This window comes from Diceros bicornis, unplaced genomic scaffold, assembly GCF_020826845.1.
Source record: "Diceros bicornis minor isolate mBicDic1 unplaced genomic scaffold, mDicBic1.mat.cur scaffold_790_ctg1, whole genome shotgun sequence".
NCBI classification, from domain to species: Eukaryota; Metazoa; Chordata; class Mammalia; order Perissodactyla; family Rhinocerotidae; genus Diceros; species Diceros bicornis.
The window spans coordinates 1-59,135 of record NW_026691668.1 but is presented as its reverse complement, the minus strand read 5'-3'; the positions used below and the strand labels follow the sequence as shown (position 1 = coordinate 59,135).

General features: G+C 42.9%; 3 long non-coding RNA genes across 4 annotated transcripts; all 3 read right to left on the bottom strand.

The window, feature by feature from the left end:
- Positions 1–19,151: 19,151 nt before the first annotated feature.
- On the bottom strand, positions 19,152–23,343 carry LOC131403707 (uncharacterized). Of its 2 annotated transcripts, none has more exons than XR_009219490.1 (3): positions 23,275–23,343; positions 21,984–22,065; positions 19,152–20,840 (listed from the first exon to the last, which is right to left on the bottom strand). It is a non-coding gene; the product is annotated as an uncharacterized LOC131403707 (long non-coding RNA). The 2 variants fall into 2 exon arrangements; XR_009219491.1 differs by having other exon boundaries at positions 21,984–22,033.
- An 18,033-nt stretch (positions 23,344–41,376) lies between these two features.
- LOC131403705 (uncharacterized) lies at positions 41,377–51,427 on the bottom strand. The gene is made up of 3 exons (XR_009219489.1): positions 51,410–51,427; positions 49,118–49,282; positions 41,377–41,648 (listed from the first exon to the last, which is right to left on the bottom strand). It is a non-coding gene; the product is annotated as an uncharacterized LOC131403705 (long non-coding RNA).
- A 3,071-nt stretch (positions 51,428–54,498) lies between these two features.
- Positions 54,499–57,088, bottom strand: LOC131403708 (uncharacterized). The gene is made up of 3 exons (XR_009219492.1): positions 57,004–57,088; positions 56,176–56,266; positions 54,499–54,559 (listed from the first exon to the last, which is right to left on the bottom strand). It is a non-coding gene; the product is annotated as an uncharacterized LOC131403708 (long non-coding RNA).
- Positions 57,089–59,135: the final 2,047 nt, after the last annotated feature.

Genomic DNA, 59,135 nt, shown 5'->3' with positions numbered 1-59,135 from the left:
AGAGTTTCCAGAGCAACAGTGGCAGAAATAGTGATGCAGATTTGAGTGAGGGGTGAGAGGAGCTGAGAGGAGAGTAGATGACTCTTTCAAGCATTTGGGTTGTGAAAAGGATGGGGCAAAAGTAGTGTGAGAGGAATACAAAATAGAGGGAAGTTTTCTGTTTTCACAAAGATGGGGCTAGAAACGATTTTATGGGGTGATAAGTAGATATCAATAGAGATGGAGGAGCTGAACATGCGGGGAGAGGACACGAGCAATAGCCTCCGAGGACACGAGGGACTCGTCCTTCTGCACCTTTCCTCACTTGCCCTCACGCACAGGCATTCATCCAGTCGGCCAGCACTGACTGAGGGGCAGACACTGTTCTCAGGGAGGGCTCAGTAAAGCAGATCCACCTCACTTCACGCCTTCACGGAGCTGAACTACTGGGGGGGCGGGATTAGACGCACACAGAGGAGTAAACACGTCTCCCACTGGAGCCAGGAGGAGGGTCGGAAGGACAGATGGTTTGTTCCACTTGGCAGCGTAGAATCGTTAAAAATGGGGAAAGAGTAATGAATGTTTAGAGCACATACCAGCCGACTGAAGCAGATAAGACTCATGATTATATCACCTCTCGGGGAAAAGAGGGAACAGAGCAAGGATGGGTGACAGGTCTTGCAAGCAGCATCGGGGCTGGAGGGTCCCACCTGAAACAGTAGCATCATTTCTGACCAAGCTTCTCGTGCTTTTGAGCGTCCAGACCCTTCTCTTCAGGACCCAGCTGTCTTGTCTTGTGTGAGACATCAGGGGCAGCGCCAGAAGGACGAGGGCAGCCTCTCCATGTGTGTTTGTGGTCTGTCTGCAGAGCTGCCCTCTGGTAAGACCGTTTGACCTCCTGGCCAATGCGGAAGAGACGACTGAAGTTCCTGCACAGGCTCAGCTCTGTCTGTTTTCTCTTTGGTCTAGAAATAAGAAGCCCAAATTCAACACCCAGACACAGAAAGCCATGGAATTGGAAATGGCTTTTGTGGCAGAGTCTTGACCAGCCCCACATGGACTGAGGGGACATAAATGCTCCAATCCTGTCCTCGGCAACAGCCAGGGCATTTGGTTTTTTTCCCTCTGAGAAAATGGCCCCATGTAGATAAGAAAGGGAAGTTGATTTAGTATCAATGTCAGGAGAAAGCAAAGGGCACAGGCAGAGCATCAGAAACGCTTTGGGAGTTCTCCTGGACAAGCTCTTGCCCTGTTCATGTTCAGCAGGACTGTGCTTTCCTTTCATTTTTCTGTTTCTAGAAGCCACAGAACAGTCGGTTACGGGGATGACATCCCCACAGTCATTTAGGATGCTCTTCTCGTGAAGAAACACTCAACCTGCACTTGGTGGGGATTAAGGTTATTTTAGAATGAAGATGATAGTGTTGCTTAGATTATAAAGAGATAATATTCAAAATCTAATTTAATTTTAATGGAAATTGTATAGTATAAATTATATTGGACAGTGCTATGAATCCATATGAGGCTACAAAGTTGTATCCTTAAATATTCAAGTATGTTTATCACAGCATATTTATCATTAATCTTAACTTTTAGAAAGCTTATTCTGCAATGGAATTTTGGAGGAAAATAGAGGATGGAAAGAAAAAGGAGAGTGAAATGTTCACTCAGAATTTCTAATTAGGTTTTGGAAGATGGTGGCAGAGCGGAACTCTCACGGTTCACTAACTTCACAGCCTTAGGAAAGTCACCAATGTTCCTGAACACCTGATGCTTCGTAAGAAAGAGGAAAACCAAACAGTGTCATAAATCACTTACTTCGTAAGTGGTCTTAGAAATTAGAAATCATGTGTAAAATCATCTAAGTCACTGCCCAGCACAGGGAGGGGTCCAGGACATGACATTGTTATAATTATTGTTATACATTCTTCCTGAGAGTCATAGGTTGGAAGTGAGAAGGATTACCAGGACACTAGGTAAGCGACTTAAGATGTACAAAAGGTCTGTGCACAGGGGATCTGTGCAGAGAGGAACCCGGTGGTAACAGTGAGCAGTGAGGCTGGCTGCGAAGGCGCCGTCTGATCGGCTTACATCATGTGGAAAAGGTGTTTGCACTTGACCCGCAGCCCTGTAATCTCCTCTGTTGTCCTGCGGGCCCCAGCATCTAATGATCCTGAGCACCAACTCTTCACCTCGGGCAGCAGGAGCTCTCATCTGATGAAAGGCCCCGTACCAGCCTCCTGTGCCCGCTGTTAGGAGTATTCTGTAGCTCTTAACAATGTGAATCTTTGACAGAGATCAGCAAACAGTAGTTACGCAAATCCTCTTAATGCACATTAGAGAAGCATTTCAAAAACCAAATAAACTGCACTAATTAGAAATCTCGTGTCAAAACCACGTGCCAGAAGCCTTCCAGAATACAAAATCTCGTAAAAATATCAGGAGCATCTTAAGAAACAAAACAGAATATAGGTCTGGTTATTCCTCCAACTATAGCTAGAACACCATAATCTATTTTAAATGAAAATCTAAAAATAGAGGTTATTTCTCTCTGGGAATTCCACTTATTTACAATTAATCAAAGCAAAGCAAAAATGGTCAGATCATTATCCTCATTATCCTCTTTATAGCATGTATGCAGAATCAAATGCAAGCCCATGGGGGAATCTGTAAATATGATATTGGTTAGAAAGCTCTTGCCAAAATGCCTTACTTGAGAAACATGGCAGACTTACTTCCATTTGCCTAAACTCATTTGTAAATAATTAGAATAAAATAGCATTTTTCTTCTTAAAGCTCAGGGCCTAAAGTCTTAGATAAAAGTTCGCTGCCAGCTAATGTGGGGAAAAGGTTTCGGATGTTGACATCACACTTCCTTGGTGCTGGTTTGCGGGCACCTGGAGGCTGGAGGCTGCAGGTTGGAGACTGAGGCTGAAGGCTGGAGGCTGAGGCTAGGGGCTAGAGGCTGAGACTGGAGGCTGAGATTGCATGCTCAAGGCTGGAGGCAAGAGGCTGGGTACCGGATGTTGGAGGCTGAGGCCGAGTCTGGAGACTGAAGGCTGAGTCTGGAGGCTGGAGGCTGAGGCTGGAGGCAGAGGGATGGAGGCTGAAGGTAGCATTGTGGCTCTGGAAAACACGAACACTGTGGAATATATTGTCCTGAGCCTCCACTTTCCTGATTGTAAAGGAGGACAACAGGCAGGAAAACCATCAGACACCTTTCAGGGGAGGCTGGCCGGGATGTAAATTAGGCCCTATAAATCTGGCAACATGTGGAGGAGTGAGGGCAAGCCTGATCCTGAGCAGATGAGTTGGTGGACACCATGCAAGGGGACTTGGCCCCTTTGCCTAGAGTCGCGCCCCCCCCATGATATCTCAAGTTAAACCCAGCTGAGCTCTACTGAGTGCCCACAGGTGCTCCGTGCTGTGGGGCTGGGGCTCCTGGCTGAGCCTGAGATGGAACAAGGTGACACTGAATGTCACATGAGGTGGTTATGTTGAAAACAAGCTGTGGGATTCTAGAAATGCAGATGATGGAAAAGAACATTCTGCTCTGAGAAAGTGTCAGAAAGGTCGAGAGAAGGGATGGCATTTAAACAGGCTCTTAAAAAGTGCAGATATTTGCCAGGGGTCAGGTTGCTCCCTAGGCCTGGGAGTGCAGAGGAGCATTCCTGGCAGATGACACAGCACGAGAGGAGAGTGGGCTCTGTGTGCTGGGTGCACAGGAAACTACTCGGGGTGATTAGAACAAAGAGGGACCACGAGCAGCTCCGGAAGTGAAAGTGGAAACACGATCTGGTGGTCCATTTGGGGGGTCTGTGTGCTAAAGACTCTGACTTCTTTCTCCCTGTGAGTAATGGAAAGATGTCAGCATCTTTTAACCTGAGACTTGGCAGGAAGAGCCCCTTTCCTGGTCTCATTCACTAATCACTGGAGGCTGAGCCAGAACACACAGCCCTGCACCCTCTCTCGAGGACGCCCCTGAAAACATCCCTGAAGAAATGGAAGTAAAATGATCACCCATAAACAAAATGATCAGAAATAGTAAAATGATCACAAGCTGATGAGAAAATAAACGTCCACAACTTTCTACCTGTGCATCAGAAACACCCAGTTAAAATGTGGAAAAACTCTCTGGGGTTAACAACACAGATGAAATCCAGGAAAGAGGGGTCATCACACTAAACAGTGATAACAAACAGGCTGGTTAATTGGGAAGAAAGATTGCTACCCCATGACCCTCACCCAACTAACTAATTAGAAATGAATTTAAAAGATTCATCTAAAAAAGAAGTTAATAATGGAGTAATAGCACAATAGAAAAATGTAAGTGAATATTCTCAAGCTATGGAGTGTGGACCCTTGAGGTTACCTGAGACCCTTACGGGGGGATCCTAGAGAGCAAGCTATTTTCCTAATAACACTGAAACATATGTTATGGGTTGAATTGTGTCCCCGCAAGATTCATATCTTGAAGTCCTAATCCCCCGTACGTCAGAATGTGCCCTTATTGAAACAGGGTCCTTGCAGATGTAAGGAATAAAGATGAAATCACTAGGGTGGCTCTAGTTGAATATGACCGGTGTCCTTCTAGAAGGGGGAGGTTTGGACACGGGCACACACACGGGGAGAACGCCACGTGAAGAAGAAAGCAGAGCTGGAGAGATCCAAGCCAAGGAATGTCAGAGACGCCACAAACCGCCAGAAGCAGGAGGGAGGACTGGGCAGATCTCCCTCATGGCCCCAGAAGGCACTGACCCTGCCCACACCTTGATCTCGGACTTCTGGCCTCCAGAACTCGAGGAGCCAATTTTCTGTTTTTTGAGCCGCCCGGGGTGGTGCTCTGTTAGAGCCGCCCTAGAAATGCCCACAATGGACTGCTCCTTGTCGCTCTGTTCTCTCACGAGTGTCCCGTGGAGTTGACCAGACGTCATGTGACACACGAGAACAGCATCTCTCTGAGACTAAGGGAATGCGCCCTTGTATATTCCTTGTGTTGTCTAGAATATTTTAGGTTTAGACTATAAATATGTATGCTTTCAAAAGTATACTCAGTTTTTTTTTCTCCTTCTACAGATGTGTTTGGACCCAGCGCCATCAAAGAAAATCTTTTGTGTAAATGCTTCACGACAAACAAAAGTGGTGCTGAAACACCCAAAGCGTTACGTAACTGTTGTGAATCTCATCATTTGTCCTGGAACTACAGTGCTGGGAATCCTACAGGCACCTGAGGATAAATCAGGATGATGGCCCCAAGCTTGCGGGTAGCCACTGCATTATTCCATCAGGAACTGGCAGCTGGACACAACGCCAGTCTGACTTCAGAATGTCTCTGATCAAGCAGTGAAACTATTAATTTTACCAAATCTCGACCTTTGAGTGTGCATCTTTTTAATATTTTCTTTGTCAAAATGGGAAGCAGGCAGGAAGTGCTTCTGTCGCATCCAGAAATATGAGGATAGTCTTGAAGAAAAGCATATGTGCCATCGGTGGAGTTGTCAGGAAGACCAGCTGCATCCTTGTCATGGGATCCCGCGCTTACTGGAGAGAGTGACTGACGGTCAGACTCTGATCCGTCAGTCTGGGGAACTGGGCAGACATCTCAGCAGTGAGCAGATGAACCTGTTCTTGCAAGGACCGCAACTGCCAGTTTTTGTTGCCATGATACAATCTGAGCGTCCATGTGAAAATAAGAATTTTGGAGATCTCGTATCTGCCGCTGTGAGCCCGCCAGCTGCCAGTCCACAGGAGTTTTCTGTTAGCAGTGGTGACGTTGACAAAAGTGATGCTTATGTATTGTTTAATGAAAAGCGTCAGCATTTGGAACACCTGTATATAACTCAAAGAAACCGACACTTTCCAAATGACAATGCATGATGCTATATAAAATGATGCAGAGGTGGGCCGGCCCCGTGGCTTAGCGGTTGGGTGTGCGCGCTCTGCTACTGGCAGCCCGGGTTCAGATCGCGGGCATGCAGCAACGCACCGCTTCTCCAGCCATGCTGAGGCCGCGTCCCACATACAGCAACTAGAAGGATGTGCAACTATGACACACAACTATCTACTGGGGCTTTGGGGGAAAGAAAAAGAGGAGGATTGGCAATAGATGTTAGCTCAGAGCCAGTGTTCCTCAGCAAAAAGAGGAGGATTAGCACGGATGTTAGCTCAGGGCTGATCTTCCTCACAAAAAAATAAATAAATAAAATGATGCAGAGGCAAAAGATCCATTTACAGGGTGCGATGGGTCAATGGATGCTGACGTCAAACAACACAAGGCTTCCACACATGTGGTATCAGAGTCCACATCGCAACTCCCCTTTAAGAAGCTACCACCGTGGCATAGTGTCAAAGAACTGCCACACTTCTCTGGAGAGGCTGTGAAAAGCCCTCTCTTTTCTAACTATGTATCTGACAACACTGGATCTGCTTTGTATACTGCAACCAAAACATCATATCAACACAGATTCAACCCGGGAGTAGCTAGCTGCCTTCCCTTAGGCCACACGTTAGATTTTCAAAAACGTAAAGTAACACCAACTCTTGTCAGTAAAAATTGTTTGGCTTGAAAATTATATTTATTTTTTTATTAAATGTTATTTATGCTAACATTTGATCAGTTTATTATTGTATATTTTTTAATTTTTTATTGAGGTAACGTTGGTTTATAACATTATATAAATTTCAGATGTACATCATATTTTGGTTTCTGCATAGAGTATATCATGTTCTCCACCCAAAGACTAGTTACCATCCATCACCATACACATGTACCCTGTCACCCGTTTCATGCTCCTCCCTCTCCTCTTCCCCGTTTTTACTGAATTAATAAAAATATTTTAAAATCTCTTCAGTTTTAATTTCTAATAGGGTTAATATCAATAGATGTAACCGACTTTATCAACTCATTTCATTTTCCTGCGACAGAGTAATTTATTCATATCTTCTTTTTCCCTCAACTTTTAAAAAGTACACCTTGAAAAGACCACAAAAATAAAAAATAAAAAGAAATATAGGCCTAGCCCTGGAGTTAATATTTTCAACCCCAGGATAAATTTTATTTTGTATTTAAATTAAACATACAAACTTAATATCAAATGATGTATCTTGAACCAAATTTCTGTATAAGTGAATTTCCCTGGGCTCCTGATATGGTGATCCGCTATTTTGCAACTTGACCACCACACGTGAGCAGGACAGTCCCAGGCCTGTCAAGGCCGGGTCAAAGCAGATGTCACTGCTGTATACTTTCACACCCAGGACGGGCATGGCTAATCAATGATGATTTTCCCCAAAATGAATTTCCATTCCCTGGAAGATTTGTTTTGTTTTTCTTTAGTTGAAATATTTTGTCACAACAACTGTTCTCATCCTGAAGAAATTATTCAAATTCTGTGTTCCATTTCAATTTTTAATAAAGTAAACTGAACAAAAGTTGACCACTGAAGAAACAAAACACATAGTTGTAAGATTAATAGATTCTTCTCATTCCTACTTCCCTCTCCTGGGACCCAAAATCAATCCCCGAACCCCAAAAGACAGACAAACCAACAAATAGCGTCTTTTTCTCTTAAGCTTCTCTCTTGCTCTTTCCCTCTGTCCCTCTCTCTCTCTCTCTCTCTCTCTCTCTCCACCCTCCTCGGTCTCTCTCTCTCTATTTCTCTCTCTCTGTCTATGACTCTGTCTCTCTCTTTCCCTAAACCCCCACCCATCTCCTCTCATTGTAAGAGAGTGTATTTATCTTCAACCAAAATTCCCAGACAACTTTACTCAGTTCTAAGAAACCCAGATATGGAAAACTTTCTCTTTCTTTCAGATGTAGAAAAGCAACTTTTATGAGATTTTCGGCTCCTTGGTACACCATTTCAAATTCTTGGCTTTTGTTCGTGGAAATTATAGGAAATATTTTCCCACATGTTGTAAATTATCATCAAAGATCTCAGTCAAATTTTATTTTTATCTTCATAATCAAACTAGAAAAAAAAAAAGAAATCCACAACCCCCTGTCAATCATAAAGCATTGCAGGTAAAATATTCCTTGGGGGCCTGGCCCATGCACCATCTAACCATGTTGGAAAAACCAGATCTGTCTTCTAGCCTACGTTTTACTCTCCATAATTTCCTGTCATGAAATTAACACAGCCCTTTCAATCCCCTTGGTGAAAAAATGTGTTTTTCCTGGCTAAGGGTCTGATTTAGAATGGCCGTAGGAAAGCCACCTTTGTCGTAGCCTTTCCTGGTCGGTAAGATTCTCAGTTAGTTCTCTAGCTGCCCCCAATTTTACATATGACAGAAACGTCAGCTCTTGACAGCATTTGCAATGGCCATTTTGTAAACCTTTACCGATAGTCAATTAAACAGCACAATTACTCTTTGCAGGCAGGCGTTTACGTCCTGAGGATGTTTTCTGTATGTTGCTTTGTTCTTTGATAGATTGCTGATTAGGTTTTAGTACATATGTTGTGATTAGTAAGAATGTAACAATATCGTAAACAAAGAAATTGGCATTTATTACAAATTCAGATCCCCAATGTGGGGTCCCTTCAGAGTAGAGAAATCCCTATGTCGGCAGTATGGACCCAGCCTTCCTTTTAAAACGAGGGGCTCTTCTTCTGAAGAGCGTTCCCTGCTGTTTACCCACCCACAGATCTGCCTAGAATATTGACAACCTAGTGCTTCCCGACCAGTGCCAGAAGTGGTCCTTTCATGAACCAGGTTCCCCCAAATGAAGGCCAGATGCTTTACAGGTGAATTGAGAGAATGCCACAATTCCCCGATTCCCATAAATAATAGGAGAGCTGTCAAGAAGAATAAGCAAAGATAGATCATTTTAAAGTCCCTCAAAATTTTTGCTTTTTTAACTCTTCGTCATCTAAAAAGCCTTATTTTCTTTGTACTGAAATAAAAGAAATGGTGGTAATGGATGACAATTTTTGGTAACTTTTTTTGTAGTGGAATAAATATGGCTTTAATCTTGGCATTAAGAATATACTAAGACCCCTTGTGGAGCACTGCTGTGGGGCAGACAGAATGTATTGGGAGGAACATGGGGATCTCTTGGTGCAGTGACCACCCAACTGGGTAAGGCCGCAATCTCTGTTTCCTGGTCTCCCCGACTGGGTCTGTTTCTCTGCAGAACCCTGACCAATACACAACCCTAGCCCCAGAAGCCATTGATCTGCTCTCTCTACACACTTGATTTTTCTCTAAATTTCCTGTAAATGATATCCTATGATCTGTAGTCTTTTGTGTCTGCCTTCTTGTTTCTGAATAGTGTTTTTGTGATTCATCCAGGTTGTTGAATACATCAGTAGTTTGTTCTTTCTTAATTGGTGAATAAAATCCCACAGCATGGCTACACCACCACAATTTGTTTATTCATTTATCTCTTGATGGACATTTAGGTTGTTTCTATTTTGGGCTATTATAAATAACGGAGCTGTGAACATTCAGGCGCAAGTCTTTGTGTGGACATATGCTTTTATTTATCTGGGGATATCTTCATAAGATTGAGTTGCTGGATCATATAGTAAATAGATGCTTATCTTTTTAAGAAACTGCCAAACTCTTTTCCAAAATGGCTGTACCATTTTACATCCCCACCAACAATGTATGACGGTCCTAGTTTCTTCGCCAACACTTGGTAATGTTACACTTTTGGGTTACAGCCGTTCCACGAGTGTGTGGTGGTATCTCATGTGGTTGGTGTTTGTTTTCAATGGATAGATTTGCTAGGTATAGAATTCTTGGCTGACAGATTTTTTTCTTTCAGCACTTATGCTGTCATTTCATTATCTTCTGGCTTCACAGTATTGGTCAAAAAGTCTGCTGCCGTTCTTTCATTTGTGTGCCCATATGTGATGGGCTACTTTTAAGATACTCTCTTTATCACCGGATTTCAGCAATTTGTTTGTTAATATGCCTTAGTAGACATTCTTTGTGTGTCTGTGTATTTGTGTATGTATTGTTTCTTCTGCTTAGGATTTATTGAGTTTCCTGGATCTGCTGATTTAGAGTTTTCGTCAAATTTAGAAATGTATTTGACCACTATTTTCTCAAATATTCTTGTCTCACTCTTTCGGAAATTCCAACTATAAGTGTCTTATACCCCTTGATATTATTCTACAGGTTGCTGAGACTATGAGTTTTTTCCCAGCTATTTTTCTCTGTTGCATCATTTGAGATATATTCTACTGCTATTTCTGTAAATTCACTAATCTGTTTTAGGAAAACATATGGTCAAACTCATTTGTATAGGGTTGGAGAATAGATAAAATTTTGCAGCTAAGTTCAGGACACCATAATAGTATTTAACTACAAAAGGTGTAGCAAAACATGCTCTTGGGCTGGCTGCCTGTTTTTTTTTTTTTTAATAAAAATTTATTGGAACACAGCCACACTCACTCATTTATGTGTTGTCTATGAATTCTTGTGAGCTACAGTGACAGAGCTGAGGAGCTGCAACAGAGGCCACATGTCCTGCAAAGCCTAAAATAATTGTCAACTGACTCTTTACAGAAAAAGTTGTAAGAACCATGATCCAGGGAATTCTGTAGGGGACATGCTGCAGTAGACAAGGATATGATACTTAGGGCGTTGTCTGCTTTTTCTCACACATAACACCATTCTTTCCCATTTTAATGTAAAATTTACCTTAAAACAGCTTGATGATATTTAATATGATATTTATTGGAATACATAAACTCGCATGTGATTTGTTTCCTTCACTGAATTGCAGTCATGAACAGTCATTGCCTAGTTTGACTCTGGTTCTCTGCTCCTCTATGAAAGAGACAGGCTTAAGTGTCCTTGTGAATTGCAGCTTTTAAGTGTTAAAAAGCCTCAAAATATACACACAATGCCCCACGTGCTTGAAGTTCAAGTGGCAATTTAGCCTCTTGGCTAAGACTGTCACCTTTGCAGGTTTACAGCTGCTGCAGAGTTCACATGCCTGGTAGGAGCTCTCCCTGAGCTGTGGTTGCCTCTACATGTGGCAGCCAGAGGCACAGCCCTCTCGAAGGGAAAGAGTGGAGCCTGGATTCTAGGACTGGCATTTGCCTCGCTTGAGCTGTTCTTAGAATGGGAAGCATTTAAACGCCTGCGTGAAACTTATTAGAAAGAGGTTATTACGTTGGGGACTGCCATTGAGCTCTCTGAAAGTTCCCTGGCAAACTCTTTGCGTAACAGGAAATCTGTTTTCTGCTATGATTTCAAATTGGAGGTGTGAGAGAGGAGTAGGAGACAAAGGAATTCCATAGCACAGAAGCTTATTAAAAGAACTGTTATTTCTCAACTAGAAGAAACACTTCCTTCATGCACATGCATGCATGCAAATGAATAACTAAAACTGACATGCTGCCCATTGTCTTTAGTATATTCTCTGGGAATTCAATCTGTTTTCTGTCGCTTTTCTAACACATAAAATGTCAGAACAGTGTTAAGCTTTATTAATGATGATGATAATAGCTAGCAACTTTTTCTATCTCTTGAAGTAATTTACATGTGTCATAGGAGGTAATCTTCACTGCTTTCCTGGGAGGTACGTGCTATCATTATTCCTATTTACAGACATGGAAATCAAAGCTTGGAGATGTTAAATGGATCCAGTCTATGATAGCATGTGCAGTATACCATTCTGTTGAATGAATATACAACTGTTTTCCTATGTCTGTGCACATATATTGAGAGCGGTAGGAGAGAATGTGTAGAAAAGATGATTTCTATGGAATTCCATAAATTATATCAAATAGATGACTTTATTTATAATGCTGTTTCTCAAATATTTCATTTTTTCTTCTACAGCTTAATTTTTCAAAAAAATCTATCCTAAAAGGCAAAAATGTCATAATCACACTGTACATCCTTGGATTATGTCCATTGTGCCCTTACTCACAACACATGCATTTGTTTATTTAAACTTCCTGGGCTTCCCGTTCAGGGAATAGAGGTATGACAGGTGCTGCGGGAAATCCACCTGATTTCCTTTGCAGAGATAGTGAGCATCGCTTCTCTCTCTTTACATGAGAAGAGTAGCTGTTCCGTTGCCTTGACTGCCACTTTGTGTAGTCTTGACCCAGACCATGTCCGGCCAGTGATGGTTGTCAGTACTCACACACTGAGAAACGGCCTCCCTGGCCTAGTGTGTTGACAGCCACATCAGCCTGCCATCAGCCTGGAACCCAATTTCCGCAGGCTGGGCAAGGCTTTCAGGCTGTATATGATGGGGTGCTGAGACGTGGGCTTCTCTATCCCCTGAAAAGACCACTGGAATCTTACCAACTTCTGGGAAAATGATCCCATTTTTTTCAGATATGTAAGGATGCAGTTTCATGCATGACAGTTCAATAAAGCATATTTAATATATTCATTTCTTCAAATTTAAACCAGATACCTGGCTTGAGTGAAATTTCCAATTAATTTCTATCCCTCCAAGCCTCTGACATTTGTAACTGTTCACGTTAACCCAAACCACTCACTCACTCACCTTAGTAAAAGCATATTTTGGGATTTTATGTGCTGGGATTGGACATCAAAGAATTGCTTTTATTATAGAGCTTTTACTAGCCAAGTCTGAATTCAGAACAGACCTTGCTCAGCAGCAAATGGATCTAGTGAGTAGTTATGCTTAGTAATAAAACAGGTGAGCTGTGATCCATAAGATTCTAAATTGAAATCTTCCCCCCACTTGGATCTTCTAGGAAGAATCCCTGAACATTTTGTAAATGAAATTTATCTTTCCTTCCCTCAGATTACTTTCACTTTCATTTTCTCTCTCAGAAGTGACCTTTCTGTAATCACACCAGCGTCAGAACTGCCCAATGAGAGTACCTAGAAGGTCTCAGATTTACAGTCTGTGAGCTGCACTGGAGGACTGTAGCTTTGGATCAGACAGAAATATATCAAATTCAAAGAACATTAAATGGAAAAATAGAACAAAGTCCCTCTTGAACTGTGAAGAAGAAAGTATCCTTTCTCTGCCCCATCCCACGGCCAGACCCTGCCCACTCTAAGGTGACCACCAGCTTTGTCCTGGCGGCATCATCTTAAGAAGTGAGCAACTGTCATTGCTCACATCCACCTGGGATGGAGCATCACTGAGACCCAAGGAGTGAGGTGGAAGACTACCCACAGAAATACAACCTTCAGCTTCATCCTTATTTTTCCAGTCCAGATCCCTAAAAACACCTCTGGAAATTAAAAAACCTGATTCCTCTGCTTAGATGGAGAAGGATTGCATATTCTTTCTCCTTCATCTCTTGGGACAGTCTCACAGCTGATGTCATTCTACAGTTGATAACACTCCCCACACCTCACCCTAGAAACAGTAACATTGGGGACATTGATTCTGATTCATCTCCTGTCTATAGGAAGGTAAATTCTAAGAGGAACAGCTACAGTCTTCCTCTAGGACAAAATGAAATATCTGTAAATCAAAGCCAAAGCTTTGAGGTTGTTTTTCCTGAAAATTCCAATAGGGCACTCAGTTCTAAATATTCCTCATGACTGAATAAGAAAGATTGTCCACATGTTCACACAGTTCTACAAATGTCTGTTATTAATCATCATCCTTCAACCGCCATCCCTTGCTAAGCAGCACTGTATGAACGGAAAGTGTGCTCCTGGCTCTCCAAAGGCAACAATGCTTCCAAAGATCTACTTGGGACAATCACTTTTTGTTCTTTTTTTCATACTGCTGTTTATAGTTAACTACGAAACAGACTCAGTAAAATGAGTTTAAATCTGTGCATAAAGGTGAAGGGATTGAGGTGGGGAGAAGAGAAGATTAGAGTCGGAATTAGCCTGTTGTTGTTTTTGACGATGGGAATGTTTTTGATAAAGACATGTTAAGAAGTAATTTTTCTATCCTCAAAGATTTAAAAAAAGAGGAAATTGACTTAAATCAAAACAAAAAGTAAAAGATCTCAGTTTCATGTAAGGGAAAACAACTGGAAAACAGAAACAAAAGTTGGCCCTTGAGGGTGCATGCACACCACGATGTGAGGGGCCTGTGGCCTCAGAGCCTGCTCTGTGGGGCCTTGGAGGCATCTCAAGAGAACAGAGGATGGGCAGCACATGCTGGTGGCCCAGGAAGCCTCAGATGCTCAGTGTTAACATATACAATTTGTCTGAAGTGATGTCAACGTGTTGAAGCAACAGGCTCCTTGGGTGAATCTTGGTAAGGGGCAAAGCAAGATCATGTCACCTCGAGAAGGGGAGGAACCTGGGGCCCCTCATCCACTGCACTACCTCCTACATCTGGCAGGTGGAGGGGGAGGCAAGGGAAGCCTTTACTCCAAAGACTTTCCAAAAAGTGAAATGTAGCATTGCATGTGTGCTGTTCAGTCACTCGCCCAATTCCATAGAGGAGACCCAATTCTTGTATCTAATAAGATTTTTCAGGAAATGAACATTACATTTGCCACACTTGAACATGTTGGCTCAGGATAACAGATGAATCTGGGCACATTTACATGGCGGAGGCTCACTCCTATGTGGGAGCAGAAGCCCAAAGAATTGTGGAAACTTTATCTTATATCTGGCTTGTCTCAAGTTCTGTGTCAAAAAATGGAAACCTCGAAAGATCTTAGTGAAATTTCATTCTTATAAGCATTAATTTGAGAGATCCGCTCAAAACCCAGAACTTTCTTAGGATACATTATTTATCCCATTTTATGTACTTTGAAGAGGCAAACTGTACAGCGTCTGAGATGAATGAATGCTTGAAAGTCACATAGTTTAATGTTTCCAAATGTTGCCCAGCTATCTAAATACCTGAGAGCATTTGTTATAAATTAAGAATCCCTGGGCCTATTCGGAAGTCCTGAATCAGGTAGGTTTAACAATTATCCAAGGTAATTGGTAATTATACCAAGATCACTCATGTTTAGGCAGAACTGATGTGGTTCCACTGAGATCTGTGATGTAATCTCCTCCCTGTCCTCGCACCCAAATTGGCCAGCTCCCTGTCCGGTCAGTCGTCACGCTCTCTGTATCAGTGAAAGTACGCATATTTCTGGGCTCTATTCCCTCCAGAATTTCCAGTTCTGCCCTTGAAACAAAGGATATTTTCATTGAACCACTATGTTAATCAAGAGACAGGTACCTCTCACAAAAGATGTTTTCCTAAGCAAGCAGTTCTTCAATCCAGTGTTGGGTTAATGGGTAACGGCCATGGAGACCCCAGTCCTTTTACCCTTAAAAAGATATTTCTACATGAGAATCAAAGGTAACCTGTTGCATGAATTCCTTTGAACAATATGAAACCTAAATTTTTATTTTGAAAATTAAAAACCAGCCGTTGAAACATTCAAATAAAAAAGTAAATTCCGTGCTGTAAAAGACAGCTGTTTCTGAATAGGTCTGAAGACTGACAGCTGCAGGCAACTGCACCAGGTGTCGGTACATGGGGAATCGATGAGGTTAGGAGCTCCCTGTCCACAGAAACAGCCTGTCCCGACCGGGCACCTGGAACAGACCAAGGGCGCTTTATTCTTGAATATTCTTCCAGGGAAAATGTGCTGAGTTCACTCCATTGATCTACAAAGGCACGTGAGGTCGTTTGTCAAATGTGAAATCTCATATTTACAGAAGTCTAGAGAAATCGTTTCTTACCCAGTGTTTACTTCTGTTTGTCAGATTAAATAAAGTATAAGAAACAATAATCATCGTCACCGCCCCTCATTTCCATCTTTTGTTTCCAGACGTTTGTTCTTTGTCTTCTGAAAAAGTCTGTCTTTAAGAGTTTAGAGTTGGAAGGACACTTGAGGTAGTGATCTCTGAAACGTTCTTGATTAAGGCACCAGAAACAAAGTTACCACACTCTTTACGGGACACCACTGGCTTTCAAGCTCTCTGCTGCACCCTGAGTAACCGAACAGAGTCTGGGACCTTCCAGGGAGAAAAGAGGAAGCTGAGAGCATGGTTTCTTCTACCACACCCCCACATGTCAGATTTACATATTAAATTTCCTGCAAAAGTGCATTTTAAAAATTAATTCCACTGGAGGGAGCCCACCATCCTGCACAACCCACCTTCTCAAATCCAAACTCTTGACATCCTAAATTTTAATCTCCTATGTAAATGCTAGGTCCCCATGGTTAGGACCCCCAATCACAGTGCAGTGTAAAGGGATCTTACCGTAGCGATTATTTATCAGTGCACGCATCTGTACTGAATCATCATGGACTCCTCGGTGTGAATTGAGATACTCTATGGTATGCAATGGCAGGTGTGCTTTTCACAATTGGGACTCTCCCTAAGGTGATCTCTCGTCTCCTGAAAGAACGAATCTAAAAGGTCTGCAGGTATCGTATCCGAGGAAGGAGGGGGAATGGGCCACCAGGCGTGATGTCTGCAGTAACATCTGTGTCGGATGCTCTGACCGGTCAGTCAACAGCGTTCCCTGCAAGGCCGTGCTGGCGGCATCATGCAGCACACTACAGCTGCAGATGCATTTTCTCTCCAGATCGACTATCAACTGGCAGACGCTGAATAGACCAGTTTTATCATTTCCCAGAGAAAGGCTCCTAAGTGGCTTCAATGATTCAGTCTGCCCTTTGTACCTCCTGCATGTGAAGGCAGACAATGTCCTGCTGGCTCAGATATAAATTTGTCCTCAGCTCTAAGGTGACATAAGTTTCTGAAAACTGAAACTGCAAAGATGTCCTTTGTCATCTGAGACCCTGTCTTCTTTCCGCCTGGAGTGCTAGCTGTGAGAGACGTGGGTCTGCCTCGGGTCTGCTTCCTGAGACTAAGCGTGTCTCACCCTCACATGCTTCTTTCCTGGCTCCACGTGGCCTGTGCTTTCTGCTGCTGGACTCATAAGATCATCAAGCTCTGCTTGATTTCACCTTTGTCTTTTAAAAGCATTTAAAAACAAAAAGGTAACAAGGTTCTTGTTTCTAGACTTGGTCTGGGCTGAGTTGAACGTTCTCTGAGGCAATGCTGACCACTTGAACAGCAGGCAGGGGACTCTCCCCTGGAGAAAACAGGGCAGCGCGTCACTGCTCTGCTGAAGGATGAGGGTCCGTGAGTTTCTTAAATACATCCGCCTTGTCCATGGGCCACCTCATTTAGACCTCACTCATCAAACCCCGAAAGCCCTTCAAACCCTGAGTTCTCACCTCTTGCATAGCTCTCTTGACAACATAAACAGATGCTGAGGTGTCCGAGGCCTCAACAATCATGACCTAGATTCTGCACATGCATGTCAGAAAAGAAAGATGGTGTCCTGGCAGACGAGATCCTAAAGGGGAGAGTTATCAGGGCTATGCTCCCTGCAATCTGTAGGATATCAAAAGCAATTGGAATAATGTTTCCTTTTCTAGTTCCACGCCTTATAAAATATCATCTTTAAGAAGTCCTGGATGCCATAGGCCATCAGTCCCACGATGCTCAGTCTCCCATAGTTTACCATCTCAGATGTTAGGATGATTTGGCAAACCCGGCATCCTATGGTGTTTGTCCAGGGACAGTTGTGAGAGGTGTCACCTCCACTGCATGGAGAAAATTGGGGGTCATCTCTGCAGGTGTGGCTGACCAAGGGCGACCTCTGGGTGTTTCAAGCAACAAACATGGAAAGGCCCATCTGAGAAAGGCATGTGGTCCCCCACCATTGCTTAAATGTACTCCATTCATGTCTGGGAGCTCAAGGAAGCCACAGCATCAAAACTTGCCGAGCGGTGTCAGCGGCTGGGAAAACACCGTGGCCGTGATTAGAGTCTCTTCTACGAAATGCTTTCACAGGCACTGTAGCCACAGTGGGCAGCCATGGTTAAGTGGAAAACATGGGCATTTGTGGCTCAGTCAAGCATGGTTGGAACAACTGTGCTCTGAATGTGAATATGTTTTATGATGCCTTCACCAGCTCACTTACACTGTCCTCTTCATGCTTTCCAAATAACGATGTATCATACTAGTCTTTGTCTAAATATATGGATTTACGTGGGTATAAGTAGAGATATTTCAATAAACACATTGAGGAACACTTTCAACATGTATAAAACATCTAAGTCATAAAAGGGTATTTTTTTAGTTTAATCGGCAGTGCATTTTCATAAATAATGGCGAGTCTTTGAACTGACGGCAAGTCAGTGAAACAGAGAGTCATTGAAATCCAGCACTGAAATGGGACCATCTAGTGCGATGGACACCCAGTCTCAGTCACTGGATGTCAGGCTTCGAGGCCCCACGTGGTGCGTCAGGTCCTGCGTCCCAGTTAGCATCTCTCACGGCAGCCTGGAACGACCCACAATCCAAATGAAACTCCCCGTTTGCTGGCACACCTTTGAGCCGGGTGTCATAAGCACCTCCTTCAATGAGATTGCCTCCTTCAACCCTCTTCTGTATAAAATCTCATGATCTCAGGAAGGTTTAAGCACGCCGAGCCTCATTTTCCCACCTATAAATTCACATAGCCATGCTGTCTTCACACTGTGCTTCTGTGGTGGTGTTGACACAAACTCAGGCCGACGTGCAGCAGGGACGCACGGGCTCCCATCTTGCCATCTACACACCAGGCTTCCCCAAGTCTCCTTGGATGGTTCCAGGCTCCCAGAGGCACCGACACGGCACATGGATTTGTGTATTGTTGTTGTTATTTTAATCAAAGTCCAGTCCACCAGAAAGCTGTAGATATTTCTACAGGAATGTCTGGAGTCTGGTTAATTCAGAGGTTCAAGGATTCTGTTTAGCGTTGTTTAATGCTGGTAAAATAAGTAAATATGCACCCAGCACTGACACGCTTTTCTGCAGATGAGTGTCAGCAGCTCAGGGGTCGGATGTGGTCACCTGCGGAGCAGCCGCCCAGCGTGTCCAGCCTTCATCCAACCTTCTCCCTTGATTGGGAGGAAACCCATCCCGTGCTTTCTCAATCCTTCAGACCTTCTCTACAATATGCATCTACGTCCTCTGTCCCAGCACCTCGCGGGTGGAAAGCACATGCTTCTTACAACAGCCGCCTAACTGAGCTCCCTGCTCTCAGCACTGGCTCCATCAATCTCTCCTTGATCCTTCTGACAAACTGGTTTTCTGACCGCCCAGCTAAGGGCTTTCCTGGGGCTCCCCCGACCCTTGAGGGGCTCGCTTTCCTCACCAGCTTCACGCCCTGCTGTCCTGCTGTCTCCCCTCCCCCAGGACGCCCCCACTTCTTCACATTCCCCTATCTCCACCCTCTTCTGTCTTCTCCTATATTCTTCTCATCTCCCGGTCCTTGTGTGGGTGAGGCTGGCTCTGTGGGCTCCTCCTGCTACCTCCCGGCCTGCAGTGGAGGCCTGCCCTCCCCCCGCCTGGGCCTGCTGCCCGTGCCTCCCGGCAGGTCTGTCTCCCCTGCCAGCCCCTGTGAGGACCTGCGCCTGCGTCAGTTCAGTGTTTTCATCCAGATGCCACACAGCACCCGGCATGTTGTGCGTGCTCCAGAAACACATATTCACTCCCCAAAACCGATGAGATTGCACACTAACGCCCAGCCCCTGCAAGGACAGGCCTTAGCTTCTCCCTGTGCACGTCCTTCCAGGAGGAGGCCTCCTCTCCTCTTCTCTGGGGCCACCTGTTCGCTGAGCCTTGGAGTTCTGACTGCCATATCAGTGCTCACCCCTCTCTTCCTCCTGCCGCCTCCTGTCACACAGCCGGCACACATCTGGTGGGGCCTGGGCGTGACCTGGAAGCCTTTCTTCCCGTACATCAGGGCAGCAGTCACTAAGGCCTCGCCGTGCATCCCTTATTCCATCCTGCCCTTGACCTCTGCGCTCACCATTCCGTGGAGAGAGAGATCTCCGAGGAAGCCCCTAACGTTCTGACCCTATCAGGCCTCTGGGAAACGTGTGGCCCCACAGGGACCCTCCTTGCTCGGCTTCATGGTTCACCGCCCTTTCCTGACTCTGCTCTCCCCTCTCCAGCTCTCTCTTCTCATCTCTGAAACCGGCCCTCCTCTTGATGAGAATTGAGCACCTTCCAGCACTCTCAGGCCGGCCGACTTCTCCTCAGAACACCTGACAGGCCCAACCCCCTCACCCTGCCTGTGTCAGTGGCGACAGTGTCGTGCCCACTCTGGCTGTGCCATGATCATGGACTCTGTTCTTAGGCTGTGTGTGTGTGAGAGACACGCCTTGGCGCATGTGTGTTGAGCACCATCACTGAACTTGTGTCATGTCTAAAATCAAGCTCCCCGTGCGTCTTCCCAGCCCTCAGAGAAGCCCAGCACGCATCTGTCCTCACCGTCCATGGAACACTCTTCTTCCTGGCCGGAAACCACTGCACATCTTCACCTCTCCTCCTCAGGATCTCTGCCTAATTGGTCCCATAAACCTTCCAGTTTGTTCTTGGAAATGACTCTGGGTCTGCTTCTTTCACCTCCAGTGGCCTTTCCACCACTGTGACACCACGACCTTGGTTCAGACTCAACATTCTCACCACTCGTGCCGCACGCTCTGACAGGTGACTTCCTGTCAGCGGTGTTCTCGTCCTGCGACTTCCCGTGGACGGACGTGGATTTCTATGCACTGCAGTCGGCAGAGTCTTCTGACCGAACAGAGTCTGCCACCTGCCCGGGTCACAAGCTCTCGGTGTCAGTCACCACGCGCTCCTCCATGCCTGCCTCCCCGGGGCCTCCCCTCTGAACTGCCCTTCCTTCTGTAATCCTGCAATGACTGACTGTCAGATACTCCACGTGAATACACGGGGACGTCACTGGTGTTTCTTTCAACACCCAGCACGAGAGGCTCAATCCTCGATGAATGAAATGTTCCCCACTCCTGTGTCATGGACCCTTAGAGTCTAACATACTCCAGAGGAAGAGTGTGCTCTCAGTCCTCCCCAACACTCTAGTCCTTGTGACATCATGGGAACAGCAGGGTTAAAATGTTTTCCTGGAAAGAAAAGAGCCATATGTAAATAGTTCTTGCCTAAAAGCAGATCTTTCTCCTTGAATGATCACGTTCAACAAATCGGGCAGTAGGAGGCCCTATCGTGTCTTGCAAAAAACATTAAAACATTGTTTTACGGCAGTGAATAAGAATTCATTTAACTGGTTCTTGAGATTTCAAATAAAGGTCTAATTAACATCGAGAATTTCATTTTACTTTACACTAAAATGAGCAATCATTGGTTTTTAGGGTTTTTTTTTGAATTTGACACAGATTTACTCTCACCATGTCTGAGTATATTGAAGAGGTGTTGGGGAGAAAGAGTAAGGATAATGGGCACATGCCTGATCTTTATTCCACTGAACAGGCATCCCCAGGCATCAGCTGCTTGTGAGGCAGCAGGGGGTGTGTTAAATCTGAGGCTGCATGTGTCTGTTCACAGGGCCCTCGCTGCACTGGGATGAAGTACATGAAACGGACTCTAGGAGAAGAGGAAACGTCTTGGACTTTTATAAACCTTAGAACACGTCTGTTTTGCTCCAAGGCATCTGAACATCTGGGCAGCCGTTTCTCAATGGATTAGTCTGGACAATGTCTTTCAAACACCCTGAGTGGCAGAGTTCTGCCTGAGGGGCAGACGGCAGCTGAAGGGCAGGTGCTCCACACACCCGTCACTCGAGCTAGGGGTATGTGAGAAAATGCATCCCCTTTCATGTGTGGATAAATAGTTCCATTCCTTTGATTTCTTTTGTACTCTCTGGGGCCTACGGCATTGTGATAGCGTGAACATTCAACTCTCGCTGACCAAGTCTCAAGATGATGTGCTCACTCCTGATCGTCATTTCGCCAAGCTCCACTCTGTTGCTAATGATCTCAGAGAGTTTTCTGAAGATGAACTGCATTTTCCTTCAGTGTAAGATTATGCAGTATAAATACAAAGACACAGACCATGCAGCATCAGAGTCTGCAAAAGTGTATGTGAAATGTGCTGGTTGAGATATTGAAAGTGCAGCTGAGAGATGAGAAACAGGAAAAGACACAGCTGTGGAGTGTGGGTGTCCATGTGGGTCAAGTATGTGAGTAAGAGAGTTGAGGTGGAAGACAACAGGGACTGATGTGGAATTAGTCACTATGGAAACTCATGACCTGTCTTAAGAGGCAGCCTCTACTTGCTTCCAGCCAGTTGGTCATTGTCACTATGGGACAAGAGTGTAAAATCTTCTGATTTCTAATAGGAGCATGAAATGTGTATTTTACATAAAAGACCTGATTTCCAAAACCTTATTTAGACAAAACAACCTATGATTCACCAAAGATGGCCCCCAGTGTGCCAGTTTGCAATTTCTTGTCTAGAGCACTTGTTTTTAAACATTTTTCAAAGGCAGAGTCTACTTTTCAAATGGAGTCATGCGTGAAACTCTAAAATAAAAACTGACAGAAATACTTTTCCATTGCTATAAAATTATTTTGTTTGTTTAACTTTCTCATATTTATTTGCTATAATTTAGAAAATGGTGGCTCTGTTTTGATAGACATTTAAAAGTTGAAATTCTGGAGAATAGATTGCTGTGGCTGTTTTACATAGCCTCAGGATCCAAGTTATCGCTATATTTTGTTTTGGTGACACTATAACAAAAAAGTTCTGATTTACACAGAATCAGAAATATAGTTGCAAATAGTGATTTTTAAAGCATGCCTTACAATCCTGGGATACGTCCAAATTAAACTAGATCTGGGGCTTTAAAGAGGGGTCATAGGAAATCCTCACTTCCAAGATAAATTGCATAGCAAAACGTAACCACTTCTTCTCTCCTTACCACAAAAATAAAAGTCAGCCAAGTAGAACCCAAAACTCACCATAAGCACCAAAACTATCTATATCCCAACCCTGTCATGACTCATGGTTTACGGCAGAAAGAACATGCATCTAGCTAACACAACTCTCTCTGGAAGTGAATAAGTCACCGTTACTGGGTATTCCCACTGAGCTACCTTCCTGGAGAAGATGTGCACAGACCTGGGTTCTTAGTAAATGAAGCTGCAGAGGTCTGATCTTCATAGTGAATGACATATTCACAGGTATACAGGGATGAAAGGAAATTTTCATTTAGGTTGTGAACAAAACTGAGGTCATTTGCTCAGAAGCAAAATAACGTGCTAGCATATCACGAGGAGCTGGTTTTTTAAAAAAAAGGAAAAGAAAATGAAGATTTGGGCAGAGGGCGTGTCTGGATACTCAACAGTGATTCCACTAAGCCTCACTACTTCTCAGCTGGAGACGACTGTCAGTTACCGACCGCAATGGGAGTGTGAAGAGCGTATTGTTTGAGGGAGTTTGGCTCGTGATAGTCATGAAGAAGTGTCAAAAATCTCTATGCTTTTATGTATTTGGCCCATGACACAGATTTGGAAATAAAAAAAAATAAAATAGGCTAACCATTTTCATTTGTAGTCACATGTCGCTGTTTAAAGAAATGGCTACATGCTCTTCTTTAATCCAACAGAATGAGACCCACCAACAGTCCATTATTCCAGAGGAAAACCAAAGAATAAACTACCATCCATGTCGATATGGATCCAGTCTTGGGATATGACCCTGAAGAAGACAGTCAAGATTGGGCTGGATTTTAGCCATACCCTGTGGAAAGTGTGGGGAGTGGTTGAGAGCATTATGAGTGACCCATCCAAAGGGAGGAAAGTAGGTGCTCCACAGGGGCATGGTTTTTTAATTTGCATTTGGGTCCCACAGCCAGCAGGATGGCTTTCCTGCTGGGTGGACTCCTAGCTCTTCTCACCTATTGGGAGGACACTTGGGAAGAGTCAGCGGTAGAGCTGACATTGGCTGGTGATGGTCAATTGCCTCCTTGACGACCAGATGCTAGAATCAGCCAAGCGTTTTTTGAGGCCCCTTTTTCAAATCATGATAGAGACTGCTTTGTTCTGGGCAGGGGCAAATGTTTCCAGTCAGATTGAAGTCGTTTCAGGTTTATTTCAACTGCAAAGAGTATAGTTGGGGAAAGCTGACAAAGACGCCCCTGCACACCGGCCAACGTCAATACTTGATATGATACAATGTTTGAAAGAAAGAGGAAACTCGTCCTCTTAGGGTCTCCTGGTGAGGCTTCCTCGGAGGCAACAGTAAATTGATGGAGATGTTCTAGCCCTGCCCCTTCTGCTGTCTCCACCCAAATTCTCAAGGCTCCTCCTGCACAGCGCAGGCCCCTAACAAGGAAATGAGGTTGGGATTCCTGGGACTCTCGTGGTCAAGGCCGATGGCTATGTGGGACTGCTCACCCGAGACATCCACTCACTCTGTCCCTGTCAGTCTGGGTACCAGGTTTGCCTGTTGGTAAGAGCAGATCCTGGAAGCTGCTGGTCTCGCTTCCTCTCTTGTCCCAACAGCCATACCTGACACATGGTTACAATGGCGAGACAGAGCGAGAGAGAGGTGGTAAACCTAATCGTTATTCTGCGGGCTATGGATCCAGCAAACGTCTGGTGAAACGAGAAGAACTGAGGGACAAATAACAGTTTGTGACATAATGGTATCTTTTATTTGAATTCATATTGTAGTTTTTTATTTCCGTAAATATAGAAGTTTCTTCCTAAACTTTTTTCTTTTCTGTTTTTTCCCTATAACATTATTCGTCATTTAATCAGTAAACAACATAAACTTCTACATTCTTTACAAGGAAGAGATTATCTGGGTCACGACTTTGCGATGAGCCTGGCTTCCACTTTATTCCCTAGTTCTAGTATCTGAAATCTTCCATCTCTGTGACCACATTTTCTATTTTTTCGTCTCCTGCCTCGGTAACCTATTTAATCTCTGGTGCCCTGAGAACGATGATCAGCTGTGCTCTCATCAGCACAGAGGTTCCTTTTGTTAACATGTTGTTAAACTTACTACTTCTGTTTGCCAGCATGTTATAGCCTCATAAGGATGTTTCCACCATAGTCCTTCTGCCTTTCTACTCTTCCTCTTTTCCTTTCTTTCTCTTTCTGTCTCTTCGTTCAACATTTTTCTCCTTTCTTTTCTGCATTTTCTCTCTACTCTTTCTCATACTCTCTTAAAACTCTCTTCTACATTCTCTTCCTCAATTCATTCCATTTTTTTCTCCTTCCCTGTAATTTTAAGACAACATTGTAGTTAAAGTGTGAAGAACTTCATTTAGGGGCCAGTCCCCTGGCTTAGCGGTTCAGTTTCCGTGCTCCGCTACTGGCCGCCTGGGTTCGGATCCTAGGCGTGCACCAACGCACCGCTTGTCCGGCCATGGTGAGGCAGCGTCCCACATACAGCAACTAGAGGGATATGCAACTATGACGTATAACTATCTACTGGGGCTTTGGGGAGAAAAGGTGGGGGAAAAAAAAGGAGGAGGATTGGCAATAGATGTTATCTCAGGGCCAGTCTTGCTCAGCAAATAGAGGAGGATTGGCGTGGATGTTAGCTCAGGGCTGATCTTCCTCACACACACACACACAAAAGAACTTCATTTATAACAGCCTGCCTGACGTCTCCCAGGAGCTCTCACATCATCTATCAATCAACTGCCTGTGGATACAGATGTTCAGGCAACCAACTTTCCCTCTCCAATCTTCGACCCTTCCTTCCTCATGTTGGGCCCTCGGAGATCACAGCAGCTGGTATTAATGCCTCAGGGAAGAATACTTCCATTATGATCAGTCTAGCAACTCTACTCACAAAGGGACATTTAAGGATATTGTTAGACATAGCATGACCTACCTAGAAAACCTCTGTGTCACTTCATATCACTGTTGAATCAGTGACAAGGTCATGCTTTCAGAGTTTCCAGTTTCCATCTTGAATTCTTTTTCAATTAGAGGAACAAAACTAGCCCATTGCTATTTTCCTAGCCTCCCATATATGCTACATACTTCCTCAAACATTACTGATAATAGTTGTGAAATCATATTTTTAATTTCAATAAGTATTCTCAAACATGATTAGTGGCTCTGCAGATTTAACTCTCTTTAAACAACTATTTATGGCATATCTCTCCATTTATTTAGGTCTGTTTCAATTTCTCTCAACAAAGATTTTTAGTCTTCAGTTTATAAAACTGCATATTTTTTTGCTAGATTTTTACTAGGTACTTGAATTATATAGTGCCATGGTAATGTTTTGTTACAGTATATAGAAATGCAATTAATTTCTGCAAATTGGCCTTGTATTCTGCAACTTTGCTAAGTTCACTTACTAGTTCAATGTTTCTGTAGGATCCCGTGAGTTTAGGATGTATACCACACCATTAAATGTGATATTTTCTGTACAATATTTTCTAAATGCACTTTTTGAGATAGAGGAAATTCACTTCTATTTCTTGTTTGCTGAGGGTTTTTACTATGAATGGACATTAAATTTTGTTAAATGCTTTGTCTTCGTCTATTAAGATGATCATATGATGTTTTTCCTCAATTATGGGAAAATGTGGCAATTAACATTGCTTGCTTTCCAAATTTTAAACCAACTTAGCCATGTTGTTAATATATTGTTGAATTTGATTTGATAACTTGGTTAAGAATTTTTGCATCTATGTTCGTGAAGAATATTGGTCTTTTTTCTTTAGCTATCTTTCTTAGCTTTTGATATCAGGGATATGCTGGCTTCATAAAACAAATTGCATCCTGTTCTCTTCTCCTCTATTTTTCAAAAGAGTTTATGTTAAAATGGTGTTATTTCCCTCGTATATGTTTGACAGATTTCACTTAGTGAAGTCATCCAAACCTGGAGTTATATTCATGGAAAGGTTTTTGATTAAACATACAATATCTTTAGTAGATATGGCCTAATTAAATTGTATGCTTTTATGTCAATCTTGAAAACGCAGGTCTTTCAAGAAATGTATTCCTTTCCCTTAAGTTGTCAAATTTATGCTAACAAGTTCTTCACAATATCCCATTATTAACCTTTTATTTTCTGTAGTAATGCCTCCTCTTCTGTTACTGATATTAGTAGTTTGCAATTTCTCTTTTGTCTTGGCCAGTTTTACTAGGAGTTTATTAATTTTTCATACTTTTTGATTTTCCTATTATTTATACATTTTCTATTCTATTGAGTTATTCTCTTTATTTTATAATTTGCTTTCTTTTAAATATTCTGAATTTAATTTGTTCTTTTTTTTCCTAGCTTCTTAAGTTGAAGCAAAAATCAATGATATTACAACTTTCTTTTTCCCTAATATAATTATTTAAACCTATAAATTTCCCTCTATGTACTGCATTTGGTACATCCCACAAATTTCAATATCCTATGTTTTCATTACATTTTAATTAAAAATATATTCTAATATCTATTTTATTTTCTTCCTTGCCCATTTTTATTCTGAATAATTTTGTTTAATTTCTAAATATTTGAGAAATTTTGAGATATCTCATTTTTATTATTTCCTAATTTAATTCTGTTGTAGACAATTTTTTTTCTTAATTGTTTCAGTCTTTCAAATTTACTGAGATTTATTTTATGGTTAAAAATATAATTTATCCTTGTAAATTTTCATGTGCACCTGGAAGAAATATATTTTCTGCATTCGAGTCTAGTGTTCTAGAAATATAAGTAGTTTAAGTTGGTTCATGCTGTTGTTCCAACCTTTTATATATTTTCTAATATTTGAATTTATTTAAAATAGTGTTCATTTCCTGATATAAATTGGACTTAAGTCTCATACTATGTAATTTTCTTTATTTTTTCAGTAAATTATTGTTATGTATGATAAAAAAATAGAAGCATACTATAAGTTGAACAGATGCCTTCTCTATATTATTTATCATTTATTACCACAATAGTAATATTTAAAGGACTTCACTTCTGCAAATGTCATATTTCTTATCTGCCTCATCATTTTCACATTTTCTACTTGATCAGTGCATAAACACGCTTTACTGTCCCCCATTTTAAAGAAAGCAAACAAACAAACAAAAAAACTTCCCAACCCTTGTCCCCTCCAACAAGAACCCGAATTTTCTTCTCTCCTTCTCAGCACTCTTCCTTCAAGGAAAGGACTAAACTTGCCATGTCCCATTCTCATCTTCCATTCTCCTTTCAATTCATTCCAATTTACTTTCTTTCCAATAACCCACTAAAGAGCCATTATGAAGGCCATGTATTTTTTTTTCATCTTTTTAATACAACTTTTAATAATCTGATTGATTGTGAAATGCAGTATTCAATTCTACAAATAGTAGAAGAAATAGCAAGATACATGAGACTGTTATACATAAAAAGTTTTCTTACAAAACATATGCAAACAGCTTTGAAAAAAAGACTGAAGGCATCATCCTTGATAATTTTCTTCTATATTAAAAAAATCTCATAACTAATGTTATTTTTAATTTTTCTTTTAAAAAATTAGATTTAGGTACAATTTGCTGATGTCTTTTCTATATACTTCTTTTACATGAACTTTTACTAGTATTTGATAATTTTGACCACTTGAAACATCTCTTCCTCTATGTTTTCAATATGCCACACTCTCCTAGTTTTTAACCTTCTCTTCTTAACTTCTAAATTTTTAGAATATAAAGTCTTGTCCTAGTTCCTTTTCGTTTTTACTAATTGATCCCAACTATTTCCATGGCTCTATATATCATCTCTATGCTTATAATTTTGGATTTGTATCTCCAGCCTGGCCTTTTCTCCTGAGCTTTAAAATGGAGTATCCAACTGCCTATTCCAAGAGTCCGTGTGTATCATAAGGGACAGCTCAACTTTAGCTAGGCCCAAACCAAAAATGTGATTCAACCTTTCTTAACACCTCATTCTTAAATCTACTCACTGTTCTTTCAAGCTTTCCTCACCTCAGTTACTTGGGACAAAAATTTGGAGCTCAATTTATTCCTTTTTTTCCTCATTTTCCTGCCGTCTGGTAGCCATACTGTCTTTCAAAATTACCAGTCTGATCATGTTACTCTCTGCTGAAAATTTTTTAGTGATTTCCCATTTCATGTGAGGTATAAACCATGTGTACCCTGGTCTCTAATGCTCTATGTGATGTGCTCTCCTTCTGCTCAGATTTCACCCCCTCCTCTCTTCCTCTTTATTCTCCAGGCTCCAGATGCACAGCCGTTCTTTATGTCCCCCAAATACTCTAAATGCAATCTCATCTCAGCACATTTGCAGGAGTTAATCTCTCTTCTTGGGATGATCTGCCTTCAGATCTTCTTAGAGCTGCCTCTTCATTGTTCGATTGTTTACACCAAAGTTACCTTCTCAGAGTCCCAGACTCACCCCATACCCCACCCTGGCTCTCTTCCACATCCCCTTTATTTATTTCCTTCATGGTACCTGAGTACCTGGCTTTACTGTCCATCTTCTTCCACTACAGTAAGTTGTTTCCTACTGATCACTCAGTTTAGATATGTCTCTGACACTTAGAAAATTCTCAGATGATATTTTATCAATAGAACTTCCGCCTTCACAAAATGGAGAGAAATGAGCATGGCTTTTAGGGTTAGATAGTCTACCCGGAGCTTGACCTTAACTTACTGTGACCTGAGTGAGTGACAGAACCTCTAAGGCTAAGATTCTTCGTCTAATATAAGAATAATAGCATCTACTCAATATGGTCATTCTGAGGTTTAATGAAATAAAATGTGTGTTTCACTAGCAGGTAGTAATTATCCAAAAAAGTTAGCCAGAGAAACTATTTTTGTTGTTCTTAGTAGTATTTACAACACTAGGTTCAATATGGACTTTACTCTTTGTTTTATAAATTCATTTGACTAACACATAAGAGAGTATCTACTAATTTATCAAACATTATTTGGGGACCAAGATGTATGAAGATAAAGGATCTCACAGTCTTCTAAGTAAGACATGGGTAATATGAGTCATATATAAATATTCTACTAATACACACTCTATGATACACATTTGTGCATATATTATATATCTAGCCATATATAGACTATTTAATAGATTACACATACAAAATGTAACTGCAATACTAAATGGCAAGTCCTGTATAAGCACAATAGTAGCACAAGGCGAAAGTGATGTATTTCACTTAATGTCTTCCAGTAGCATAACAAGTGTACTTTTGTCATTGTTTTAGTCATCTCCCTTTTTTTAAGGAATGTATTTAGAATCTGAGCTCGTCAAAAAGATTCTGTAAAAGTGACATCAGCGTCATGGCGGAGCGAGCTTTCCCGTAAACTCTTCCCCTGATAAGATACAACAAAAGGAACAGTCACAGACCAACAACGGAATGCTAGACAGTGAAAAGCAGGATCGGGAAGATCCACACTGCCGCACATCTGAGAGTGGAACGTGCTGGGCCCCTGGAGGAAGTGGGGAGAGGTAAGGAGAACTTTTCTCCCTCCCCATCAGACCAGCGATCCTGGTCTGCTCGGCTCCCAGAGAGGGGGGAGGGGCGGCCCTCTGCAGGGAAACCATAGCTCTTTGGGCTCTCTCAGCCAGTGGCAAACTCCCACACAGAGGACTCAGAATTGCTACAGGGTACCATCAATATCTGAGCACCCCAGAGAGCGGATAACGAGGGGCGAATGAGAAGCCCCCCACGCCAGGGGCCCAGCGGGCAAAAGAGAGAGCACCCCCCTTCCCGCAAACCGGACCCTGCAGCTCAGCCGACCAAACCAGACCAAGTGACCTGTGGATCGAGGATGGCAGTGAACAGCCGGGGCAGAGGACAGGGGCCTCAGATTAAACAGCCCTTTACCCCCACACAGTGGCGGCGGGTGGAAATTACAACCAGAGATTTCCAGGATGAGGAAAAACAAAGCCAACGCAGGAACCGCAATGCAAAGATACATGAAATCCCCAGACCAGAAGGAAAATGACAAGCACCCAGAAACCAATCCTGAAGACAGAGAAATCCATAACCTAAATGACAGAGATTTCAAAATAGCTATCATAAAAACACTCAACAAAATACGAGACAACACAGACAAACAATTCAATGAGATTAGGAGTTTCTTCACAAAAGAGATTGAAATCATAAACAAAAACCAATCACTGCTGATGGAGATGAAGAACACAATGGAGGAGATAAAGGAGAATCTGGAGTCTTTAAAGAACAGAGCTGACAATATGGAGGAAAGAATTAGCATTTTAGAGGATAGCAATACAGATATGCTCCAGATAGAAGAGGAGAGAGAACTAAGACTAAAAAGAAATGAAGAAAGTCTCCGAGAAATATCTGACTCTATTAGGAAATGTAACATAAGAATTATAGGTATTCCTGAGGGAGAAGAGAGGGAAAGAGGAAGAGAGAGCCTATTCAAGGAAATAATAGCTGAGAATTTCCCAAATCTGGGGAAGGAGCAGGAAATACCAGTAAGCGAAGCCAACAGGTCACCTAAACATGTCAACAGGCAAAGGCCCACACTATAACACCTAGTGGTAAGGCTAGCCAGAGTCAATGACAAAGAAACAATATTAAGGGCAGCTAGAGAAAAACAAAAAATAACGTACAAAGGAACTCCCATCAGGGTCTCAGCGGATTTCTCAACAGAAATTTTACAGGCTAGGAGAGACGGGAATGATATAGTCAAAATACTGAAAGACAAAAACTTTCAGCCAAGAATACTCTATCCAGCAAAAATATCCTTCAAATATGATGAAGAAGTAGTAACTCTCCCAGATAAACATAAACAAAAGCTAAGGTAGTTCATGGCCATGAGACCCCCACTACAAGAAATACTCAAGAAGGCCCTCCGGCCTGAAAAAAAGAAGAGAAAGGGAATACAAAGCTTGGAGCAAGGAGAAAAATAGGTAGATAAACTCAGAAAAATAGTAGATCTTTACCAGAATAGGTTAGCAACCACTTAAATACCAAAATCAATGATCAAAGGAAGTTATTCAACAAAAATAAATTTAACCTCATCACTGAAAATACATAGCCACAACACAAGATAGAATAAGGTATAACAAGAACGACTTAGAAGGGGAAGAGGAAAGTGATTGAATTGACTTAGTATAAGGAAATAGAAGGCCATCAGATAATGGACTATCTCATACACAACATTTTTTACACAAACCTCAAGGTAACCACTAAACAATAATCAAAACAAAATCACATATGATAATCAAAGAGAAAACTAGAAGAGACATGAGACAGAACAACCAAACTGAATTGGCAGTCCAAAACAAATGGGACAAGAAACAAAGGAAATGCAAAAGAACCAGAAAATAAGTGACAAAACAGTAACATTAAGCTCTCATATATCAATAATTACCATAATGTAAAGGATTGAACTCTCCAATCAAAAGATACAGAGTGGCAGGATGGATTAAAAAGCAGGACCCAACAATATGCTGCCTCCAGGAAACACATCTCAGCTCTAAAGACAAGCACAGGCTCAGAGTGAAAGAATGGAAGACAATACTCCAAGCTAATGGCAAACAAAAGAAAGCAGGTGTTGCCATACTCATATCAGACAAAGTAGACTTCAAGATAAAACAGGTGAAGAAAGACAAACAGGGAAATATATAATGATAAAAGGGACACCCCACCAAGAAGACATATCACTTTTAAATATATATGCACCCAACATAGGAGCACCAATGTACATAAAGCAACTATTAACAAACCTAAAAGGAGACATTAATAACAACACAATAATAGTAGGGGATCTTAATACCCCACTTACATCAATGGATAGATCATCCAGACAAAAAGTCAATAAAGAAATAGTAGAATTAAATGAAAAACTGGACAAGATGGACCTAGTAGACATACAGAGCACTCCATCCAAGAACAGCTGACTACACATTCTTCTCAAGCGCACATCGAACATTCTCAAGGATAGACCATATGTTGGGAAACAAAGCAAGCCTCAATTAATTTAAGAAGATTGAAATCATAACAAACATCTTTTCAGACCATAATGCTATGAAACTGGAAATGAACCATGAAAAAAAAAACTGGGAAAGTGACAAAAATGTGGAGATTAAACAACATGCTACTGAACAACTAATGGATCATTGATGAAATTAAAGGAGAAATCAAAAACTATCTGGAAACAAACGAAAATGAAAATATGCCATACCAAACCATATGGGATGCAGCAAAAGCAGTCCTGAGAGGGAAACTCATAGCGATACAAGCCCACCTTAACAAACAAGAAAAAGCCCAAATAAGCAACCTTAAATTACACCTAACAGAACTAGAAAAAGAAGCCCAAAGTCAGCAGAATGAGAGAAATACTAAAAATCAGAGCAGAAATAAAGGAAATTGAGACCAAAAAACAGTAGAAAGGATTAATGAAACAAAGAGTTGGTTCTTTGAGAAGATAAACAAAATCGACAAACCCTTAGCCAGGCTTACTGAGAAAAAAGGAGAAAAGGCTCAAGTAAATAAAATTAGAAATGAAAGAGGAGAAATTACAACGGATACCACGGAAATACAGAGGATTATAAGAGAATACTATGAGAAATTATATGCCAACAAATTGGAAAATCTAGAAGAAATGGATAAATTCTTAGACTTATACAATCTCCCAAAACTGAACCAAGAAGAAATGGAGAATCTGAATAGACCAATCACAAGTAAAGAGATTGAAATAGTAATCAAAAACCTCCCAAAAAATAAAAGTCCAGGACCAGATGGCTTCTCCGGTGAAGTTTACCAAACATTCAAGGAAAATTTAATACCCATCCTTCTCAAACTATTCCAAAAAATAGAGGAAGGTGGAACACTTCCTAAATCATTCTATGAGGCCAACATCATCCTGATACCAAAGCCAGACAAAGACAATACAAAGAAAGAAAATTACAGGCCAATATCGCTGATGAACATAGATGCAAAAATCCTCAACAAAATATTGGCAAACCGAATACAGCAATACATTAAAAAGATCATGCACCATGATCAAGTGGGATTTATACCAGGGACGCAGGGATGGTTCAACATCCACAAATCAATCAACGTGATACATCACATCAACAAAACAAAGAATAAAAACCACATGGTCATCTAATACACGCAGAGAAGGCATTTGACAAGACACAACATCCATTTGTGATAAAAACTCTCAACAAAATGGGAATAGAAGGAAAGTACCTCAACATAATAAAGGCTATTTATGACAAACCCACAGCCAACATCATGGTCAACGGGGAAAGACTGAAAGTCATTCCTCGGAGAACAAGAACGAGGCAGGGCTGCCCACTCTCACCACTCCTGTTCAACATAGTACTGGAGGTTTTGGCCAGAGCAATTAGGCAAGAAAAAGGAATTCAAACAGGTAATGAAGAAGTGAAATTCTTCACTATTTGCAGATGACATGATTTTATATATAGAAAACCCTAAAGAATCCATTGGAAAACTATTAGAAATAATCAACAACTACAGCAAAGTTGCAGGGTACAAAAATCAATCTACAAAAATCAGTTGCATTTCTGTATGCTAATAATGAACCAACAGAAAGAGAGCTCAAAAAGATAATACCATTTACAATTGCATCAAAAAGAATAAAATACTTAGGAATAAATCTTACCAAGGAGATGAATGACCTATACAATGAGAACTACAAGACATTATTGAAAGAAATCGATGATGACATAAAGAAACGGAAAGATATCTCATGCATGTGGATTAGAAGAATAAACATAATTAAAATATCTGTATTACCTAAAGCAATCTACAGATTCAATGCAATCCCAATCAGAATCCCAATGAGATTCTTCACAGAAATAGAAAAAAGAATACTAAAATTTATATGGGGCAACAAAAGACCCCGAATAGCTAAAGAAATCCTAAGAAAAAAGAACAAAGCAGGAGGCATCACAATCCCTGACTTCAAAACATACTACAGAGCAATAGTAATCAAAACAGCATGGTGCTGGTACAAAAACAGACACACAGATCAATGGAACAGAATTGAAAGCCCAGAAATAAAACCACACATATATGGACAGCTAATTTTTGACAAAGGAGCTAAGAACATACAATGGAGAAAGGAAAGTCTCTTCAATAAAAGGTGTTGGGAAAACTGGACAGCCACATGCAAAAGAATGAAAGTGGACCATCTGCTATCGCCATTCAAAAAATTAACTCAAAATGGATCAACGACCTGAAGGTGAGACCCGAAACTATAAAACTCATAGAAGAAAATATAGGCAACACATTATTTGACATTGGTCCTAAAGGAATCTTTTCGGATGACATGCCTACCCAGACTAGGGAAACTAAGGAAAAAATAAACAAGCGGGACTTTATCAGATTAAAGAGCTTCTACAAGACAAACGAAACCAGAATCAAGATGAACAGACAACCCACCAGCTGGGAGAGAATATTTGCAAAACATACATCTGACAAGGGGTTGATCTCCATAATATATAAAGAACTCACACAACTGAACAACAAAAAGGCAAACAACACGATCAAAGAACAGGCAGAGGAAATGAACAGACACTTCTCCAAAGAAGATATACATATGGTCAATAGGCACATGAAAAGATGTTCAACATCATTAATCATCAGGGAAATGCAAATCAAAACAACACTAAGATATCACCTCACGCCCGTTAGAATGGCTATAATCACCAAGACAAAAAACAACAAATGTTGGAGAGGATGTGGAGCAACAGGAACCCTCATACACAGCTGGTCGGAATGCAAACTGGTGCAGCCTCTATGGAAAACGGTATGCATATTCTTCAAAGAATTAAAAATAGAGATGCCCTATGACCCAGCCATCCCATTACTGGGAATCTATTCAACAAACCTGAAATCAACAATTCAAAGAGGCTTATGCACCCCTATGTTCATTGCAGCATTATTCACCATAGCCAAGAAGTGGAAGCAACCTAAGTGTCCCTCGACTGATGACTGGATCAAGAAGATGTGGTATACTACTCAGCCATAAAAAAAGACAAAATCGTCCCATTTGCAACAACATGGATGGGCCTGGAGAGTATTATGTTAAGTGAAGTAAGCCAGAAGGAGAAAGACAAACACCGTATGATCTCACTCATATGTGGAATATAAACCAACACATGGACAGAGAAAACTGTATTGTGGTTACCAGGGGCTATGGGGGTGGGGGGTGGGCACAAGGGGTGAAGGACAAACAAAAATGTACAACTCATTTCACAGTGTTAAAAACCATTAAAAAAAAAGATTCTGGAAAGCATACATGGCAAACCAAAACCTGTATAAGCCCTTCCTTTTGCATCCTCAGAAAGAAACCCGATTATATAAAATTACAAAGATGTGGCTAAATTAGTCAGATGTCTACTGTAGTAATCAATTTATTAATTTTGATGTACATACTAATTTAAAATAACACCTCATGAAAAATAATATATTTATTATTTAGAGATACCTTTTTTTACTCTTCCATTTCACAAAGTAAGTTTATTCAAACTTGTCACAGGTATTCTTCGAAATCAGTAACACTGTAATCATCAGAGCCACTTTCTTCCAGAGCATATTATCTTCTAAGTTGTTGGATCTGAAGCAATTGTTAAAAGCATGTAAGATGCCATCACTGGAAAATTTATGCCAAGTTGCAAGTACTATTTCCATAACATATAAGTAGCTTGTTTTTATTTTCCTTTTTTCTTTGTACTATATTTTCTTGAAATTCATAATATAACTCTTTCTAAATAGTTTTTTAGAGTGTTCTTTAAATGCATATGTACAACTGTATCCAATATTTGAGACCATAATCCCAGGAATAATTACTAAGTCTATGTTAAGATTCTTTGCATTTTTAAAAACTGATTTCATCAGTGACCTCTCTAAGCTTCCAAAATTAGCATCAGTTGACATCATTTCAGGTAAATATGTCTCTCTCAGACACTAGTTTGTCATCAAAATAATTAAGGAACGCTGTAATAAAAATGGCTAATATTCATTGGGTGCTCACTAAATGCTAGACACTGTTCCATAGCCTTACATGCACTAACTCATCTAGTTCTCTCAGTGACCATATGGGGTGCTATTTTTCTCTTTATTTTTATGGATGAGAAAACTGAAGAATGGAGAGGTAAAGTAACTCACTAAGCTCGCACTGCTGGTCCAGACTGCAGCCAGATTCGGCAGGAGCAGCCAAGCTCTGAGTCTTACTCTGAACTACCATCCAACACATCCCCCCGGGTCATGAGGGCACAACACGAAATAGTGTAGAAGGATGCAAACCAAATTACCTGATGGATAACTTAGGGAGGAAACACATTCATCCCCTTATCTTCAAGTGTATATTGTAACTGATCTCATTGATGTAAAACTTCTTCCAGGTCTGTCCATAGGCACATCTGTAAACTTTGACCGTCTACCCTGGTGGCTCTACTGTCCCTCGCAGGCCCCCAGTTCTCTAGGTGTCTACCTTCCTTTGCACATCAGGTCCATACTTCTCTCTGAGAAGGGTTTCCTTCTTGACAGTTCTGCAACGGACTGAACGTTTGTGTCCCGCCAAAATTCATATGTTGAATCCTAACTTCCAATGTGCTGGTGTTAGAAAGTGATTAGGCCATGACAGTGGAGCCCTTGTGAATGGGACTAGTGCCCTTCTAGAAAGAGGTCAGAGATACTAGCTTGCTCTCTTTCAGCCACGTGAAGACACAGCAAGAAGATGTTCATCTGCAACATGGAAGTGGGCTCTCACCAGGACCAGACCACGCTGGCACCCTGATGTCCGACTTCCAGCCTGCAGAACTGTGAGAAATAAATGTCTGTTGTTTATAGGCCACCCAGTCTGTGGTATTGTGTCATAGCAGCCCAAACAGACTAGGACGAGTCCCTAGTTCAAATTCTAAATGATGGGAAATAAATGCCCAGTTCTTGTGTCCTTTGCATACTGCTGGTGTTGGAAGCTGGACGGCCTTGAAGGGGCTTCCTTTCTGGTGAGAACCTCAGGGTGATAGTCGAGTCCCCTAGCTAGAAGGGAGACGGGTGGAGCAGTTTCCTTTGGAGGAGGAAGTGGGGGAGCAGGCACCAGCTGTCACACCCAGTACCTTGCCCACTTGCCAGAACCAAGTAAAGCGAGGAAAAGTCCATGTGAAAGTAGTCACACTGCCAAGATGAGGTGTTACAAAAATCTCAAAAGCCAAAAGTGCTTTCAAGGTTTTCTTTGTGCCATTTTAAGGATTGCTCTGAACGACAGATAGCACTCTGCAGGGCATGCTGGTGAATTGCTCTCTTTTTGCTTGTATACATAGTTCTCAAACCACTGTCTGTGGACTACTTTTGGACTGTGTGTGTCCGAATACATAGACAGCTCCTTAAAAATTCAGATCCTGGGAATTTACCATGAGCAATTTTGCTTCAGCAAGTATAGACTTGGGCCTAAGAGTCTAGATTTTTAAAACCTCCTCTGGGGTAATTCTGACAAGCAATCAGGTTTAGAACCACTGATATGGTGCCAGATATAAGTATACATTATTTCTGTTCAGAACAATGAGTCTAATTCCATTCTCTTTTTCTTCTTGTTCTCTCAACTGCACTGCACTCTCTTTATTGGTAGAACTTGCTTCATACAACAGAGAACCTAACACAGTTGCTCAGCCTACTTCTCATGCTCAACTTTAGCTTTGTGGAACAAAAGCCTCGAGAGGGCTGTATTCAAAACACTCGGGAGAAACGCAAAAACCCAGTCTATGCGCTGGCTTCGCAGAAGACAGAGGGCTCGGCGCACCTTAAACCTCACCTTAAACTTTTTTGATCTTTCATCTTGTTTCAACCTCAAACTAACTCACATGAACTCAGGATTGCATCTCACAATCCATGCTTCTAATTCTAAAACTTAACCAAAAGGAATGAAACACTGGGTTTTCAGATAAAAAAAAAAAACAGCTTATGACAGGAAGGTGGCCCGGGAAGGTTAGCAAAACTTTAAAGGAACCACCACAGCATTGCTTAAATAAATAAATAGCATTGGCTTTTATGAAAAGAGAGAAAAAGAAATGTTTAACACTTAACAGCTTTTCTCCACCGCAAGGAGAACTCCTACAAGTGATATATGACAACCCTTCTGGAACTCTTTAAACCTCTCCAGCCTCAGTTTAAACTTGAAATATTTCTTTTCCAGTGTATACACGTTGACTTTTGAACCCTTGGGCCCAGCTGACTAATCTGAGCTTCAGAGAATGAAGCAGAAAAGGGGAACCTGAGACTGCCAGGCCTTCAGTGGGGGAGGATTATGGAGGAACCGAGAGGGTTGTGATGGCTACACAGAGTCAAGGGGAGGGATGTTCCAAAGTTTCCTAAGAAGGGAAACCTTGCACTGAAGTGGGAATTCGATTTTACATGATGGCAATGTCTGTGCTGGTTTCACCAATTCTGGTGTCCCTGAGGGATGAACTGGTGTGACACCACAGGACAGAAGTTGCAGTCACTTTCAGGACTTAAGAAAGTTGAAACCTTTCAGCTTAGTCCCCTGTGAGCCAGTCAGGGGCCAAGTCTAGAAAGGCTCGGAGCCTGTGTCCGTCCAATGTGGTTTCGTTCTGTTCCAGTCAAGCTTCTCCAGACCACGTCTGGGAAAAGGGGACCTCAGATCTAGTCAGATCTAGTCATCGCAGCTTCCGTAGGTCGCCATGAGGCAGGTAATAGACCAGGCGTCGTCACTGGACCTCACAGTCGCCCTCCTTCTTCCGCCGGCAGACAAGTGACTTGTGAGGTGAGGAGAGCGCATCAGAATGGTCCAGTCAGCTGCCCAGTATGGGAGACTCCAGGGGAAGGAGATGCCAAAGCCACAGAGACCCGATGCCTCCTGTGTCTCCCTCTTCCTTTTGTCCACTTAATTTTCACCCTCAGTCCTTCTTTTCCTTGCCTTTTCCCTCTTTCGGCTCTCTCTCCCTCTCTTTCCCCTGCATGTTCTAGCTTAATTGAGGTATTAACGACATGCAGTAAACTGCATACATTTAAAGCGAATAATGTGATACCTTTTGATTATAACTTATTGAACCATCATCACAATCAAGAAAAGGAATGCCCATCCTCCCCAAATTTCCTCATGCTCATTTTAATTCCTCCTTCCCTGCCGTTTGCAAACACATTCTGATTCCCAGGCAACCAGTGTTCCGGTATATGTCCCTATAGATTTTCCTGTATTTTCCATGAATTTTTATAAATGGGATCATATACTACTCATTTTTTACTGTCTTCTTTCACTCAGCATAATTATTTTGAGATTTATGCTTGTCATTGGACGTACTATGAAGTCATTCCTATCCCCAACCCTTCCCTGGCAGCACTGTGCACACGCCCGAGCGCTTCCCAGGTTGGCGTGAGAGCCAATAGTACTGCTGCATCCCCAAAAGTAGGAATGCGCCTGGTGCAACTCTGGGAGGGGTTGTCGGCAGCCCTGGACCCGCACATGAATGCTTTCCTGGATGGCTGGAAAGCCCACCGTGCCACTGGAGTCCCAATGATCGGCCAATGCTCAGACCCATGAAGAAGCCCCACCCACCAAGCACAGAGGCTGCCATGAGCATGAGAAAAGGCAGCAGCAGATACACGCGCACATGCAGATGCTTTCCCAGATGCACACACACCCATAGTAGTGCTGCGGTCTCACAACTGGGTACTTGCCTCCGTGTGGCGGCAGCTCTGAGCCCAGTGTGAATGCTTTCCCAGCGGGTGAGAACACCCACTGTACCCACACAACTTCCAGCATATGGGGGGATCAGAAACACAGCTCATGCTTCCCCCACAGCAGTAGCAGGTGGAATCTGCGACCTGATACTACCACAAATACGCAGGCAAAAGATTAGTTCATCAAACACCATAAGAAACTACAGTAACAATTCAGAGCAGAAGGAAATGACAAATCTCCAGAAACCAACCTTGAAGTCAGAGAAATTTACAATCTAAATGACAGAGAATTCAAAATAACTGTCATAAAGAAACCAAGTTACAAGGATGTTCAGACAGTTCAATGAACTCAGGAATAAAATTAATGAGGAAAAGGAATACTTCATCAAAGAGACTGAAACTATTAAAAAAAAAACAAGCAGAAGTTCTGGATATAAAGAACATAATTAATGAGCTAAAAAAGAATCTAGAATCCTTAAAAAATAGAGCTGATATCATGGTTGAAAGAATAAGTGATTTAGAGGATAGAAATACAGAAATGCTTCCAGTGGACGAGGAGGAAGGACTCAGATTTTTAGAAAATGAAGGAATTCTTGGAGAAATATATGACTCAATTATAAAAGCAACATAAGAATTATACGGCTGGGTAGACGTATGTAATTATTAAAGACACATCCAAGCTATTTTTCACCAGCACTCGATGAGAGTTTCAGTGAACTGACATCTTCAACAACACTTGCTATAGTCAGTCTTTTTAATTTTAGCCATTCTCAAGTGTGGTGGAATCTCATGATGACTGTCACTTTCATTTACCCAAGGACTCATGTTGTGAAGGAGAAGGTAAGCCACACACAGACTGGGAGAAAACATCTGCAAAACATATCCCTAGAAAAGGACGTGTATTTATAATATATAAAGAGCTCTTACAACCCAATAGTAAGAAGACAAGCAACACGTCATGGCTTACCAGGAGACAGCAGACCAGGCCTGTGATGAGCACCAGGATTCCTGTCAAGCAGATCAGGATGAGGGCCCAGACGGGGTGGTCTGGGGAGACAAGTGCTGGGGTGAGCCACCTCCTGTCATCACCCCAGGGCTCCTGCTGACCCCACTGTGCCTCAACCGTCCTTGACAAGGGTTGGCCAACTTTCCTCATCATCCAAGACCCTGTGCGCATGGTTCTCTTCAATGAGGCACAGCATCAAGATACTCGCCCCCTACCATGGGCTGGGGCTTCCTGCAGGTTTACCAGGCTTCTCAGTCAAGGTGTCATCTCTGTTGGCAGAATATTCTGGAAGTGAATGAAATGGAGAATGCATGTGAGTGTGTTTCACTCTTTTTAATAAAACTTTTTGCACATAGAAAAATAAAGGAAACAGTCTCATAAACATACATCATCTAATTTAACCATGTATATTCCATCCAATTAAAACAATATTTCATCAATGTATAAATTATTAACACTTGCCACCCTTGATTCATCCCATGTTTTCAATGAAATATTAAAGTCAAGTAGACATCATCATGTTTCACCCCATTTTAGTTTCCATCTCTAAAAAGTGAGCACACTTTGCTACAAAATCCAAGACCATTATCACAGAACAAAAGTTTAATAAATTAAACCAAATTCATACCTCTGGGCACAGAGGCCTGAATTTGGGCTGGACTTTCTTATGACGGCCGGGGGGAGAATGGGTCATCACAGTTGGCAAGCCTATGGGATCTCTCTAAATTTGTAAATTCCCACTCAAAAGTGTTCTTCCATGCCTAGAAACACATTCATCCCCTTCTCCCTTATCTATTTGCTTAATATTCATTTTCTAGGATTAACCTACAATGTAATATCCTACAGGAAGTCTTCTCTGATTTGCACCTGCAAGTATGAGTTTGTTCACATCAAATAATTGATAATTTTCAATTCTCTATTCTTGTTATTGCCAGCTACAACATAAACTCCAGGAGGGTAGGACACGCAGCACCCAATGGGCATGGGAGGAGGGGTGCAGGTCCCCCTACTTGTACCTCTAGCCAGACAACCTCTTAGAGGTGTGCTGTCTGATATGGAGCAGCAACAAGTCTCTTTTTGAATTAAAATTAATTTTAGTTAAGAGGAGTGACGTCAGCATCATGGCGGAGTGAGCTTTCCCGTGAATTCTTCCCCCACAAGATACAACAAAAGTAATAGCCACAGACCAACAACGGAATCCCAGACAGTGAAAACCTAGAGTGGAGGGATCCACACTGCCGCACATCTGAGAGCGGAACGTGCTGGGCCCCCGGAGGAAGTGGGGAGAGGTAAGGAGAACTCCGCTCCCTCCCCATCAGATCAGCGATCCCGGTCTGCGCGGCTCCCAGAGAGGGGGGAGGGGCGGCCCTCGGCGGGAAACTGTAGCTCTTCGGGCTCTCTCAGCCAGTGGGAAACTCCCGCACAGAGGGCTCAGAGGAGCCACAGGGCTACCATCAACATCTGAGCACCCCAGAGAGCGGATAAAGAGGGGCAAATGAGAAGCCTCCCACGTCAGGGACCCAGAGGGCAAAAGAGAGAGCTCCCCACTCCCCGCAACCCGGAGTCTGCAGCTCGACCAGACCTAGCGATCCAAGGCAGACCTGAACAAACTGGACTGGACCCGTGGATCGCAGTGGGGAAAAAAACAAAACAAAACAAAACTGCGGATCGCAGCAGAAAAACTGGGGCAGAGTGCAGGGGGCTTAGACTACACAGCCCTTTACCACCAGACAGTGGTGGCAGGTGGAAATTGCAACCAGAGACTTCCAGGATGAGGAAAATCAAAACCAACACAGGAACCACAATGCAAAAATATGTGAAATCACCAGACCAGAAACAAAATGACAAGCACCCAGAAATCAACCCCGAAGACACAGAAATCCATAAACTAAATGACAGAGATTTCAAAATAGCTATCATAAAAACACTCAACGAAATACGAGACAACACAGACAAACAATTAAATGAGATTAGGAGTTTCTTCACAAAAGAGATTGAAATCATAAAGAAAAACCAATCAGTGCTGATGGAGATGAAGAACACAATGGAGGAGATAAAGGAGAATCTGGAGTCTTTAAAGAACAGAGCTGACAATATGGAGGAAAGAATTAGGACTTTAGAGGATAGGAATACAGATATACTCCAGATGGAAGAAGAGAGAGAACTAAAACTAAAAAGAAATGAAGAAAGACTCCGAGAAATATCTGACTCTATTAGAAAATGTAACATAAGAATTATAGGTATTCCTGAGGGAGAGGAGAGGGAAAGAGGAACAGAGAGCCTATTCAAGGAAATAATAGCTGAAAATTTCCCAAATCTGGGGAAGGAGCAGGAAACCCCAGTAAGCGAAGCCAACAGGACGCCTATATATATTAACAGACAAAGGCCTTCACCACGACACCTAGTGGTAAAGGCTAGCCAGGGTCAACGACAAAGAAACAATATTAAGGGCAGCTAGACAAAAACAAAAAATAACGTACAAAGGAACTCCCAGCAGGCTCTCAGCGGATTTCTCAACAGAAACTTTTCAGGCTAGAAGAGACTGGAATGATATATTCAAAATACTAAAAGACAAAAACTTTCAGCCAAGAATACTCTATCCAGCAAAAATATCCTTCAAATATGATGGAGAAATAGTAACTCTCCCAGATAAACAAAAGCTAAGGGAGTTCATGGCCACGAGACCCCCCACTACAAGAAATACTCAAGAAGGCCCTCAGGCCTGAAAAAAAGAAGAGAAAGGGAACACAAAGCTTGGAGTAAGGAGAAAAGTAGGTAGACAAAATCAGAGAAATAGTAGATCTTTACCGGAATAGGTTAGCAACCACTTAAATACTAAACTCAAAGATCAAAGGAAGAAATTCACCAAAAATAAATTTAACCTCATCACTGTAAACACACAGCCACAACACAAGATAGAATAAGGTATAACAAGAGCAACTTAGAAGGGGAAGAGGAAAGTGACTGAATTGACTTAGTATAAGGAAATAGGAGGCTATCAGATAATGGACTATCTCATACACAAGATTTTTTGCCCAAACCTCAAGGTAACCACTAAACAAATAATCAAATTAAAACCACATATGATAAACAAAGAGAAAACTAGAAGAATCATAAGACAGAACAACCAAACTGAATTGGCAGTCCAAAACAAATGGGACAAGAAACAAAGGAAATGCAAAAGAACCAGAAAATAAGTGACAAAACAGCAACATTCAGCCCTCATATTTCAATAATTACCCTACACGTAAATGGATTGAACTCTCCAATCAAAAGATACAGAGTGGCAGGATGGATTAAAAAGCAAGACCCAACAATATGCTGCCTTCAGGAAACACATCTTAGCACTAAAGACAAGCACAGGCTCAGAGTGAAAGGATGGAAGACAATACTCCAAGCTAATGGCAAACAAAAGAAAGCAGGTGTTGCCATACTCATATCAGACAAAGTAGACTTCAAGATAAAACAGGTTAAGAAAGACAAAGAAGGGAAATATATAATGATAAAAGGGACACTCCATCAAGAAGACATATCACTTATAAATATATATGCATCCAACATAGGAGCACCAATGTACATAAAACAACTATTAACAAACCTAAAAGGAGAAATCAACAACAACACAATAATAGTAGGGGATCTTAACACCCCACTTACAGCAATGGATAGATCATCCAGACAAAAAGTTAATAAAGAAATAGTAGACTTAAATGAAAACTGGACGAGATGGACCTAGTAGACATATACAGAGCACTCCACCAAAAAACAGCTGACTACACATTCTTCTCAAGCGCGCATGGAACATTCTCTAGGATAGACCATACGTTGGGAAACAAAGCAAGCCTCAATAAATTTAAGAAGACTGAAATCATAACAAGCATCTTTTCAGACCATAAGGCTATGAAACTGGAAATGAACCAGGAAAAAAAAACTGGGAAAGTGACAAAAATGTGGAGATTAAACAACATGCTACTGAACAACCAATGGATCATTGATGAAATTAAAGGAGAAATCAAAAACTATCTGGAAACAAACGAAAATGATAACATGCCATATCAAACCATATGGGATGCAGCAAAAGCGGTCCTGAGAGGGAAACTCATAGCGATACAAGCCCACTTTAACAAACAAGAAAAAGCCCTAATAGGCAACCTTAAATTACACCTAACAGAACTAGAAAAAGAAGAACAAACAAAGCCCAAAGCCAGCAGAAGGAGAGAAATAATAAAAATCAGAGCAGAAATAAATGATATTGAGACCAAAAAAACAGTAGAAAGGATTAATGAAACAAAGAGTTGGTTCTTCGAGAAGATAAACAAAATAGACAAACCCTTAGCCAGGCTTACTAAGAAAAAAAGAGAAAAGGCTCAAGTAAATAAAATTAGAAATGAAAGAGGAGAAATTACAACGGATACCATGGAAATACAGAGGATTATAAGAGAATACTATGAGAAATTATATGCCAACAAATTGGACAATCTAGAAGAAATGGATAAATTCTTAGACTTATACAACCTCCCAAAATTGAACCAAGAAGAAATGGAGAATCTGAATAGACCAATAACAAGTAAAGAGATTGAAATAGTAATCAAAAACCTCCCAAAAAATAAAAGTCCAGGACCAGATGGCTTCTCCAGTGAATTTTACCAAACATTCAAAGAAGATTTAATACCCATCCTTCTCAAACTATTCCAAAAAATAGAGGAAGATGGAACACTTCCTGAATCATTCTATGAGGCCAACATCACCCTGATACCAAAACCAGACAAAGACAATACAAAGAAAGAAAATTACAGGCCAATATCGCTGATGAACATTGATGCAAAAATCCTCAACAAAATATTGGCAAACCGAATACAACAATATATTAAAAAGATCATACACCATGATTAAGTGGGATTTATACCAGAGACGCAGGGATGGTTCAACATCCGCAAATCAATCAACGTGATACATCACATCAACAAAACAAAGAATAAAAACCACATGATCGTCTCAATAGACGCAGAGAAGGCATTTGACAAGATACATCATCCATTTATGATAAAAACTCTCAATAAAATGGGAATAGAATGAAAGTACCTCAACATAATAAAGGCCATATATGACAAACCCACAGCTAACATCATACTCAACGGGGAAAGACTGAAAGCCATTCCTCTGAGAACAGGAACGAGGCAAGGCTGCCCACTCTCACCACTCCTGTTCAACATAGTACTGGAGGTTTTGGCCAGAGCAATTAGGCAAGAAAAAGGAATAAAAGGAATCCAAATAGGTAACGAAGAAGTGAAACTCTCACTATTTGCAGATGACATGATTGTATATATAGAAAACCCTAAAGAATCTGTTGGAAAACTGTTAGAAACAATCAACAACTACAGCAAAGTTGCAGGGTACAAAATCAATCTACAAAAATCAGTTGCATTTCTATATGCTAATAATGAACTAACAGAAAGAGAGCTCAAAAAGATAATACCATTTACAATTGCATCAAAAAGAATAAAATACCTAGGAATAAATCTTACCAAGGAGGTGAAGGACCTATACAATGAGAACTACAAGACATTATTGAGGGAAATCCACGATGACATAAAGAAATGGAAAGATATCCCATGCACGTGGATTGGAAGAATAAACATAGTTAAAATGTCTATATTACCTAAAGCAATCTACAGATTCAATGCAATCCCAATCAGAACCCCAATGACATTCTTCACAGAAATAGAAAAAAGAATACTAAAATTTATATGGGGCAACAAAAGACCCCGAATAGCTAAAGAAATCCTAAAGAAAAAGAACAAACAGGAGGCATCACAATTCCTGACTTCAAAACATACTACAAAGCAATAGTAATCAAAACAGCATGGTACTGGTACAAAAACAGACACACAGATCAATGGAACAGAATTGAAAGCCCAGAAATAAAACCACACATATACGGACAGCTAATTTTCGACAAAGGTGCTAAGAACATGCAATGGAGAAAGGAAAGTCTCTTCAATAAATGGTGTTGGGAAAACTGGACAGCCACATGCAAAAGAATGAAAGTGGACCATGTGCTATCGCCATTCACAAAAATTAACTCAAAATGGATCAAAGACCTGAAGGTGAGACCTGAAACTATAAAACTCATAGAAGAAAATATAGGCAACACACTATTTGACATTGGGTTTAAAGGAATCTTTTCGGATGACATGCCTACCCAGACTAGGGAAACTAAAGAAAAAATAAACAAGTGGGACTTTATCAGATTAAAGAGCTTTTATAAGACAAATGAAACCAGAATCAAGATGAACAAACAACCAACCAGCTGGGAGAGAATATTTGCAAAACATACATCTGACAAGGGGTTGATCTCCATAATATATAAAGAACTCACACAATTGAACAACAAAAAAAAAACAACCCGATCAAAAAATGGGCAGAGGAAATGAACAGACACTTCTCCAAGGAAGATATACAGATGGCCAATAGGCACATGAAAAGATGCTCAACATCACTAATCATCAGGGAAATGCAAATCAAAACAACACTAAGATACCACCTCACGCCTGTTAGAATGGCTATAATCACCAAGACAAAAAACAACAAATGTTGGAGAGGATGTGGAGAAACAGGAACCCTCACACACAGCTGGTGGGAATGCAAATTGGTGCAGCCTCTATGGAAAACGGTATGGAGATTCCTCAAAGAATTAAAAATAGAGATGCCCTATGATCCAGCCATCCCACTACTGGGAATCTATCCAACGCACCTGAAATCAACAATCCAAAGAGGCTTATGCACCCCTATGTTCATTGCAGCATTATTCACCATAGCCAAGAAGTGGAAGCAACCTAAGTGTCCCTCGACTGACAATTGGATTAAGAAAATGTGGTATGTATATACAATGGAATACTACTCAGCCATAAAAAAAGACAAAATCGTCCCATTTGCAACAACATGGATGGGCCTGGAGCGTATTATGTTAAGTGAAATAAGCCAGAAAGAGAAAGACAAACACTGTATGATCTCACTCATATGTGGAATATAAACCAACACATGGACAGAGAAAACTGGACTGTGGTTACCCGGGCAGTGGGGGTGGGGGGTGGACAGAAGGGGTGAAGGGAGTCATATATGGGGTGATGGACAAACAAAAATGTACAACCCAAAATTTCACAATATTAGAAACCATTAAAACATCAATAAAAAAATAAAAAAAAATTAATTTTAGTTAAATAAAATAAAAATTCTAACCTCAGTAACATTAAAAATCAGTAACAATAAAGACCAGTCACAATACCATCTTTCAAGCACTCAACAGCCACATGCAGCTATGCACTGGACAGCACAGATATAGAACATTCCACCACTGCAGAAAGTTCTAGTGCATTGGTGCTCATCTAGAGCGGGACTTGACAAACTATAGCCTGTGGATCAGAAACCACATCCACTCCCAAACCTGTAAGTCTGCTTCACACACAGCTGGAGGCCCTCATTGACCATCGGGCCCAGTGGCTCTCAGTGCAGAGATAAGGAAACAAAAGTCCAGAGAGGGGAGGTGACTAGCTTGAGGTCACAGAGCTGTCTAGGAGAAGGTGAGGGCCTCCCATACTACACTGGTGTCCTTTTCTCTCTCTCAATGGTGGCTAAAGACTGGGGGACTATGCCACATCCTGCAAGCCTGAGAAATTTCAATGTTCTCTCAGCCCCAGGCCTCCAGAGTCCCCAGAAAGGCCTCACTTCCTTTCCCAATGACCAGGGAGCCTTACCATCCCCAAGGACATTCTTTCCGTCCAGGGTAAAGTTCTGCAGCTGGGTACCCTTCTGGTCAGCCGCAGGAATTCCTCATAGATGGCAACTCTGTCCAGTCTCTGTGCCAAGGCGGCTGGGTACACAGTGAATCCATTGCAGTGTGGTTACCATGGGGGACCAACCTGGAAGGACACAAGGGATGAACAAGGGTGTCTGGAATTCTACCCTGATTCTAGATTCCCTGCTTCTGGGTCCTGTCCAAGAGAACTTTCTGCAATAATGTCAACATTTGCCTGCACTACCAAATACACTCATTATTAGCCCCATGTTGTTATCAAGCACTTAAAATGTGGCTAGTGTGTGTGAGTGAGGAACTGAATTTCTCATGTAATTTCATTTCAAGTAATTAATTTATAAATAAATAACCACAGGGAGAACATTTTTGAAACTCTGGAGTAAGGACGCCTGCAAATGCATAAAAACAATGAGAACACTGGTAAAAATGGTCAAAATCAACTTTTCAGAAGTCTAGAAATTAATCAAAGGCTTGCAAGAATCTGAGGAGGGTTTAGTGAAGACACACGGTGGAATCTTGATAAAGGGAGCAAACTTCGTGGCACTATAACTTGCACTATTCCCATCCTGCTCTCACAACATCCTCCATAACTGTGAAAACCGTCAGTCTCAGAACCATGGTGGCTGAGACAACCAGCAGCACAGCAGCCATAATGGGTGTGGAGCTCTGAAAAGACCCCTCCCCACCCAACTGCAACTAGCTGACCTGCCTGGCAGCTCCCCAAAAACGCCCCATGTTCAGGGCTTGTCGTTACTAGACTCAGAGCTTGCCCAGGGAGGAAAGTCTGTCCCCAAGGCACTTGCTAAAAACAATCAGCGCTAATTGTTTTCTATTGTAGCTGCCTGAGGGAGTGATACCAGCTGAGGCAGGCAAGAGGTGAGCCAACAACTTAGAAGAAAAACTGGGGGAATGAGATGTCCACAGGGGGCTTTGAAAATCTCCAGGGTATTTGCGGGCATCTAGAAGGCCACAAGGGCTCAGGCCTGTGGCACGCCCAGGAAAGATTGAGAACATCTTAATCTCTCACCTCTAGTTGAAGAGTTGGGTTAATATCTGAAAACTTGATTATGTAATACACCATAGTAATAGAATAACGGCCAATACCACACAATCTCGACCACATATACAGAAAAGAATTTCACAAAATACAGCGCCCTTCATGTCTAAAACAGAAAACACTGAACAAATTAGGAATAGAAAAAACTTTCTCAACCTATAAACAGCATCGATGAAAAACCCATGGATAACACCATATTCAATGGTGAAAGACTGAAAATTTCCCCCTAAGACCAGGGACAAGACATTGATGTCTGCCCTCATCTCGCATGTTAATCACAGGCACCAGAGGCTCTGATAAGGGCAATTAGGCAAGAAAAAGGAATAAAAGAGACCCAGATTGGAAGGGAAGATGTAAAACTATTTGTTTGGCAGATGAGAAGATATTGTATCTAGAAAAACCTAAAAAATACACCCCACACACACACAATATGTGCATCGTATCCCAATAGGTGTATAAAAAATTTTAATTGCCCCATCTGGTTAGTGGCTCCAATATTGGAGAGCACAGGTAGACCACTAATATTTGTTGAACTTTTCCAGAAGAGGAGGAGGAGGAGGATGCTGGAGGTTGGTGGCCCCAAATGTTAATGCTTTTCTCAACCCCCGACAACCTATGGAAGGAGATGGTAGGATTAGCTGACAGGGATGTGGGGCAGAATGGGCACTATGTCAGTGACTTCCAGATCAAGGATGTGTCACGGGAGCTCAGAGCCATCAGCCACCAGCTCAACCAATGCTTCCAATCTCCTCAACCTACATCAGGTCGGTGACCAGACAGGAGTGGAATATGTCTCACAGCTGGCTGCCTCTGTAGAGCTTGGTGACCTAGAACAAACGCGAGGGAGAGTGGGTGAGATGGAGGTCTCCTGGAGACGCAGGGGGCCACTGGAGCCAGTGAAAGATCACAGACCTTGGGGCAAGGGAGACCTGACTTCAAATCCTGGCTCTGCCCCTAACTCACTGTGTGACCTTAGGCACAATAATCCCCTTTCTGAGCTTCAGTTTACCCATGTGAGAGATGGGGAAGGCAGCTAGGACATCACCTCTGGACACTGAGAGAACCCAGGCACGCAGGGAAAGTGAAGGGTTGAAACAATCACGTAACAGATGTAAGTCAGACAGAGGAATGACGGTGCCCTCAGGGCAAGGAGCGATGCGAGAGGGGAGACCCCACCTGGTCCTGGGTGTCCCTCAGCAAGACGGTGTACTCCGAGGATGTGGGCTCCGGGTTGCTGAGGTTCCAGCTGATGATGTGCAAATGTAGCTGGTGCTCTCTCTGGATGGATAAACTCTGGGATGCAGAGCCTGGAGCCACCGAGAGGAAGAGCAGACAGGTGGAGACTCTCCGCTCCCAGCACAGAGGCATGGTGGCCCACGGGGTCAGGATGGTAGGTGCAGACAGCGTCCACACTGCTGGCTTCCCCATCCTTTTCAGGCCTGGGGAGAGAGGGATGTGGGGACTCTAGAGAGAGGTCCTGAAACCTCTGGGGTGCAGGCCAGAACAGGAAGGAGGAAATGGGAGGACAGGGGGGAGACAGAGAGGGGTGGTGACAAAAGTGGTCATTAGGGGCAAATGCTCAGGGGAGGGTCTCACCTGAGGGAGACCAGTCTGCAACTCAAGGAGAAGAGGCCCAGGCTGCTCTTCTTGAACAAGGATCCAGCTGGGGAGGAAGGAGGAGGAGGATGAGAGGAGGGACAGGGAGTGGGGGAGGGGCTGGGTGGGATTTAACCCAAAAGGAGCTGCTGGGACCAGGGTCTCCCCAGGCTCTGCAGGACCCTCTCAGTGGAGTTGAACATGGCTGAGCAGTTGCTCCTGTCTTATGAATACCGGAGGGTGGAGATGGGGAAGGTGACTGTGAGGGTCTTCAGGTTGTGCCCCAAAGCTGCAAGACGAGAGGGAGAGCGATGGCCATCACTGAGAGCTGGCCTGAGACCACACCAGAGTCCTGCACTCATTATCATCTGTCGTCTTCTCTCCCAGTGGCACCACCACCCACCCGTGTGGTCACCCAAGTCAGAACCAGCACATCTGCTCAGCTCCTCCTCCCTCCCAGTAACACAAATTCCAGTTGCACACTGGTCCTCACATACACTCCCTCTCCATCCCTGTCCCAGCTCAGGTGTTAACTTCCTTCACCTGGACCAACACCCCAGCAGGCTCACTGGATGCTCTGTCTAAAGGATGTTCTACGTGGACCACTAGAAGGATCTTTCTGAAATGAATACCTCACTAGGGCCACCACTGCTCTAGTACCACCCGTGGCTCCCTATGGCCTTCAGTGTTAGTTCAACCTTCTTGACCTGGCACTCAAGGCTCTACTCAATCTGGCTCCTGCTGACCTTTCAGTCTCATTTTATCCATGTACCGCGGGTTAAACTTCATGCTTCACGCAACCCAAATTCGTTTCAATTCTCCCCATATGGCATATTGTTTCTGGCTGGAGCCTTTGCTCATGGAATCCTCTCTGCCAGAAAAACTCTTCATCCTCTACCTGCCTGGGTCCCTCCTAGTCATTCTTAAAGACTCCATTCAGGTGAAACTTTCTCTAGCAAGCTCTTCCCCTCCAAATTGTGCCAGGTGCCTCTCCCCGAAACCTCCCACATTGTACTATAATGGTGTGTTAATTTCATAAGACTAGGGGCTCTCTGAGGGCTGGCCTTAGACTGAATCGTTGGTATAATCTATAATCTATAATTTGTGATCAGCATGATTGCCCTAAAACCAGAATCTCACACTGTGGCTGCCCAGCTCCTGGATCACAACTGGCTGGTGGAGGAGTGGGGCCGGAGAGCTTCTCTTGGGAAGGAAAAGGCACCCCCAGATACCTGTGGTGGCTTCTGGTGGCACAGTTGATGATCAAGTATGCAGGGACGTGGTGGCTGGCTCGGGAGCTGTGGCGAGGGCTGTCTCAGGGAGGGACAGAGTGGGAGGAGCCCCCAGGCTCACCCGGGCTCCAGCAGTGGCTGTGCCAGGACCACCATTCACAGGTGAAGCATACATGAGAGTGAGGGGAGGGGTGAGTGTGTGAGTAGAGGGATGAGCAAGCCTGTGGATGAGAGGAGCCCAAGAGAGAGAGAGATAGGTGAACAAGAGAGACTGAACTCGGAGGAGAGACAGATGGACGGGCAGAAAACTGGACAGACGGATGGGACACCTGGAAAAGGAGGACCAAGGGCGGGGCTTCAGGAGAATTAAAGTGAAAACCACGTGGGGTCAGAATGTGGTGGAGAACACGTCTGTGTCTAAGGCTTTCTCACACTGGGCTGGGACTCTCCACCAGAACCCGGGAGGGAGAGAAGAGACGAATTAGGGCCCTTCCAGGTGCTTCCCTCACCAAGGACAGCGGGTGAAGGAGAACAAGTGCTCCCCAACCCCAAATGCGGACGGGACCCAGGACATCAGGGCCAGGAATACTCACTGGTGGTCGTCAGGGCTGCGGCTCCATAGGTGTAATCTGTGGAGAGAAGGCGAGAGGAGCTGAGCAAGAGTTGGGGTGAACATAAAGGATTAAGGGAGAGGGAGGGTGTAGGGAGCTTTGTGGGGAAAGCAGCGGGGAAGAGGGGAGTGGTGTTCAGGGGGGAGGCAACGAGATGGAAGGTGGCTGGACCCAGTGATCACACAGTGATGAGAAGACTGATCCCAGACCAGAAGCATAGAGAGATGGATCATAGCTCACTTTAGAGCAACGCAGGCAACACAGAACTCTGACTGGGAGAGAGAGTGTGGCTGTAGCACAGCCCCTCACCACTGACATAGAGGCTGTCCCCGTCCAGGGTGAAGGAGGCCAGGTGGGTGACACGCTGGGTCTCATGGCGCGGCTCCCAGTAGAGTCACTCTCTGTCCAGCCCAGGACCAGCGGGGGTCAGAGTGGAAGGTGCAGATGATGTCCACCCCAGTGGCTGCCCCACCCTTCTCAAGCCTGGGGGAGGGAGAACCTGGGGACATGGAATACTGAGCAGGGGTCCTTCTGGGTGTGGAAAGCGAGAGAGGGGAAGGGAGGAGGCTGAGGGAGAGGCTGAAGGGGCTGCTCTGATGTCTGGAGAGGCTCTCCTCGGTGTCTCCCGTGTGAGACAACCCCCTCACAAGTAAGGCCTGACTTCCTGTAGGATGTGGAGGGGGGCCTGTGAGTGACAAAGAGGGGTGAACACACGGACCTGGGTGAGGGGGCGCCTGCAGGTCTGCACGGACAGCAGCGATGAGAACAGTCAGTGCCCTGTGCCATCTGACACATCCAGGCAAGAAAGTACCGTTACCTTCTCTCGGTTCCACACTCCAAGGTCTTTTCTTTCTACTTCTTTCCTGCTCCACAGCCATCACCCAGGCCTAGGGAACAGTCACTTTATTCCTCATCTTATTCGCAGCACCTCCCATCTTGCCTCTTCAGTCTACATTCTTAACCATGAAGTCCATCTGAACCCACGTGCTTAGACCAAACGCTAATCACATCATCCTTCTACTCGCATCTCTCCAGAGTCTTTCCACTGGTCTTGGAACAGAGTCCCAAGTCACCCCTGATCTGGTCCTGCCTGTCCCCCATCGCCGGCGTGGCTCACACCCCTCCCCCTGTGTTGACTCGGCTCAGCCATCCCTCTTCTCAGTTCACGGACACACCAGGCTCTCTGCTTCAGGGGTGTCCTCATGCGGGTCCCTCTGTCTGAAACGCTCTCTTGAACACACTCCCACACCCTCACTCCAGTCTAACCCTCCAACTAGCTAAATCCAGTCCCAACTCTAGCTCTCAAACTAAATATCAGTCCTTCTCAAGAGGGCTTCCCTGCCCCCTCAGGTTGAGTCACCTTGTGCCAAACTCCCACATCACTCTCATCAGGAACTGTCTAAAATCCAAATTCCCAAATACAAGATAAATTCCACGGAGGTGGGACAAGGTCTCTCTGGTTCTCCAGGTCCCCATGCATGTGGCCCAGGGCCTGGCTCGTCAGATGAGGAACCATCCCGGTTTGTCTAGGACTGCCCTGGTTTGAACACTAAACGTCCTGTGTCCTGGAAATCCCCTCTGTCCTGAATAAACGAGGATGGTGGGTCACCATAAATTATAAACTCAAAGACTATCTATTACATGACAAGCACACATTCCCCTCAAGAACATCACAGGAAAGCTAGAATGAAAAAGCCACACACACATACACACACAATTAGTAGAGGCCAACAACTAAATACAAAATTACTTAACAAGATTCTCTGCAACGTGAATCACCAGACTGGTATTTCAGAAAAGTTTCAAGAAACAAAGTTAATTCCCTTTAGAAGGCAAAGTGGTGAGGACAGTCTTTTTAGAGACTAGTGCCCTGCCCTGTAATCTACAGTGTTGCTTAGTACTCCTCCCAATGATTTGAAATGGCATAAAGAAAAAAATGCTCAAAATAAATCTGGCTACTGGCAAATTCAATGTTAAATTTGTTATTAATACAAAGAAGTTCCAATCATCTTTTTCCCTAAATGCTCCTATATTTCAAATTTTTGTGGAGGATTTATAAGACTTTAGAAGTCAAGTTGAATGGGTCTAAGGAATGTTGCTGAGTATCCCTGCTAATATTTAATGGGACGTCTTCTAATACTACATACACACGCAAAACATTTCTGTATTTATATTACATATAAATCCTGATTTTTGAGTATTATGCAATGCCAGTAAATCTATATTTTCTACTATAATACACATTTGCAGTTATTTACACTTGTTTTATATGTTCTTATTTGCATATAACTGTACTTACTGAAATATTTACCACATAGAACCACACACAGCTTACCGTCTTTCCCTTGAATATAATCCATCCAAGATCGATAATTTTTCTCAAGATACCCTCACTCTCAGTGTCCATGTGGTGACAACCTGAGCCCAGGAAAGCCCACTAGCAGGTCTTCTGCACAGCGGAGGCTGCCGGAACCTGCTGGTACCAGGTCGACAGGGTACTCACCTGGTCACACAGAAATCCATGGATCAGTGAGGACAGGTGGACCCTGAGGCTGGTTTCACCTCAAACTTGAGCTCCACGGATGTTTTCGTGTCTGAGGGGGGGAAACAAAAGCGCAAACAAGCTTTTGAGGCCTTTTCTAGGGTGTTGGATGGAAAGTTCACCCCATTCACTTTTCTTTTTTGTATTTACTGATTTAACTGTAACTGTTGGCTGTGACTGGATTTTCCCGATTCCTATCCAGTCACCTGCTCCCCAAGATGGGAGGAAGCAGCTTGGTGCTGTGTGCACTTGTGTCGCTCAACTCACTTGGCTGGACAGACACTTTTTGGTGACTCTGGACCCTTTAAACAAGCTTGTCATTTATGGCCCCTGTAAGTAGCTTGCTGACTTGTAAACATTTCCCACACTTCATACAGGGCTGGGGAGATTTTCAGGCCCTGGAGCAGGTCTCCCAACCTCCGCACCATTGACATCTGGGGCCGGATGATTCTCTGTCGGGCCGTCCTGGGCCCTGGAGGACGCTGAGCAGCTTCCCTGCCTCCCCCTCTAGATGCCAGGAGCGCCCCCATTAGTAACAACCCAAACACCGCCTCCAGACGCGGATAAGCCCCCTGGGGACAAAATCACACGGAGGACGGTGACGGGGACTCTGAGGAGGGGCCGGCGGCGCCCGGAGCCGGGAGGAACAGCAGCCTCGGGCGCCCTGAGCGAACAGCCCGGGGAAACGGGGCTCCGGGGGGACGGAGGGACGCCGGGCCGTGACGGGGCTGCCCGCGGCCCAGGCCCCTCCCTGGACCGCGACCGGAGCCGGGACCGCCCGCCGCTTACCGCGCCTCGCCCCTTCGGCCGAAGGTCCACGGGAATCCCGTCCGCGCCGAGAAGACTGGACACACCGCGCAGACCTCCCGCTCCATCCACGGCGCCGCCCGCGCTTCCGCTTCCGGTCTCGGGCGGGCGTTCTGGGAGGACGCAGGTTCGGGGAGGACGGACCTTTGGGGGCTGTGGGTTGAGGCGGCGTGGGGGGCGGGGCAGGGGGCGGGGCAGGGCGGGGCCGCGCACCCCAGCCTCGGGGGAGGTGTCTAGTTTCTAGAGTTAATGTGAGACCGGTCCGCGGGCTGGGTCAGCACCAGGGACAGGGACCAGGTCTAGGGGCGGGGCTGTGGGTGGAAACCAGGTCTAGAGGCGGGGCTGTGGGCGGGGACAAGGGTGCGGGCGGGGCAAGGGGCGGGACCAGGCTGTGGGCGGAGCCAGGCCCGAGTGCTGTGCAGAGACCAGTTCCAGGGGCGGGAAGAGGCGGGGGTGGGGCTGGAATAAGTCTGGCCAACTTCACAGTGGGAGGAAATCAGCTCCAGGGGCGGGGCTGGAGGCGGGGCTTTACGTGAACCCCTAGACTGTACAGGTAGCTGGATGTTGAACAGCTTTTCTTCATTCCTTTCCTCACGTTTATACGGCCTCATAGAATGATGTGCCCATATTTAGAATTATAAACTTTTTGTGCGTGTTTGCTGTTCTTAATTTCATTAAAAAATTGGATCATATATTCACATTTCTCTACAACTTACTGTCCCAAGCAGTATATAACGCTACTTTAATTTTAATTTAAAAATCTGGGGGGAGGGAGGCCACTACGTCGTAGATGCACGTATAGGAAAACTTTAAAGAGTGGTGCAAAGTCAGTAAAATATTCTCACTCTACCACTGTCTCCCAGTCCTTTTGCACAGAGATAAACATCCTTTTCTCCTCTATCCTTCCAGACATACTGTGTATATGTGGGCCTGTGTATATGTTCAAGCCCAAGAGGGAGGTCCCCAAGCAAAACCTGAAGCCCATGAATTGTCTCATGCGTCAGAAGTTACTGAAAAGAGATTTAAATTTCTGGTGGAAGGAGATGAACTAGTGATGAATCCATAGGAAGACAAGAAAGAAATAAGGGAATTTTACCATTTAAAAGGTCAAAGGAAAAAGTGAGAAAGAAAATGTGTTCATAATATCTGATGTAGCACATCTCTGGATAAGATTCGTATGCTATAAAATGGTAAACACTTATGTCATAAAACAGTAGACATTGAATTTTGATTTATCCTAATTCATTAAATAGTTATATTGGGCAAGGGGAATTATGTTTTTAATGTATGTAAGAACTCTTCATGCTGATTTTTTCAGAGAAGAAAGAAACTATAAATAGTCAAAAGATGAAAAATGAAAAAGTGTATGAGTAGCTAATATAGAAATACAGATTTTCAACCAGATAATTAAAGAACTTGTTTTTGGAATGAGAGTCAAGAGTGGGGAAGGTAGATTTCATTAAAAGGCTTGAAGTATTATTTGAGAGATGTGCGTATAGACACAAACACACGCACACACGGGAGCCTGAATTTCCATTCCAAAGGGATCATCGAACTCTACAAATAATTTGTAAAAAGGATTCACTTTACAACAGTAGAACATATTTTGAAAACTACAGACTTCAAGCATAAAAAAAGCTCTCATCATCCCAGTAGAAAAATGAATGGGGCATCACTTTCCAACCGACATGGTGATAAGCATTTGACATACATTACTCTTGAGTATTTTCACAGCAACCCATAGGAAGATGGTATTATCTATCTCCATTTTGCAGATGAGGAAATTGGTGACAGCATATTGCTAAAATTTTCATATAATTTCTCAATAGATGTTGTTTTATGTTAAAATTGTTTATTGAATTTTCTTTTCATTAATAAAACAATATATGCCATTCTTACAAATAAGCAAAGAGTGTGTAAAAACAATTTAGCAAAACGACAGTTTTCTTTTGATATAATTAAATATAACAATCACTTTATTATTTTTCTGCTCTCTGCCTCACATCTAGGAATATATTTCCTATCCTAAAGGCTTACTAGAAAACTCTACTAAAAATCAAGTATCAGGGAATACCCATATTATGCAAGGTTCCTGAATACATGCAAAAAAAGCC